The 72,089-nt window shown below is 40.5% G+C and overlaps 3 protein-coding genes across 7 annotated transcripts; 2 read left to right on the top strand and 1 right to left on the bottom strand.

Annotated features, from left to right (window-relative positions):
* Positions 1-6,167: 6,167 nt before the first annotated feature.
* On the bottom strand, positions 6,168-7,100 carry LOC308350361 (olfactory receptor 10N1-like; the record flags this gene model as incomplete). The annotated part of the gene is made up of 1 exon (XM_080815543.1): positions 6,168-7,100. One exon carries the CDS (start codon positions 7,098-7,100, stop codon positions 6,168-6,170), a length of 933 nt encoding a protein of 310 aa, XP_080671669.1.
* A 7,685-nt stretch (positions 7,101-14,785) lies between these two features.
* Positions 14,786-40,851, top strand: VWA5A (von Willebrand factor A domain containing 5A). 5 transcript variants are annotated; one of them, XM_080815517.1, is made up of 20 exons: positions 14,786-14,839; positions 15,805-15,846; positions 17,551-17,605; positions 17,726-17,928; positions 18,168-18,390; positions 18,508-18,683; positions 18,955-19,069; positions 22,294-22,463; positions 22,723-22,811; positions 23,017-23,161; positions 23,619-23,698; positions 27,448-27,562; positions 28,242-28,406; positions 28,686-28,786; positions 29,096-29,352; positions 30,824-30,955; positions 31,071-31,139; positions 33,044-33,174; positions 39,142-39,268; positions 39,819-40,851. In XM_080815517.1, exons 3-20 carry the CDS (start codon positions 17,563-17,565, stop codon positions 39,896-39,898), a joined length of 2,421 nt encoding a protein of 806 aa, XP_080671643.1. In that variant the 5' UTR covers positions 14,786-14,839; positions 15,805-15,846; positions 17,551-17,562; the 3' UTR covers positions 39,899-40,851. The 5 variants fall into 5 exon arrangements, with proteins under 5 accessions (XP_080671643.1, XP_080671642.1, XP_080671646.1 ...); XM_080815516.1 differs by having other exon boundaries at positions 14,811-14,839; positions 17,548-17,605; XM_080815520.1 differs by lacking the exon at positions 30,824-30,955 and having other exon boundaries at positions 14,811-14,839; positions 17,548-17,605; positions 31,011-31,139.
* An 11,290-nt stretch (positions 40,852-52,141) lies between these two features.
* Positions 52,142-53,077, top strand: LOC308350351 (olfactory receptor 10D1B-like; the record flags this gene model as incomplete). The annotated part of the gene is made up of 1 exon (XM_080815533.1): positions 52,142-53,077. One exon carries the CDS (start codon positions 52,142-52,144, stop codon positions 53,075-53,077), a length of 936 nt encoding a protein of 311 aa, XP_080671659.1.
* Positions 53,078-72,089: the final 19,012 nt, after the last annotated feature.

Genomic DNA, 72,089 nt, shown 5'->3' with positions numbered 1-72,089 from the left:
AACAATCTGGGAAGTGGTGGTCAGACATATAGTCCTTCTGCTCAAAAATAAGTTTTTTGAGTCTGTGAGGCAAAGAGTTTTTTATAGTCTTAATTTAACCTCATAGAACTCTGATGAAGTCTTCTACAGATGAGGAAAGGTAGGATAAAAGAACAAATCATGGAGGTCACTCTTAAAGGAACTGGGACTTGGTCTATCCTTAGGACTTTTGGCCATATTGTTTCTGATCTTCAGGGTTCAGAGTTTAAGGAGTGTTTAGGGGCCCTTGGGTGGCTCAGTTGGTTGAGCATCTGACTCTTGATTTTGGCTAATTGTCTTGGGATAGAGCCCCAAGGCTCCATGTTCAGCGTGGAATCTGCTTGGGATTCCCTCTCTCCCTCTCCCTCTACCCCTCTTCTCACCCCTCCCCACTGCTCACGTGCACACTGTCAAAATAAATAAATACATAAATACATAAATAAATAAATAAAATCTTTGGGGCTCCTCCGTGGCTCTGCAATTAAGCATCTGCCTTAGGCTCATGTCATGTGATCAGGGTCCTGGGATCGAGTACCATGTTGGGCTCTCTGCTCATCAGGGTGTCTGCTGTCCCACTGCCCCTCCTCCCACTTGTGCACCCTCTTGCCCACCCTCCCTCCCTCTCTCTCTCTCTCATAAATAAAAAATAACACTGCTATGTTCTGGTGAACAGGGATTGTCCTTGGTCTCTGCCTGCAAAGAGCTGACAGTCTAGTAAAAGAAGAAAAACATTAATAAAATTATCATATATATAACTTATAATCATTTAATGTGGCAAATGCTAGGAAGAAAAGTTCAATGGATTGAAAAGTTGTAATGGGAGAGTATTTGTGTTTGCTCATGTTCCTCCTGCCTGTCAGTAAACATAGGTGCACATAATAATTTGTAGCTACCTGGTGTTCCCTGAAGGTCAGGGAGGACTTCCCTGGGAAAATGCCGTCTGATCTGAGACCTGACGAGTGAGTAAGGGTGCAGGAGGGGGAAAGCGCGGCATGTTCTAGATGGGGGCAAAGCATGTGCAAATGCTTTGACGGGGAGCATAGCCCACTTAAAGAACTCAAAGAAAGAGAGGAAAAGAATTGTGAGATCAGGCTTGAGAGGCTGAATGGGAAATGATTATTCAGGGTCCGGCTGGTTACTGTAAAGGTGATGGATGGTCTCTCTACGAGGAGCTTGAAGAAATGCGAAGAAGGTTTTCAGCAGCATTGCATTTGAGTGTATTATGAGAGTGAGGGAATACGAAGAGATAATCCTAGCTAATGGAATGAGGTAGAATACACCGAGGGTGACAAATAAGGAAGATCTTTGGGCTACAGAATTTGAGATACTTGGTCAGGAAAAAAGGAGAAAAGACAGTCACTGGGTCAGAGAGATGCTACTGAGAATGTATGTGGATTATTGCCCTGCTTTAGACTGATCTGATGACACCAGAACTGAACTCAATATTTTACTCTTTGAATTTCCATACCGGAACATATCCTGAGAACCAGACTTTGATTCTGTGACTCAGGGAAAGCCCCCCACACAGGTATCTTCTGGGAACACTCAGAAGATTAGAGTCAACTGAGGATAGAAACTAATGAGGATGAGAAACACAGAACCACACTCCATGGGATTAAGACATTTTATTACAAATCAGTTAGACACAATTTATAAACAACATAATACACATTACACCATTGGTTTTAGAAATGATTGTCCAGTTTTTCCTCCAAAGTAATTGTTTTTTTTTTTTTAACTTTCCAGTTTGCAGAATTAGCCTCTCTTGATCCCATAATGAGATGTCTGTTTTCTTTTTTCACTTGAAAATAGCTCTTTTAACACTATGACCCAGCAATTGCACTACTGGGTATTTACCTTGAAGATACAGATGTGATGAAAAGAGGGGGCACATGCACCCCAATGTTCATAGCAGCAACGTCCACAATACTCAAACTGTGGAAAGAGCCAAGATGTCCTTCAACAGATGAATGGATAAAGAAGATGTGGTTCATAATATACAATGGAATATTATTCAGACATCAGCAAGCATGAATACCTAGTATTTACATTGATGTGGATAGAACTCGAGGGTCTTATGCTAAGTGAAAGAAGGCGATCAGAGAAAGACAATTATCATATGGTTTCACTTGTATGTGGAATATAAGAAATAGCACAGAGGATCATGGAGGAAGGGAGGGAAAACTGAATGTGAAGAGAGGGAGACAAACCATGAGAGACTCTTGACTCTGGGAAACAAGCTTTCCTCTGGGAAGGAGAAGTAGGTAAGGAGATGGGGTAACTGGGTGATGGGCATTAAGGAGGGCACATCATGTGATGAGCACTGGGTGTTACGTGCAACTGATGAATCAATGAACACTACATCAAAAACTAATGATGTACTATATGTTGGCTAATTGAATGTAAAAAAAGAAAGAAAATAGTTCTTTTAAAAATTAAATGTTACAATCTCATTGTAAAATTGTTAAGAGTAGAGCAGAACCATAAGTAAAAATCACTCCAGATTGGATGACCCATTTTTAATATTTGGGTGAACATTCTATTCAACCATCCATTTATACACAGATGCATTTATATGAAGATAAAAAATAAGGCATCAATATTCACAATCTTTTTGTGCTTCGCCTGTTACAGGAATTTTGTCTTTGACTGTCCTGTTCCCTGGACCTTTGTTTTATGAAGTCAGTGTATTGGGTAAGGCGAAGGAAAGATTCATGAATAATAGAAAAGGCCAGAGTAACTTGTGCAAAATAAAAAGAAGAGTTACAGTTGGTTATGAGAATGGATTTTTGAAGGGCTTGAAGACAGAAATTAGAAATAATGTGGGATAGCTCTCGTATATCAGAGGTAGTAAAAGGAAAAAAGCTGGAATAATATTTTTTGGGCAGTGTGTGTAGAAGGTCAAACATTTGTTTTCAAAGTTACAGCAAAATTGCTAGATTATGTATAGCTGCATGAGGATGGGAGCTAGAATCCTAGTTCAATCTACAAGCAAGCCGTACGACTTAGGGAAATTTAGCTGACATCCCCAAACCTTGTTTCACATTCTACAAAATGATCTCAGTATTCTTACATAGATAGATTAGATAATATACATAAATCAGTTTCACAGTGCTGGGTAAGGGGTGAGCACTCAGTGAATGGTAACTCTAGGCAGATCCCTTGAAGGCTACCTCAGGCTACATCTCTTGTCTGCCCACATCAGACTAAGGTATTTAACAATTAAATTGCAATTTGAGAGGGTTCGGTGGTATATGTAGTTACAAGACAAGGGAGAGAACTAGCAAACTAAAAAACCACAGGATATGTGAGAAGTGGATAATCAGGTTTATTTTTAAGTTGTGGTAAATTACATATAGCATAAAATTTACTGTCTTTACCATTTTTTTTAAAGATTTTATTTATTTATTTGACAGACAGAGATGACAAGTAGGCAGAGAGGCAGGCAGAGAGAGGGGAAGGGAAGCAGGCTCCCTGCTGAGTAGAGAGCCCGATGCGGGGCTCGATCCCAGGACCCTAGGATCATGACCTGAGCTGAAGGCAGAGGCTTTAACCCACTGAGCCACCCAGGCGCCCCGTCTTTACCATTTTTAAAAGATTTATTTATTTGACAGAGAAATAGCATGTGTGAGCAGGGGGAGGAGCAGAAGGGGAGGGAGAGAGAACCTTAAGCAGATTCTGTGTTGAGCGTGGAGCTTGACCGGGGACTCGATCTAATGACCTTGAGCTCATGACCTGAGCTGAAACCGAGAGTCAGTGCTTAACCAAGGGGCTCATGTAGGTGGTCCTATCTTTACCATTTTTAAGTGTTACAGTTCAGTAGTGTTAAGTATCTTTGTACTGTTGCACAACCAATTTCCAGAACTTTCTGCAAAACTTGCTGCAAAACTGAAACTCTATATTCATTAAACAACTACCCATTTTCCCTTTTGCCAGCCCTTGGCAACCACCATTCTATCACTTGCCTTTTTGTGACTGGTGCGTTTCACTTAACAGCATATCCTCAAAGTTTATCCATGTCGTAGTATGTGTCAGAATTCCTGTCCTTTTTAAGGCTGAGTAATATTCCATGTGTGTATAGACCACATTTTGTTTATCCATTCGCTATCAGTGGATACCTGGATTGCTTCCACCTCCTGGCTAATCTGAATAATGCTGCTATGAACATGTTATGAATATGAATATCTTTTCCAAAACTAGTTTTCAGTTCTTTTTGACATATGCTCAGAAATGGAATTGCTAAATCCTATGGTAATTTTAAATTATTTGAGGAAGCACCACACTATTTTCCAGAGTAGATGCATCGTTTGACATTCCCACCTAGAGTGCACAAATTTTCCAATTTCTGCACATCCTTGCCAACAATTATTATTTTCTTTTTTAAGTAATAGCCATCTAAGGGGTTAGAGGTGATGACTCATTGTGAGTTTGACTTACATTTCCCTAATGATTAGCAATATTGAGCATCTTTTCATATGCTTGTTGGCCATTTGTGTGTTTTCTTTGGAGAAGTATCTATTTTAAAATGGAGCTGCCCATTTCCAGATCAAGTTATTTGTTTTTTTTGTTGTTGATGGAGTAAGATTTTAAGAAGTGGTTTGCACACGTGTGTGTGTGTATATGTTTTAAATAAAATGTTATGTTGATTGCTTGCTAAAGTTTTACATATAAGAAAGATTTAAACTGTTTTAAAGGTTTTCTTTCCCTCCAATGCCAAACAGTCATTGCAACACTGATTTAGAAATGGTCAAAAAAGTGGTCAGAGTCGATTCACATTTCGGCTTTTATCCACCTTTAATTTTACTTAAATGTGGACCTATATTTAAATAAGTGCCTATTGTTGCCATGCATTCTAATTATTTCACTCATGTTCTTTTTGTGTGAATAAATATGCAATATATCATAATTTCAATGGTTAAGTGATATTCATTCATTCATTCATTCAATGAACTTACACTGGATTCTTACTATGTTACTGGGTGATGTTCTGAGTACACGACAGTGAATAAGACAGACAAGAAATCTGCTGAACAAGTATCAATATTAGTGTGATGAATATCTGCCCGAAAACACCATCTAAGCTTTACCAGATACCATAGCATTATCCTCAAATTGTTTTTTTGTTTGCCTATTTCATTGTTTTACAAAACAAAAACTCTACTATATGAAGGTGACATGAAGATTAGAGAATATCTGTGAAATGTTCATCATAGTGCCCAGAGAACAGTTCATGCTCTATAAATATTAATTAATTGGGGTGCCTGGGTGGCTCAGTGGGTTAAAGCCTCTGCCTTCGGCTCAGGTCATGGTCTCAGGGTCCTGGGATCGAGCCCCGCATAGGGCTCTCTGCCCAGCAGGGAGCCTGCTTCCCCTCCTTCTCTCTCTCTGCCTGCCTCTCTGCCTACTTGTGATCTCTGTCTGTCAAATAAATAAATGGAAGTCTTTGAAAAAAAATAAATAAACATTAATTAATACTGTTCTTGGCAACATGGAGGAACTGAAATGTTTATAGGCAGAAAAGAATATTCCAAGTTCAGCGAGATAAATGAAAGGAGATTGATCAGGCACAGAGATGGACTAGTGAGGGGTGCTTCTGGGACCACCACAGGTCCTCACTATGTTCAACGAGACAAAATTGACTGTCCGTTAGAGGAAGAAGAAATCTGTCTCCAGATGCTTGCTATGCCCCATGGGTTCCTTATGCAAGACTAAGGCACGAGGATAACATTAGTTGTAGAGTTATTTCTAGGGCCCCAGGGGTTACAGAGATAACAAACATAGAAAAATCTTATTAGGAAAACAAAATAGAACGCTTTCAAGGAAGAATTTTCTATTATTTATTTTATTTTTTTTATTTTTTATTTTTTTTAAGATTTATTTATTTGTTTATTTGTCAGAGAGAGAGAGAAGCGAGAGTGAGCACAAGCAGGCAGAGTGGCAGGCAGAGGGAGAAGCAGGCTCCCTGCCGAGCAAGGAGCCCGATGCGGGACTCGATCCCAGCACGCTGGGATCATGACCTGAGCCTAAGGCAGCTGCTTAACCAACTGAGCCACCCAGGCGTCCCAGCATTTTCTATTATTTAAAAGGAGGAAATAAATAGATGATGTTGAGAAATAAATTTCCAAAATCCATTTTAAAAAACCCATAATTTATTCCAGAGAAATAAATACTACATTGTGGAACACTCTTTTCAGGGAACTTTTCACTTCTCTGTTTCTTAAGGAATATATTAATGAGTTCAGCATGGGTGAGACAATATTATTTAATATCTGCACCATGGCATCAAGCAAGGGGTTGGGTGTGGGGTGTAGATAGATGATGATTACAGGACCGTAGGCACAGAGGATTGCCGTGAGGTGGGCACTGCAGGTGGAGAAAGCTTTCCGCCTGCCCTCTGCCGATCGGATTCTCAGAATGGCAATCCCAATGCGTGTGTAGGAGACACAGACACTGAACCAAAGCACTGAAGCCAGAAAGCCGACATTAGTGGAGCCCACTCTCTGGGCCAGGGAACTGTCAGCACAGGCCAGGGGTAAGACAGCAGGAATGTCACAGAAGAAGTAGTCCACCCGATTGAAGCCACAGTATGTTAACTGAAAGGTGAAGGAGGTCAGGATGGTGGCGTGGAGACAACCCACCAACCAGGCTGCCACAACCAAACCCACACAGACCCCAGGTCTCATGATGAGCATGTACCTCAGTGGGTGACAGATGGCCACGAAGCGGTCATACGCCATCACAGAATAGAGGCATCCTTCAGCAGACCCAAGGAAATGGTAGAAGAAGAGCTGAGCAGCACAGCCCTCATAAGAAATGGCGTGGCTTTGGCCGGAGAGATAGAATAGCATCTTGGGACAGGTTACAGATGGGAACAGCATGTCAAAAATAGATAGAAGTCCCAGGAAGAAATACATGGGGGTGTGAAGGGCAGAGGAAGAAACAACTGCTGTAAGGATGAGGGAATTTCCAAGCAGAGTGAAGAAGTAAATAAATGAGAAGATGACAAACAGCACAGTCTCCAGTCCCTTTGTCTGAGGTATTCCCAGGAGAATAAACTCATGGAGCTCTGTGTGATTCCTCATGTTCCTGGAGCACACAAGATGGTGAGAGCATGGATGCAGAGGCTGACTCGTGGCAGACACAATACCAACACATTCATCACGACCAATATTTTTTTACATTTTTAAAGAAGATTTTATTTTTAAGTGATCTCTACACCCAACATGGTGCTTACAGTTACAACCCCTGAGATCAAGAGTCACATACTTGCCAACTGAGCCAGCTAGGTGCCCCAGTCTTTGTTTAAATATAAAGGTGATGCTGAAATTAAGAATTAGGGATTCTACCAAAGACATTTAGGGGGTGGTAAAGCACATGTATGCTTTTATGTCTCAAGATATCATCTTCCTTCATGAGTACGGATACAAGGCAATATGAAACACCACCATGGCTAAGGGAATGAAGACCTCAATACTGAACAGATTAACATCCACAACCAATTATGCAGCAACAAATGCCCTAAACTAGAGGAGCCTGGAAACCTTATCCTCCTGATTCCTTTTCAGAATGCACCTAGAGTTATTCAAAGCCATTGTCAAATACCCTAAATTTTAGAATGCTCTGAAATTATTCCTTTTGTCCTCAGACTACTTTAAGCCTTCTTTATTAACCTTGGGAGTCAATGGCTGTAATGAGCCTCCTTTTGGCTTGAGAGTACACGCCTAATGAAAGGAATTTAGGTACACAGTGAAATGTAGAGTATCTAATTCCCAAACTAGAAAAGATAAGATGAACCTTGAACATCTTCACAATTGATGGCAACTCATTGTTGTCTCTTGCTGGTGGAAGAAAAATCATGTAAGTGATAGGTGGAAGTAGAGAGTTAAGGAAGAAGAACCAACCTTCCTGAGTAGAAGGAAAAGGAATAAGTCATGATTGTTGCAAAGTTTGTTGTGTAATAGTACAAAGTTCCCAAAGAGGGTGGGACCCAAGAGGGTTGCCATTTTGGCATTCAAATCTAGGGGTTTTCGTAAGCTGTTTTGGGGAACTATCTTGAGTATCCTGAATGTGGGCCCCCCATGGATTGGCTGCTAAGGTATGCCAATCAGGATTTTGATCATGCACCTGTCAGGTTCTGTTCATGTGTTGATGGTCTTTTGGGCTGACATCTGGAGATTAACTGCCTCGACTTGTGATAGTGACCAAAGTTTTATGGTTAATTGCTTTGTTTCAGGATGTTTTGCAAAAGTCTCTTCTGCAGAGGCTACTAGACAGGATACTACTGTAGTCTTGCCTAAGTTGTAAAACAGGAAGCTAGTGTGGTTTCATCTTAGCTGTCCCGGCTCCCTGTTTTCCTGTTGGGGACCCTGGCCCTGACTACCTAAGTGTCCAACAATCTCCTAAATATATGAAATATTAAAAGAACTTGGATTAGAGATCTAAAGACCCAAGTTCAAGTTCTGATTTTTGGTAGTGTGACTATGGATCAGCAAGTTAACATTTCTAAACCTCATGTTCTCATCTATACAGAAGCAGAAAGCATTCCCTGTACCAGTAGCCTCAGCCTAAATTTATCATTCTGACTAGGACATTTTTTGAGAGTGAAAGAGGGCATTATTAATAATTAAGGCAGTATAGTAGGGGTAACATAGGAAACTTTCTGCCACATAACTGAATAATCTCCTTAACATTATGCCCCTCATTTGTGTCCCACAAATCTGTATTTTGATATGCACCACTGTAACTGTGCTCCTTGAAATGTGGGCTATTTTTCTTTTTTAAGTAGGTTCCATACCCAGCGTGGAGCCCAACATGGGGCTTGAACTCACAACCTTGAGATCAAGACCTGAGCTGAGATCAAGAGTCATATGCTTAACCAACTGAGCAACCCAGGGGCCCAAAACGTGGCATAATTTTATAACTGTGCTTGGATTATAGTGGGTACCCACTAAATGTTTTTGATTAACTGAGATAATATTTATTTCTCAGAATTACTGTAAAGACTAAATATGATGATGTTTATGAAAGATCTTGATACATAATAAAGTGCTATGTAATGGTTCATTATTATAATATTTATTATAGAGGGTCTCATGCTAAAGAATTTGGGAAGTTGTTGCCTGCATGAAGATGATAGTCAGTGTCTTAAGTCATAATGAGGCCCCTATAGGAAATAATGTAAAGGAGGCCAAAATAGGTATGGTGACCAATCCTTGAGAAATACATTTTTGGAAAAGGAGAAGGAAAGGGAATGTGTATAAAGAAATATATAAAATCTTTGAAGAATTTGAAAGAGAGCCAGGAGAATGTCTTTTATATATCTTTGTATCATAAAGATTATTTTCTCTACGCCATAGAAATATATTTTCTTGGGGTGCCTGGGTGGCTCAGTGGGTTAAACATAAGACTTTTGATTTTGGTTCAGGTCATGATCTCAGGGTTATGAGACAAGCCCCATGTCCAGGTCTGTGCTCAGTGGGGAGTTTCCTTCTCTCCCCCTCCCTCTGACCTTCCCCCCACTCAAATAAATAAATAAATCCTAAAAAAAGAAATACACCTTCTCCATGTCAGGGAATATATCTAATTTTTTAATTCTAAGCAACTGTGTGGTGCTTGGAACATGAAAGATATGACTTAAGGCATGCTGAACATAAAAGAATAAATGAATGCATTCCTGCATGCTATTTGATAGCGTGATGGAGGAAAGGATTCTAGTCATTGTGTAAAATGAGAAGGAAGCCCTCAACTGTGATTTCTTCCAACAATCCTTGCTATCCAGGACTCCAGAGTTGAGAGTCAAAGTGAAAAATTGAGAAAGATGGGGAGATGCTCTGAGACTTACATGGTCGAATGGTCATGACTGGCTCAAGTAAGGAAAACAAATTTTCCCTTCCTTTTATCTTCAGTTTCTTCTATAGAGGTGTGGGGCTCTCCATTTCAAATGTCTGTCTTCCCTAGGTGCCATGGAATTGGACTCGGGTGCTCTAGCTGTAGACCCCTACTGGTCTTTTGCATTCAGACTCACTCAGAGGGAGGATGCTATATATTCAACCACTGTCCTATCACCTCGTATGATTTCCTCAGAGTTAGCAGAAGCCAAATAATCTCCTATCTGTGTAGGACTTTCAATTACCTCATAGTCCCTCTGGAGCCCCATCTGTGATGTAGTCCAAGACCCAAGGAACAAGAGTCCTCTGAGCACAGGGAGCAATTAAATGCTGGGTGTTGAGAGAGTTTAAGAGTGAAAAAATAGTACATGGTAATCAAGATAATCTTGAAAGGAATTAGGAGTCAAAGAACTTGTGGAGCCCCCAACCACTCCATTTTTCTTTACTGAGTAGACTTCCCATGGAATCCTTTCGTTCTTTGGCCACTTGTCATTTTTTTCCCCCTTCCAATTTCTACCTATTCCCTTACCTCTTTTGGTTGTAGAAGAAATTCTAGCATGGTGAAAAAGTATCCGCCTTGGAGCCAGAAGGTTCTGGTATGAAGAAGAAGCCTGTTTCTCATTAGCTATAAGTCCTTGAGAAAGTCAATAGTCCTTTCTGAACCTTAATATAGCCATTTATAAAATGGAGTTATAATCGTATTTCACACGGTGATTGTAAATGAAATAATGCTTACACAGTTCCTGAAATAAACTATTTGCTCCTCTGATTTTTATTGAAAATAGATGGAATGTGGACTTCTCTTCATTATAAGAAACTTTGCTTTTTTCCCCCCTATTACTCCTGCCCTACCCAATCTTAGGATGAAGTTTTGTTTTCTTTGTCCGTTGGCTTAATTTTTTGTTTGTTTGTTTTGCCCTTTTTTTTTTAGTTTTGCTTATTTTAACTACTAGTAATTACAGTGAGAGACATGGTGAGTAACAAAAACAAAACAAACTAATATTTCTAGAGTTAATAAAAATGTAAGAAATCTAGGAATCCTTCTCATAATAATAGCCTGTTCTCTAAAGAACCTAAATGATAGAAGACTTCCAGACTCTCAGCATTTAACCAGGCCAATCCAAGAAAGGGGAAAAAGCCCCAAGAAGGAGAAAGTGGGACTAACACTTGAAGAGTGCCTACTTGGGACAAACGACTTTAAAAATCCCATTTTATTTAATTCTCCCAACATACATATAGGGTAAGTATCATTAGCCTACTTCACAAATGATGTCATGGATCCCGCCAGAGAAGTTAAGTCACTTCCTCAAGATTTCACAACTGTTCAGTAATAGAGGTAGGAATTGAGCCTAGACTCACAGACTGAATTCAATGGCAAAACCAAGTTGGTATTAAAACATCAGAACCTGATTCCTAGTTCTTCTCACAGTTTTTGAGCCTCTGGATGAGGAAGGTATGCCTTCTTTTCAGCCTCAGGGATTTAGACCCAAGAGCTTCAATCTGCCTATCTCCTTTTGTACTTATTTGTGCTTGTTTGTCCAAAGTGTATTTGCTTGTCGTCGATGACAATTACTACTGTTAAACAATAGTCAGCCTCTTCTAAGGAGCTTCTGACGAGCAACTAAGTGGCTTTGTGGTGGCAGCCATTAACCCTGTGTGAAATTAAAGCTGTTCATCTTACTATGTAAATTACTTAACACATTTCTAATAAGAATTTAATATAGAGTAGCTAGAGCTGTATTTTTTTTTCCAACCCACCTTATTGCTTATCTACCCATTTATGATGAGTTCCTTTAGGGCTCGGTTTTCATGTGATCTCTTCAAGCATAAAATTTGCAAGTTAGATCAAAATGACGCTATTAATTGCAATTGTTATCACTGATTGGCCAGGTAATAAATGCTTATAAGACTTGTGTACATTTCTGAGCAATTATCCATTTGGTCTGTTTGAAATCTATCTTACAATATCTACAATGGATAGCAATCACAAGACCTAAGAGTATACAACCATCAGCATTTATATGTATTTATTCATTAATCAAACAATTTTATGCACTTTAGGCACTTCTCTACTTAAAGGATTAAAAGTTTCAAGAACACATAAAGGGCTCAAGTATGATAAGAGCAAGAGGAAGTCTTAGATGAATCACCAAGGAAACATTAGAGGAGAGAAAAGAACAACAGAGGACTTATATGAAACTCCACGATGATAAGAGAGATACATAGGAAGTAGGAAATAAGGGGATGGCCAGAACAACTTGTTCGGACCTTACTAAGTATCTCTTACTCTTTTTTTTTAAGATTTTACTTATTTATTTATTTGAAGGAGAGAGACCACATGAGCAGAGGGAGGGTTGGAGGGAGAGGGACAAGCAGACTCCCCACTCAGCAGGGAGCCCCACATGAGGTTCCATCCCGGGGCCCTGAGATCATGACCTGAGCCTAAGCCAGAGAGTTAACCAACTAAGACACCCAAATGCCCTGTGTTAAGTATTTCTATGCAGTAACACAAACAGCTCTTCTTTCCGGAAGGGAAACGACGGTGGAAAGAACTGGATGAAAATAAGCAGCATTCTATGATCAACACACACAGGCATAAACAGAGCCTATGTGTTGTCTTGGTAGGTGCTGAATGGATCAGGCACTGTTCTCGTAATTACAGACCTCTCTCTCATTTTCTGTTAATATGCTTTTCATGTTCAAAAGAAGTTGTTGGCTTTAAAAGTTTACTCTTCTTACTGATCATAATCAGATATAGGGAGGATAAGGAGCATGTGGCACAGAGCCCAGATAAGTGTTATGAATCATAACACTTATTGTTATAAGTGTTTACTTTTTCCTGTAAAATCTGCGTTAATACAGTGGTTCTACTCCATGAAAGCCTCGGGGACTTGGGACTCTTCTGTCTTGTGGACTCTCATTCTTAGGGGTTCTCACCCTAGTCTCCATAGTCCAAAGTGGCTCAGAATGTATCTGCATTCCCATCAGTGAATAGGAAGAGGGGAAAGTGAGGAGGTCATAATCTTTTCTTCGAAAGGGTGTGGTGTGATGTTGCACAAGTCATTTTTTATTTCCCATTGGCCAGAACTTAGTCCTAAGGTCACACACTTAGTTTTAAGGGAGGCTGGGAAATGTCCTTATTCTGAATGCCCATAGACTTGGCTCAACTTGGGGTAAACTTGAGAGTTGATATTGGAGGTTGCTTAGCAACATGCGGTCACAAGGACACATTTTTGGGTGAAGACACCTAATCGAAAGTAGGTTGTGTTTATTCTCTATTATATTACAAATTTTGTTTTCCTTAAGCATTTATACTATCAGATATTTTCTTTTTTATTTACTTGCTTATTTGTTTATTGAATATTTCCTCCCCCTGTAATGTAAACTCCACCTAGGGAAGGGTCTTTGTGTGTTGTTATTGCTACAATGACAGTGTTTAGAACAACGCCTTGCCTACAGCAGAAGTCCAATAATTCTATGTTGACTAAAAGAATGAGTAACATTTTCTCTTTCAGTATCTGATCATTGGATTCATTTAATAGTCTATATACAAAGAATGAAATTATTCATTGTGTTTATGGAAAGTATGAATAAGCAGATGAATAAAATGTATTCGTATTTTTAATGGCTATAAAGGTCTGTTTAATTATGTCTATTGTGCCAAGTACAGAGGTTTTTCATATAAGTGTCCTTCTGATAACCAGCATCATAGTATGTTTCCTGATTCAGTTCCTTCCAACCCAGATGCCATGTAGAGTCTGTGGCAGACGTCTAGTTTTAATTTCTCTAGTTCAGCTGAGTCAGATGATAAACTGTCTGTTTTTCCAGCATCTCCCTGTTGTTGACCAGACACTGCAGCCAACAGAAGTTACAGTCAGGAGAAACAATACCAGATGTGATTTCTACCGAAAGCAAAGGGTCATTCCCTTTCAAAATTAGTTTGGTACATGTAAGGAACATAGTCCCAAAGCTTAATAATGATAAAATAGAATCTATGCTTATATTGTGCTTTACTATATGTGTGTGTACACACACACACAGAAATATCACATCCATTAAGATCCATTCGGTCTTTAGTAACAACCCAGGGAAGTAGGTATGCCATTATTTTCGTTTTGCAAATAAGATAAACTCAGAGAAAGTAGATGTGAATGACATTGCAGAGACCAAAATTAACCTGAGTTTTCATACATATATTCTCTTTAACCTATCCATAGTCTCAATGGCAATATGATTCCTTAAGTGTCAGATTTAACATCATTTTGAAATAGAGAAGACATAAGAAACTTGATCGCTTCTAGTGTCCTTTAGCCGGAAATGAGCATAGATGTTCTCACTTAAATTGTTACCCCCACCATCAAAAAACCCAAAAAACAAAAACAAACGAACAAAAAAACCCCAAACCCAAACCAAACACCTTAATTTTATGATCCCAATGAAAACCCATAAACCACCCATGATTGGCAGACTTGGTCCCTGTAAACATTGCCCTGTCTCCTCCTCCTCCCCTCTGGCCACCCCTTCTCCCCATGATGTTAGGAAGGATGTTAGGAAGTCAATGATATAATGCCCATAAAGTTCAGGGCCTATCACACAGTATTATTAGTAAGGCCTAGTGCACAGTAAGCCCTTGATAATTAAGTCTGTTACAGAAAGATGATGTGATCTGATGTGATTGTTGATGTTCAGCATTTCACTGGTTAAAAAAAAGAAAAAAAACTCTTCCCTTTGCCTATCCTCTGATGGTTCCCTCACTGAGACTAGGCAAAGGAAAACAAGCAAACATCATAGGGTTGAAGAATTTTGCCTTGATCCCTTAATCAAGCAGTCGCTACTTTATAACCGGTCCCTTGAAGGGGCAGGTCTTCCCAGAAATTTTGACCGCAGTTGTTTTCTGCTACCTGTGACTCAGAGCCCTCGGACGTCCGGAAAAGGTAGGTGTCTTGCCGGAGCTCTCGCTGGGGTTGAATCCCAGCCGTCCACTCTCGTGGTTGAGACCCGCTCTTTTCCCATCGCCAAATCTGCGGGGGCTTGTTTTAACTGCAAGCCCAAGGGGTGGGAAATTGAGTTCTGGTGTTAGGTCTCTGGGGGTTTTCTGCAGGTTTGGCAGTTTAGGGGAGTTTTACGGGGGCTGGATAGGGGATTTAGGCATCCCTGATCCTCTCAAGGTCTTTTTTTATTTTACTTTTTAAAAAACCTTTCTTCTCTTTTTTTTTACTTTTGTCTCTTTCTGTTTTGTAGAAAATTAATGTTTTCTCATTTTCATCTGATTTTATGTTGTGGAAATGAAGTTTAAAACCCAGCTGGATTGCAGCCCCTAACCCCTTTCATATAGAGGTACTGGAGGGGCCGACTGTGATCCCTTCCCTTAATGCTTGGACGCTGCAAATCTAGAACCGAAAGTTTAAAGATTAAATCGCTTTCTCTTTTCTATCTAAGCTCCACTGCGCATTCAAATCGCCTCTTGGGCTGGATCACGAGTTTTCAGCTGGTTCCGGGCAGCGAGCTGCAGGGGTGTGGCTGCTGCGCCACTAGCTCTCGGGCTCCTGTTTCTCCCTGGCGGGGGGCGGAACTGCAAGGAGCCCAGACTCCTGGATTCCCGAGGGTCCACCTTGACACGCAGCCCCTGGCTCAGGGAGACCCCGTCGCTTCTTCCAGTTGCCTCGGATTCAGCGCTTTGACCTTGGTCAGCTGCTGTGGTCAGTCTTTGCCACCTGTTACTAGGTGCATTTCTGAAACGCCATCCTGAGGGGCCCAGGACTAAAATTGTGACCACTTCAGTTTGTACTGGGAACGGTGGGAGAGAAGCTGCAGAAAAGCAAATTTTCCTCAGTGAGGGATTTGTTCTGGGGACATAAGCCTGGTTTATGTTTTGTTTTTGATTGGTTTTGTTTTGTAGGAGATCGCTCTCTGCTCTGCCTCCACCTGGGAGCCACCCTTGGTGAGTATCGCCAAGCCTTGGAACTTTGCTTGCCTGACGTTTCTTCAGCTGTTGCACCCCTGTGTCCTGCGTTCTTCTCCTGTCTTAAGTTTCCTCCTGGTGTTATTAGAAGTTCTTCCCTCCCCCAGCGACAGCCTGTTCCCCCAGAGATCTCACCCCAGTCAAGTGTCTGACTGAGAACCCTTTTCCGGAGCATTCTCTCCTCCCTACAGCTGCCACTGCCCTCTCTGTTTCTATCAAACACGGACCATTTAGCTAACGCTCAGTTTTAATCCAGTTCTTTAAAATAACAAACACCGAACCGAAAGCCTGATTTATTTGGTGCCGATTTGTGGAGATGGAACACAGTCTTCAAGAAGCACCATCGCTATGAGACAGATGAGTCACAGGGAGTTGCTCTGGATGGGGGTAGGTTGTGAGGTTTTAAACGGTGATTGGAATGAGCATCAAGAGCCTAGAAGTATTTCTGCCAAAAGCTTCAGGATCCGTGAGGGGGGTGTTGTTCTAGGAAGGAAAGTTGCCTTTCTCAAGAACCTACATGTCTTTCTGGACTATGGACTGTGGGTTCCTGAGTGAAGTTTGGGCTTCCCCAGGACTCATCTGCCCTGGGACTCTGGATAAACACATTAATTTCACTTTTCTTCAGCATTCCCTGTGCACCAGGCAATTCTGTTTTAGTTCCTTAAGTTGTATTTTCCCTGAAAAGTCCCCTAACTGGTACTGGAAATTGCAGATTGTGTCACCCTTGACAGAGCAGGGAGAGGCAACGTCACAAGTGATTCTGTTCAGAGTGGTTGGAGGGCAGCTTCTAGGGCTACTTGGGCCAATGATTAGTACAAGACCTACCTGCTGATTCTCTGGGTTAAAGAATCATAATGTAAATCATAATATAGGTATGTAAATTTATCCCCTTATTACCGTATCACGTGAAGTGGTGGTCTAAGATTATAATAAAATTCGGAAGATACGGTTAGGACAGCATGATTTAAAACAGGATGTATTGCATACATGATATTTATATATGTATATCAGAATACCTTGGACAGGGAAACAAACAGTGGTTTCAGTTATGAGCCCCAAAAGAAAAGTCACAAGGTAAGTGATCTAAGTTGCAGGGGACCATTTTGGATCAAGCAGTTCCGTATGAAGCAGGTCTCTGGGTAGCATGATCCAAAGTAACAGCCAAGGTCTGTTGAACAACTGTCATAATTAAAACAAGAGCAACACTAGTCTATTATCATTGATTAAATGCTTCCCATAGACCAGGCACTCTTCTAGGGATTTCCCATATATAAATTTACATATGCATATATGAGAAATAGGTATATGGTTTTCATTTTAGAAGGAGAACACTGAGTTTCACAGGGGTTACATTAATTATACCCATATACCTCAGGAATGGTATATTAAATATACTTGTGAAAAAGTGGAACTGGTATTTGAATCAGCCTCGGGGTGTTTCAGAGACTTCCTGAGTAGTAGGGACTTTGTGAATCTTACAGCTTCCCCATTTGGGTCTGGCATTTAGAAAGAACCATCCCATTGGCTTCTTTGTCCCCTTCTTTACAGCTTCTTTCTCCTTCCAGCTCCATCATTAGTCCTCTGAATGTACTCTTATGCCAGAGGGTAGCACATATAGTCTCGTGTTTGAATAGATATCCCCCAGCATATTACTGTATTCATGATGTATCTTTTTCACAGTAGTCCTGAATCACCATGGTGCTCCAGGGTGGCCTACTAACCCGCAGAGAGGAACCAGGTAAGCCTGATTCATGACCCTTGACTTGCCACTATATCTTAGGCATCTGGCTCCATGCCTGGCAGACAGGAGGCCTGCTACTAAAGTTTGTTCACCTCTTGAACTCTGATCTATCTCCAGTACCCCTGAAGAGCATCTCTGTGACCTTGTCCATTCGTGAGTTTGTGGCTGGTGTGTCTGCTACCTTAAACTATAAGAATGAGGAGGAAGTTCCTTTGGAGACCTTCTTTGTGTTCCCCATGGATGATGACTCAGCTGTCTACAGCTTTGAGGCCGAGATGGATGGGGAGAAAATTAAAGCAGAATTAAAGGAGAAGGCGAAGGTACTAGGGATAAGTAGATTATCTCCTCCCTTCTTATTTCCTTAATGCATACTCTTAGAATCTCTACGAATGCACCTTCACAAAAAGTGCTGATATGGAATGCTTTCTTCTACTTCCCTTTAGCTGCTGTTTTCCTAAAATCACCTGGGGGGCGGGGGGAAGGAATCAGTCAGAGGCATTTAAAGTACCGCTGTGAGCTTCACAGGCATTCTCCATCGTCTCTATTTCTCTGTTCTTAGGCCCACAGCATCTATGAGAGTGCCATCAGCAACCGCCGCCAAGCTTTCCTCCTGGAGGAGGACAAGTACTCCAAGGACGTCTTCTGTTGCAGTGTGGGGAACCTGAACCCGGGGTCGAATGTAGCGCTCACCCTGAAGTATGTGCAGGAGCTCCCCTTGGAAGCAGATGGAGCCCTGCGCTACGTGCTCCCAGCTGTCTTGAATCCTCGATACCGTGGCTCTGGTGAGTCTCCTTTTCAAATCCTGGCAGTGGGTGGTATAATTTGGGAAGTCCCCTCAAGGTTGTAGGGGTGCTAAGAAGTGTGGGAAGGGGAAGCAGAACTAAGGTCACTTTTTGTAGGATCATTTGAGGACAGTTTCCTTGATATGAAGACTCCTGTAGTTCCTTTGGAGGACCTGCCCTATACACTCAGCATGGTTGCCACCATCAGTTCCCAGCATGGCATTGAGAGGGTCCAGTCCAACTGCCCCTTCAGTCCTACCAAGTACCTTGGAGAAGATAAGACTTCTGCCCAGGTAATTCATAAGAAAGCACTGTTCTTGCCAGCACCCCTGTTCTTTGGGTTCTGATCTTGTTCCAGAATGGTCCTTACTTTCCTTATTAACTAGAGGGAATCCCACTTTCTTCCTTTTTAATCCCCGTTTCTTCTCCAGTGCCTTCTCCCATTCTTGTCCCTGCTCCTGACCACACTCCCTCGTGGAGGAATTAGCTCTCAGCCCTGACCTCAGCCGCACGCAGCAGGCAGTGGTAGTTCTAACATGGATCTTTTCCTTGTTCTCAACTCAGGTTTCCTTGGCTGATGGACACAAATTCGATCGCGATGTGGAACTCCTGATTTACTACAGTGAGGTGCATACCCCCGCTGTAGCTGTGGAGATGGGGCAACCTAGAGACAACCCAGGTATTCTCTTCCTTCCTTTGTATGACCACCTAAAGGGGAACTCCCGTCTTAGAATTAGCCTCAGATTACCCTCACTTTTCTTTCCTCCTATCCAGTAGTGGGTAAAACATTCAAATAGCGTACATTATAGTGTGCAAAAATGGTCAGATACAATGAGTATCCATCTACGTGGTTGTGTCTCCTAGGCAGATTAAGACGATCAGTAGATAACTAGATCAAGGACATGGACACATAATTCACAAGAGGAAACACAACTAGTTTACAAACATAAATGACAATGATCTGTCTCTACAAGTGCAAATTAAAATAAAATAAAAACAGCTGGAAGTTTGTATCTCTTAATCCCTTTTACCGATTTCTATTCTATCCTATCCCATTATCTATTATCTATTTTACTAAGAGGTATACACTTCCAGTTGCAAAATAAGTAAGTCACAGAGATGAAGAGGAGAGCACGGGGAATAGAATCAGTAAGATTGTAATAATGTTGTTTGGTGGTGGATGGGGACTATACTTATTGAAGTAAGTGCTGAGTAATGTATAGAGTTGTTAAAATCATTATGTTGTATACCAGAAATTAACATGACACTATGTTAATTATACTTCAATAAAAAAGTAAATACTCATCTGTAGGAAAAAAATGAAATAAAAATAATGATGTGACATTTTCACTTTTCAAACTATCGAAGATTTCCAAATACCCCATCATCCAGCTCCAGAGAGTTTTCATCTCGCCCTGGTATCTTACTGCCTAAGACTAAGTTTTAGTTTGTTAACAAATTTAGCTTCTTAATTTCTTTAATTTCTTGTGTTTTCTAAATTTTCCTGTCTCTATGTGCACTTCTTCTTATGATTATAACTGGTATCACCCATATCAGTCTGTTGCTCTCTTGGGGCCTTCCTGGGAAGCCAGGCCCCTGGATTGCAGGGACCATGAAGCCTGACTAGAAAGATAGTGCCACTTCTGAAGCATTTTCCACCTTGGTTGAATGGAAGGATGTTTGGGAACAGTCATAGTCAAAGTGCTGTAGCTTGAGTTAGGTTCTTACTTCTGTAACTACAACCACTGTGAAGCCAGTTTCCTGTAGTTGGTCCTCCATTTGGCCAAGGCTGCTGAGAGCTCCTTAGTTTGTCCTCACTTGTTCAACCACTTTTCCTCCAGGCAAACTGTCCATGCTAAAGCCCTTAGAGGGGCTCCCAGCTTCCACCAGGTCTGCTCTAGCTCCTCTTCCATGAGGCTCCACGCTCTGTCTGTACGTTAGTTGATTCCTTTTGTACTGGTTCTGTCCTTTCCCTTCGGTGGATTCCCCCTTGGGTGTCCAGGAAGTATTCCCACAGTAGTGGGAGTCTGGTCTTCGGTCAAGATTATTTTAATGTACCACAGAAAGTTTAATATTGCTGAATCTTAAAAGATACAAATTGAGATCTCAGTTCTTTCCTTCCAAGCATCCCTTGGCCCCTGTGTGGAATTCCCCATCTTTTCCTATGGTGGGCTCTGCAGGCCAGAGGGGGACATTAGGCGCAGCCTTTATGATCTTGTGAATCCCTCCTAGCAGGGCCACTCAAGTCTGGCCTTCTAGATCATCTATCTGGTCAAGATAACTTGCTGTTTCCATCCATGTAGAGAAGCAAACGACAACTGGCAGCTTGGCTCACTAAAACCATTGAGAGTTCTGTCAAATGAAGCATACCACTACATGATGAAAATACAAAATTTGTATTTTTTAACTTAAAATGTACTTAACCATATTAAGAACATGATTTTTAAAAAACTATATGTATAATTTAATAAAAATATATAAAAACTTTCTAAAATTATTATGAAGAGTTTAACCAGAGTTAAACCCTAGGTTGAGTTCCTTAAATGTATGATATCACTTAACCCTTAAAATAATCTTGAGTCAGGTGTTACTGCTTGGATTCTTCAAATGGAGAAACTGAGGCTAGCAAGCTGAGGAGGTAGGGCTGGAAATATCTTAATTAAAAATGAGGAAGCAAAAAAAAAAAAAATGAGGACGCAGAAACTCATGTAGGTGGAAATAACTTGAGCCATGCCAAAGGAATTATAATAGAAATACCTAGATGGTCCATGCTGTGTATCTGGTATTGTTCTAAACACATTAGGTATATATTTCATTGTCATGGCAACCTTTCTGATTTACCAGTCTAGTGCCAATCCCACTACAATCAGCAGTCTCTTAAAATGGAAAAAGAATTACCTTGCCTATTAAAAAGGCTTCCACCATGCATCTAGAGATCTGGATTTTTTAGAAGTTATCCTTGAACCAGCGTTTAAACACATGTTTGCTGAGCTGCACCCATTTTATTTGGAAGCCACTTTGGTCATTGGGGTATCCCAGGGTTAAGAGATTAAACTGAGCCACGTCCTGTAGGTGTACTGAATCCCAAGGCTACTGAGAATTTAAATGGCATCATCCCGGAATCACTTTATAATGATAGGGTATTGGAATTCCATTCTTTCTCAACTTATATTTTCTGAAGTGTAAAACAAGTGGATATAACTCAGCCCTTCTCATTTTCATTTCTATCTCAATACTAACATTTCAGTTCCTGCATCAGTTCTCACTTGTTCCTCAAAATAAAATGAGAGCTTTGACAACTTGGTGACAAAGGCCAGACTCCCATGGGTTTCCTCCATAGGATTGTTTGGGTGATGCTATTAGTTCTGGAGATGTTTCATACCCAAAGCAGACAGACCTTCCTTGGTGTGTATGATACTATACTCTCAGCTCTTGCAAACTGTCAATATAAGAACTGCCTATGAGCATCATGTTTTCAAAAGTGTAATTAAAAACTTAAACAAGGACCCACGTGATAAATTTCCCATTGATTTGATTTGAAAGGAAGGTGTCTCTACAAATAAATCAGCTTGATTCTTCTGGCAAATGCTGGAACATTTTAACTTCCCGATTCCACTTATCTACCTAGCTGCTAGGAATCATCCAAACCAGCATCCAATTCTGTATTTTAGTTATTGCTTATGCTTGGTAACCTCTACCTTCTTTTTTCTCTTTCATGTCTTTTCTGTTTCTGTATCTTTTGTGTTTGTAACTCACCTCAGACCCTTTGCCAGCAGACACAGAATGAAGATCAAACAGTGTTTTAGGTTTGGGTTTTCTCAGTTCCCTATATAACACACTACAATCGATTCTTGAGGTCTTTACTAGTCTTGAATTCCTTTTCATGTTACAATGTCCTTGTAGATGGTTTCATGAAAGATCCGTCTGCGATGGTGTGTTTCTACCCAAATATCCCAGAAGCTCAGTCACCAGTTATCTCTGGAGAATTCATCTTCCTCATGGACCGCTCAGGAAGTATGCAGAACCCCATAAGTAAACAGAATAACTCTCAGCTGCGCATAGAGGCAGCCAAGGTAAAACTCATTCCTTTCTCTTTCTGGTAATATGCACAAATGGGGATGAATCTCGGGTTAAATTAGGGTCCATCTGGAACTTTGGGTGTGTTCCCTGTCTGAGCTCCGTCTAACATGACCACTCTGAGGCTAGCCTTGGGATAGAGGGGCCTGGACTCACGAAATGGGTGAAGGTCCACCCCGTCAAGAGTTCGACTGGCAGCGTCCTTGTGTCTGAGAAGAATCTCTCTCACTGTCTCCCTGTACTCTGTTCTTTCAGGAAACACTGATTTTGCTGCTGAAGAGTTTGCCTATGGGCTGTTACTTCAATATCTATGGATTCGGAAGTTCCTATGAGGCATTCTTTCCGTAAGTTTCTAGAAAGCCCATTGAGGGTCCAAAAATATACTTTAAAGGAAGGACTAGATTGTTGAAGGGGGTTACTGCACAGATGACTTTGGCTTTGGGTATTTCAGGTGAGGGTGTTTACGGTGGGGACATCTCAGTTCAGGGATTTGGTGCTGCATGATACTGAAAAGCATGATGTCACTGGGCATGTTTGTTTTTTTCTCAGGAATAGTGTGAAATACACTCAGCAGACCATGGAGGAGGCACTGAGGAGAGTTAAGCTTATGCAGGCTAACCTGGGGGGCACGGAAATCTTGACACCACTCCAAATCATTTACGGGAAACCTCCCGTTGAGGGCCACCCCCTTCAGGTAGGAACTGGAAGAGACAAAGGGAATGAAAAGAGACAAAGGGAATGAAAAATCTCTGTTCAAGAATCCATACCCCTGAACTTTGTTGTAGGATTGGTAAAATATGATATATGATTCGGAGTCTTCTGTCATACAGTAAAGAGAATAAGACAAGAGGCATGTAATAGAATTCCTCTTCCTTGGCTCCGTGCTGTGGGCTGTGGGTGATGGAGTCCTTTTGTAGAGTGCCACAGAAGCCTTAGATGAGACAAGAAGGGGGAGGTGAGGAAAATCCCAGGTGCCCAACAAACCTTGTGAGGATGTGATGCAAGGGACTGTGGAAAATTAGGGACGTTGTGCCAGTCTGAGGAGGCATCAGTCTCTGCAACGACATGGTTGATTTTTTCCAAGGGCGAATTCTGGTATCTTAAAAATGATCTTCACAGAGATTTCATGAATGTCTTCTTTCCTTCGACAGCTTTTTGTCTTCACAGATGGAGAAGTTGCTGACACGTTTAATGTAATTAATGAAGTCAAGAGGAACAGGCTGAGGCACAGGTAGGAAGAGAATGTGATTTCTGGGTGACTGACCCACCTTAGTCTAACCTACGTGATACCAGTGTTGACATTCCTTTTAGAAGATAGACTAATTCAGGAATTTTAGTTTTACCAGCTGACAAGTTTTTTCTATATCATTTCCCCCCTCTACTAAAAGATAAAAGTAATTTTGTAAATAACATCAGTAACACCACAAAGTCAATGTTCTTTAGTCTTTCTAAACCACAGTGGAAATAAAAATTGAATAGTAAGACAGTTTATTTAAACTATAAATATTTTTATCAAAGTAAAACATACACAGAGGTACATAAATCATAAGTATACAGCTGATCATTTCATTCTCTCCAAAGGAAATCGCTTTTCTAACGTATAACACCACGGATTATTTTTGCTTGTTTTTTTTTAAATTAACTTGCTTGTTTTTAAATACAAATAAATGGGTTATACAATATGTTTTTGTTTCTGTGTATCTTATTTCCCTCAGCAGTATGTTGATATTCATACATATTTTGCATGAAGCTTTGGTTAATATTTATTGGTGTATAGTATTCCATAAGGTGATTATGCCACAATTTATTTATTGATTCTACTGCTGATAGACTTTGGTTTAGCTGCTAAAAATAATTCTTCTATGACTATCCTAGCATTCTTATATATGTATTTTTTTGCATATACACCCATTGCATGTATACATACTGATTTCATATATACGTGTATGTATATACATATACACACAAAATTTCTTTGAGTTGACATAGTTGTAGAATTTATTGGAAATGCCAAATAGTTTTCCAAGTTATTGTACTAATTTAATTCATACCAGCATTGTATGAAGGTTCTAGTTGCCCAGCTTCCTATCCAAAATTTGGCATTGTTTGTCTTTGCAAATCTTAACTAATTTTATAGGTGTAAAGTGGTATCTCATTATGGCTTTAATTTGCATTTTCCTGGTAACTAATGAAGTTGAGTGTCTTTTCATATTTATTAACCCATTGGATGTCCTGTTTCGTGATGTGCCTTCATGTCTGTCCTATTTTTTTTTCTGTTAGAGTTTCTTTTTTAACTGATCTCTAGCTCAGTCTGTGGTCAAGACATAAGAACTTCATTAGTATGTTCTGGAACTATATTTTTTCCTATTCTATAGCTATCCTTTTCACTCTCAGAATGATATTTATTGATTAATAGTTGTTCTTCACTTTAATATAATTTAATTTTTTAGTCTTTACCTTTACAGTTAATGTTTTTTGTGTCCTGTTAAAAAGTCTTTCCCTACCCAAAGTCATGAAGCTACTTTTGTTTGTTATTTTCTAGAAGTTTTATTATTTTTTCTCTTATAGTTAGATCTATAATTTGCTTGGATTTTATTTTTATGCATTGTGGAACGTAGGAGCCAATTTTCATTATCTCTTTATATGGATAGCAAATTGACCTTGTACCATTTATTGATAAGTTTGTCCTTTTCTCCCCGATGTACAGTGTCATTTCATCACAAATAAGCATCTACACATGTATTGATTATTTCTGGATCCTTTGTTCCATTCCATTAGTCTGTTTATCTAGACATGTGCTAGAACAATACCAGATGAATTTTTGTAGCTTTTTGATAAATTTTGATTCCCAGTAGAGTAAGTACTCAACTTTGTTTTTTCTTCAAGATTGTCTCAGCTATTCATGACTCCTGATATTTGTATTTTAGAATTAGCATGCCAATTTTTACCTAAAAAGAGGACTGTTGAGATATTAATTAGAATTGTATTGACCTTAGGGGTGCCTGGCTCAGTCAGTAGAGCATGTGGCTCTTGATCTTGGGGTTGTGAATTTGAGCCTCAAGTTGGGCATAGATATCATTTCAAAAAAGAGAATTGTATTGATTTTATAGGTCACAGTTTTGGGAGAATTTAGTATTTACCAAATTGAGTATTTTAATCTGTTTACATGGTATGTCTGTCTATTTATTTAGGTCTTTCTTGATTCTTCTAGATACGTGCTTCCAATAGTTCATTTAAAAATTTTAAACTATAGAGAAGTTGCAAGAATAGAACAATATACTCTTCCACCAGATGTCAATATTTTCCACTATTTGCTTCATCTGTTTTCTTTTTTGTCTGAAATATTTGAGAGCAAGCCACCGATACTGTAATTCTTCATATGCAAATAATAATGCACTCACCTTCAAAGAATAAGGACATCCTGATAAATAACCACAATAAAACTACTAAATTGAGGGTATTTAATGTTGAGATGATACTGTTATCTAAATACAGGCCATATTTGCCAAGTTTTCTTTTTTGTAAGAAATTTTTGAAAAAGATTTACTTCTTTAGAGAGAGAGAGAGAGAGAGGGTGTGAGAGAGTGTGTGAGTGGGGGGAGGGGCAGAAGGAGAGGGAGAAGGAGAAAACCAGACTCCCCGTTGAGCATGGAGTCTGACCTGGGCTCAATCTCAAGACCCTGAGGTCATGACCTGTGCCAAAAGCAAGAGCTAGATGTTTAATGGACTGAGCCACCTTGGACTTTGGAAAGTCCAAGTCTGAAACCGCTTGGCTTTTCAGACCTTGAGCCATCCATTTTGTACTTGGCGCTAGCTTTAAGGGATAACGGGATACCAGACGCCAGGCTCATCTGTCTTGCCTCCCTCCTATTCCATGTCGTGGCCCATAGATTCCTGTTGTCTTGGTAACCATTTGATGTTTTCAAAAAGATTATTAAGAGTATTGTATACAGCTTTCCCAGTTCTCTACTGGCTGAAACGACTTTGGCATTGCTGTGAGCAGAATGTCTTATGGCATTCTACTTCAAGTCAAAAATCATATATTTAAGTTCCACTTGTGCTGCTTGCTGGCTGTTTGGATAAATCAGCTAAATTCCCTAAGTCTTAATTTCCTCATTTGAAAATGGGCATAATAGCAGTACTTACCTTGTGAGTTTACTCTGAGGGTTCAAAGGGTATGCCTAAGTAAAGCATTGGGAACTGTGCTTGACACAAAATATGTGATATATGAATTTTTGTCATTATTATATTTCTTCTTATTATCACCCACAAGAAGCACGTAAGTTCTAAGCATATTGTTAGCCATCAATAAATATCGCTTGGCTTTAGTTTTATACATAAGACACTTAACATACACATAAATGCCCTTTGTAAGCCATAAGGAATATACGCTTCAGTTGCAAGATTGGGTGGGAAATTTGAAGGTGATAATATCAAGATGCTGGCAGGCTGTGGTTTCTAGGGAGCGTGTTCAAAGGTAGGTTACCATAAGAACAGTTCGTAGCCCTACACGTTTAGAATATTAATCCTGATGCTGATGTCACTAGAGTTGGGGATGATGCCTCATACTAACCTAATTCAGAAGAGACTGACACATAAGCCAAAAATTCCAGTGCATTAATTTACAATGAGAAATCTTGTTATGCCTTCTAAAAATGCTTCTATTGGTATTACCAACACATTCTGTTTATAGACAGTTGTATTTAGTTGGGAAGCCAAATCATGATTAAAAAGCTTGGTGCACACGGATTATGGGCAGGGAGAGAACTCTCCAGTTAGAACTCTTTGGTCTCCTGAAATATAGAATATGCTCAACCTTTTGTAGCCCTTATGCTTTTGGTCAAGGAAGTAGACTATCTCTTTAGGTATTCCTGACTACTATGTATTAATTTTATAAATCATAAATTTTATAAATTTTATAATTTTATAATTTCACTCCTTAGTGCCTGTCTCTAAGCTCTTACCCTTGTATAATTGCAGGTGTTTCTCCTTTGGAATTGGAGAAGGAGCCTCTACCAGCCTAATAAAAGGCATTGCCCGAGTGGCAGGTGGCAATTCAGAATTTATCACAGGCAAGGACAGGATTCAGTCCAAGGTGAGGGACAGGTCTTGTGTCATAGCGGGTGATTGAGAGGGAGTGTGGAACAGGGGCCGGGGGACATTGTCATAAGGGCAGAGGCAACAGTTTGACACCAGGAATCATATTTTTATATCCAGAGTGCCTTGGGCTATAATACGTAGTGGGGCTACTTTGGGCTTTGTGTAAAAAGGGCCCACTGTAGTTTCTGGAGGAAGGGCATCTGGTCCGACTAGTTGGAAGCTCAGAGACAAGATGCTGGAAGAGGTTAGAGCTTTGTGTTTAAGACCGGAAATAGAGAAACAGAATTTTGACCGTTGTGATTGAGATTCTAGATGTGCGCTTGAGGAACTCTTTTGGTTGGCCATATCCTATCCTCCATGCACAAGAGGCAAAACGAGAAGGAACAATTGTAGTATGTATGGTAGATGGGTAGAGGTGGTACATTGATACTCCATTTGATTTGTATATACAAGGGGAGGCATCTTCTAGCTCTGCTTATACTTGTAAGTTCCTCTTTCTCGGGCGGTGGTACCCTTTGCCTTATCCTTCATTACCACGTCCTAGTAGAGTATTAAGGAATAGACTTAGCATATACTGTGTTGCTTAGAATCTGGTGCGTAGTAAATATTCAGCTAACAGTGGTTATTATTGCTAATATTTTTTGGTGCTTATTCTGTTCCCTTTCCTCCACCAGGCTCTTAGGGCCCTGAAATATGCTCTACAGCCTGCAGTAGAGGATGTTTCTGTGACCTGGGAATTGCCTGCTAAATTGTCTGCTAAAATGCTTTCGCCGGAACAGACTGTCCTCTATAAGGGCCAGAGGTTAATCGTCTATGCCCTTTTGAGCGGGACCATGCCTGTGAGTTCCTATTCTTGTGTGTTCCTCTCAGAGTAGCTACTTCCCTAGACTCTGCTCTGGACAATTTTCTTAAACCTGGTGAGTCTCATCAAGAGAGCACACTACTTGCCAGGTGGAGCCAGCCTACCCCCTGCTTCATAATTGCAGGTTTCTGATTCTCTGAGCTGCCTGGCTCCTAGTCAGACATTTTAATGCATTGTGTTGGGGAGTGGCCTCAGTTGTGACCTTTCTCTTGGTGACCTCTCCCTTCCATCATGTCTACTTGTCTCTACTTTGTAGCCAGCAGACGCAACAGGAGAAGTCTACCTCAAGTATACATTCCAGGGCAAGAGTTTCGACAATAGGGTGACATTTTCTCTACAGCCCAAGCCCGATGACAAGTGAGAATTCAGTTTTGCTTTACTACTTTCTTTCTCTCTCCCTCCCTTCTTTCCTCCCCCCTCCCTCCTTTCTTTTTTCTTTCTTTCTTTCATCTCTGCCGTCGTTGAGATGGTTGGTTTCTTTCTTTTAGTTTGGGGGGCTCAATTGTGTCCCTACAGTCAAAATCACTTCACCTTTCTAACCCATTCAAGTCTTATCTCTCCCTTTATCTGCCTTTTTCCTCTTTCTGCCAATGCTAACTTCCGAGGGCCCTGAGTAACTGGCACATGAGTGCGCTTCCCTAAATCACGGGAATGTTTCTCTTTCAGCTTCACCATTCATCGCCTTGCTGCCAAGTCCTTTCTCCACGCCAAGGACATGGGCTTCAGGGATACTCCAGCTAATGATAAAAAAGATGTGCTGAAAATCAGCATTGATTGTGGAGTTATTAGCTCCCAGACAGCCTTTGTTGCCGTCAGTGAGAATTCCAACAAGCCAGTTCAGGGGCCTCTGGCTTGTAGGGACATTCCAAGGCCAGTTCTTTTGGGTGCAGCTTTAGCGATGCCACAATACTGTTCACGTGGTGGTGAGTTTTACCTCCTTGGAACTCGTGTCAATTAAGGGGCCCTGGGTATCTAAGCACATCATTTGAAGTAAAAGCCTGGGATGTTGAATTTTTTCCCTGTCCCTCCAATCTAGGATTTCTGGCTGGTGCAGTGCCTTTCTAGGAAACTAGAAAATATGCCATAGGCAAGGATATTTTAAATAATCCCGGGGGGGGGGACCAAGGACAGTTGAAACAGAAAGTGCACATAAACATCGAGTACTCAAACTGTCTAAATCTGAAGCTGATCTTATTGATAATTCGATGGTTAGTGATTATACAGATGGCTGATGGTAGTGATCTAGGAGTGTTAGGGAATGGGTGTCCCAGGTCAAAGCCAAGCACGCTTGAGTATAGATAGGAGGGGCTTGAAGGTTAGCATCAGGTGGAGAAATGCGCTGGGCAGGATTCTGTGGCTGGAGGGAAAAGTGTGATGTGAGTTGTAGAGGCAGGCTTCAAGGTGAGCCCAGAGTTTCGTTGAGAAAACTGTGTGTATAATTGTATCATTTATTTAAACTAGAGTAACAAAAGTGCAGGAGCAAGTTTAGAAGGTAGCAAGTTGAATTATTTTTGAGCATTTTGAACTTGAGATCCCTATGGAATATGCACATGAAGATGTCCAGTAGAAAAACCAATAGATGGGTTTGGTGTTCAGAGGAGAGCTCAGGGATAAAGATACACATCTGGCAATATTTAACATCTGGGTCATAACTAAAGTCAGGAGAATAGATGAGATTATTCATGGGGCAGGTATAGAGTGAGATGGAAGGGGGATGAGACTGAAACACTGAAGAAAACCCAGCATCTAGGGATGGGTACCAGAGCATTCCCCAAAGCATAATAAAAAGGAATGAAGTAAGAAGAAAAGAAATGAGTGCATATTCAAAATAAAGGAAACTGTGATATAACAAAGGAAGTTATCAAAGTATCAGATACTGCAGAGAAGTCAAAGTAAAAACTTGAAAGGGGATGATGGGTTTGCTATCCAAGAAGTTCTTGCTAATGTGAACAAGAGTGATTTCATTGGCTTAGATTGGGGAAGAATCCATATTACAGGATGTTGAAGAGAAAGAGAGGTGGGAAATGAATGTATAGACACTTTTGATAAACATTTAGCTGAGAATGGGAAAAGAAAGTGGTAAGTATAGAAGCTGTAGAGTTGGAGTGGATTTTTGGTATTTAATGTATCTCTTTAAAATTTCAGAATCGGAGAGATTTGAAGATGTTGTAACACCAGTAGGAGAGTGTCAGCAGAGAGGGCTGACATTTTGGGGGAGGAGAAAGGGGTAGTTAATTGAGATAAGTGTTTGAGGAAGAGAAAAAAATGCCCAGAAAAGATGGCGGCTGAGGCAGACATGGATAGGAGGGCAGGTATCCTACATTTTCAGGGCCCTTTGCCCATAGCAGAGAGCAGTAGGGTCTCAGTCTTTATGTCTGTACTGGTGTTTTTCAGCTCGTCCAAGTTTCCAGTGCTTGTTTAGTGTATCTCCGGCCACACTGACTAATCATTGCAAGGGCATGTCAAGTCAGCAGGATGGCTGCAAACCTTGTGGGCCCGTGATTAACAAGGACCTGTGTGCTCTAGGTAAGCATCTTTCCAGGGACTTTTTCTCACCCATGTTTGTCTGTTACCTGTGTAGGACTAGACAAAACCCACGCTTTTCGTCATAGACTAAAGAAGATGTGTATGTCTCTCAAAGGGACCCCTCCTCAGATGCAAGGGGCTTGTTGTCCCACCCCGAGTACCAACTTGGAAACTCACTGTACAGGTGAGATGGCCTCACTCAGTTCTCTTCTCGGATCTGCGGTACTGAAGAGTTTATCTTCCATGTTCTACTTCCTTTGGCTTTCTCTAGCTAGGAGGTAATCTGTTTGAAAAGCGTCAGGCAGAGGGTGAGATTTGTCCTATCTCTGTGTTGGTCAGGGTCAGCCTTGGATTAGTCTACAGTGTAGGACCCCACATCCTAGCCAGTGGAGTCTGGGGTAAGCCCTGGTTAAACGCACCCGCGTTGTCATCTCAGCTCATCTAGTTGGCCTGCAGGCCGGGGCTCTCCCCCTGCAGACCTCTGCTGCTGCCCTGTCTGGGTCAGCCTTTGACAAGTTGGGTTTGAAAAGAGATCTTCCTGATGCTGGCTAATGACTTTCGTTCTGTCACCAGAGGGTGTTCCTTGGTTATTACCTTGTGTTCCGAACAGCTGGGCTTCTCGTGTACAGGAGGGATTAAGTCAAAGGACATTTTATCACCAAGAAGTACCCTTTCTACGAAAATTGGCTTAAAGGCAACTTCTTTCTAGTCTTCAGTTTTTGTAGCCAGAGTTTGTGGTATACAGTTGTTTAATCACTTAAGCATCGTACTTGCCACTTACCCTCTACTTATTTATTCTCTTTAGGTTGCTAGTCAAAGAGAGGGCTTCGGGGGTGCCTGGGTGGCTTGGTTGGTTGACTGTCTGCCTTTGGTTCAGGTCATGATCCCAGTCTCCTGGGATCGGGTCCCACATCGGGCTCTCTGCTGAGCGGAGAGCCTGCTTCTCCCTCTGCCCCTCCCTCTTGCTTATGCAGTCTCTCACTCTCTCTCTTGCTGTCAAATAAATAAAATCTTAAAAAAAAAAAAAAAAGAGAGGGCTTCAAGGTCTCACATGGATGGAGTCAGATCTCTGTCTTCTCAATTACTGTGGTGTTTTAGGTAAACTAAGTCACTCTCCAGAGTCTTAGCTCCCTCAGCTGCACAACTACTCACCTCACAGGGTTGTCATGAGAAAATTCTTAATGTTAGTCACAGAGTAGCTTCTCACTTTGTAATTGTTCCCTAGACCTTCCGCACTTAGAATATCCCAGCTTTGACCTTCCTCTCTTAGGAATCCTGTTACCAAAGTGAGATAAAAATTATCCAGGAGTGTTAAGCTTCTGGTTTTTGTGAACTTATTAGCAACTACTTCTTGTAGGGAGCCGACAAAGGGCCTTCAAGGTACTTCGAGTTCTTCCTCATGCATGGAGCATTATTGGCTCCAATTTTCAGAGAAGGTTGACATTCCCATTGGTTACATACTGTTGGATTTTGAGCATTAGCCAAAATGAGATTCAGATGAAGACTGTTGAAGTTCAGACCCTTAGATTTTTTTCCCCCCATTAGAATAGAATTGTTTCTCTAGTTATGTTTTTTCTTGCCTGCTAATTTCTCAGTTGCTCTAAGTACATCATCATATGTAATAGAGAGACAGATGTGTAACGCCTTCTATGTGGTCTCTAAGTAATTGTCAAACCGACAGGATTAGACACTAGACTACTCTTCGAGGTACATTGCTGATTGCCTTTATATCTGCTTTCTTTTGAAATTTTTTAAAATTAACATTGCAGCTGTATTGGTCTGGAATTTTTTAAAATATGTGTCAAGTTTTCAGGCCCATTAAATGGGACTGGATAAAACTAAGAAGCATTATCATTTCCTTGTTGCTAAGTTTTTAAGTGCCACTCCCCTAGAGTTAGTCTGTCACTCAGGTGGCCTACGATGTCACAGAGAAAACACAGGGGAAGGACTATAACAAGTATCTTGGTAGGATCTGCTTCACGCTGCACTCTTGCTATAGCCTGTCTCTGAAGTCAGATCCGTCTTTCTCAGGTATGCTAAGGGGTCAGTAGCTCCGTAATTTCTCATCCTCTTTTTTCTTTCCCAAAGTCTTTGGAGAAAATCATCTTGTGCAGCTGATCTCCCTCCAGAATGCAGATGGTTCCTGGTGTCTGGATGAAAATCTGGCTGGGATCCTAGGTAAAAGTTTGGAAGACTTACAGGCTGCAGTCCCTGTCAAGGTAAGATTCAGAGAAGAAAAAGGAGGGTGCATGTTTTTGATGGGTTGGGGTCAATAAGATTTGGGGTGAATCATGACTTATCTGAGAAAGGAAGATAGAGGAGGCCATAAACTAAGTTCATTTCTAATAAACCGAGGTTGGAGGTTTTTCGTGGTATGTTAGACCAGAAAGAACAAGGAACTAATAACCTGGTTGGTGGGAGTTGATGGATGACAAAGGGAAGGCAAGCATCCTCTTTCATTTTATATTCCCTGCCAATCATCTAGTATTTTTTGAGCCATTACTCTGTGCCAGAACTGTGGTAAGCACTTAACATCCACTTACTTATTCATTACCATAATTAAATAAGGTAAATCCTATTCACGTTGCTGTTTATAGAGAACTATAACAATGGTTCTGAGTTGAGCCAGCCAGTGAGTGGCAGAGCTGGATTCAATACTAGAACTTTCTTCAGGAACCATGTCGCTTCTCTTCAAAATAAAGGACTTGGTCCACAAATTAGCAAAATTTCACTGAAGTCAGGATAGGTGAGGTATTAATAGGGATGACCTAGTTATTTCAAATGTGTTTGAGTATGCTGACGATTACAGATTACATTCCACAATCTCAAGGTAACTGACCAAATCTTCCAATTGAGAAATTGTTAAATATGGACAGAATGCCAAAAGCCTGAAATACGGTGTCATTCTGAATTTTTTAAATGTGAAAGGTGGTTAAATAAACCTCAGAAATCCTTTAACTGCCTCACCCACTATAGTATCCACTAGTCCTGTGGCTCTTGAGCACTTGAAATATGGCTAAAGCAAATGAAGAGCCAAATTCTTTTTTTTTTTTAATTTTTAAAATTTTTAATAAACATATATTATTAGCCCCAGGGGTACAGGTCTGTGAATTGCCAGGTTTACACACTTCACAGCACTCACCATAGCACATACCCTCCCCAATGTCCATAACCCCACCACCCTCTCCCGACCCCCCTCCCCCTGGCTCCCTCAGTTTGTTTTGTGAGATTAAGAGTCTCTTATGGTTTGTCTCCCTCCCAATCCCATCTTGTTTCATTTATTCTTTCCTACCCCCAAAGCCCCCCACGTTGCATCTCCACTTCCTCATAACAGGGAGATCATATGATAGTTATCTTTCTCCGATTGACTTATTTAGCTAAGCATAATACCCTCTAGTTCATCCACATCGTTGCAAATGGCAAGATTTCATTTCTTTTTTTTTTTTTTTAAGATTTTATTTATTTATTTGACACGGAGAGAGATCACAAGCAGGCAGAGAGGCAGGCAGAGATAGAGGGGGAAGCAGGCTCCCTGCTGAGCAGAGAGCCCAATGCGGGGCTCGATCCCAGGACCCTGGGATCATGACCCAAGCTGAAGGCAGAGGCTTTAACCCACTGAGCCACCCAGGCACCCCAAGATTTCATTTCTTTTGATGGCTGCATAGTATTCCATTGTATATATATATACCACATCTTCTTTATCCATTCATCTGTTGATGGACATCTAGGTTCTTTCCATAGTTCGACTGTTATGGACATTGCTGCTATAAACATTCAGGTTCACGTGCCCCTTCGGATCACTACGTTTGTTATCTTTAGGGTAAATACCCAGTAGTGCAGTTGATGGGTCATAGGGTAGCTCTATTTTCAACTTTTTGAAGAACCTCTGTGCTGTTTTCTAGAGTGTTGCAACAGCTTGCATTCCCACCAACAATGTAGGAAAGTTCCCCTTTTCAAGGAGCCAAATTCTTAATTGAATTAAAATGTGCTATGAATTGTGAAACACATGCTGATTTCACTTATGTGAAAACTTAATCTAAAAAAAAAGAATGTAAATATTCTCAATCATTATTTTTATATCGATTACATGTTAAAATGATATTTTGAATATATTAGGTTAGGAACAACATGTTAGTAAAATAATGGTACCTGTTTATTTTTACTTTTCTACATGTGACTTCTAGGATATTTTAGATTGTATGTGTGTCTAGCATTATGTATCTGTTGAAAAATACTGTTCTAGAACAAATAATTAGAAGGATAATTTATCAACAAGTTGAAAAAGATCCAAGAATCATGACATTCTAATTGGTTTCATTGGGAAACCAATGACAGGTCAAACTAATATTTCTTTCTCTGTTTTTTCAATTAATTTATTTTTTTAACAGTTCCTTCTTTGATAATGGCAACTGGGCCAGTAAATCCAGAGAGTCAGGAACACCACTGTACGAATTTCACTAAGGAATTTGAATTTTTTAAAATGATGAGTGTGTGGACTGAGAACAAACTCGAAAATTCATTGTGCTGAGTAATGAATTTATTCAAACTTCAAACAGATTTTTAGAGCCACTGGACTCTGAATTCTCTGGAGGTTTATATTTTCAGTGAAGATTCAGATCCCATTCTTTCCCGTTTGTAGATTTGCCAAAACTGGGAAATGGGAGTATTGAGAAAATCGAGATCCCAAAAGGCCTTGAACAATGAAAGACTTGCAATATTTTGTGGGGGAAAAAAATAAAACCCAAACAACACAACTTACTAGGAATCAAAATATTGCTTTTGGTTCTAAATCCTCTCTATATAAGTAGAGATTAGAAGCAAAATGACTTTAGAACCGTTGCACATGGAGATTTGAGGTGACTGTAAACTTTGGAGGACCAGGCCGTGTGATTACAGGATCAGTGGAAGACAGCAGGCTTGTCAGAAGAGCTGTTCTTGTTACATATTTTGGGCTGTAGTCATAGAAATTCATGAGTACACTCACCTCCAGATATGACTGTTTAAGGAGATATATTTTAAAAACCACTGTCATGTTTGTTTCTAGACTAGAGCAAGCATGAGGATTCTTACTGCTTTGACATGAGCAGTCCCCTTAAAGAAAAGTTAAAGGAATTGAGAATTTTTAAAAAAGATTTATTTATTTATTTACTTATTTATTAAAGACAGAGGGAATGTGCGTGCTTGTGCACCCTAGCTCGAGCTGGGGGGGTTGGGGCAGAGGGAGAGGGAAACGCAGACTCCCCGCTGAGCCGGGAGCCTGATGAGAGACTCGATCCCAGAACCCTGGGATCATCACCTGAGTCAGAGGCAGATGCTTAATTGACTGAGCCACCCAGGTGCCCCAGGAATTGAGAATTTTTTAGAGAATTTAGATTAGATTGGAACTCATTGAGAGCGTTGTGAACCTCATCCCTGGTGGCCTTCAGCTCTGCCCTAACATTATGAACATCCTCCCTGGTTGCTTTCAATTCTGCCCTAATCAATTCCATTTGGTCATCCATGGCTTTCTCCAACCTAGCTATTGCCTGGATAATTGTTAGCCTGAATTCTCTTTCTGACATATTGTCTATGTTGATAGCCGTTAGCTCTGTTGCAGAAGGCCCATCCTCTGTATTTTTCTTCTGTTGGGGATTCCTCCTCCTAGTCATTTTGGTGAGAGATGACTGGACAGATGTAGCTGGATGTATCGACCGTGGTGCAGTCAAGGTGCACCCTGGAACGCTTCTGAGCACTCAGGATTCCCCACCCAAACGAGAGAAAAAAGAAAAGAAAAAGAAAAAAGAGAGACAGGAAAAAAAGGGAAGATAAAAGAGAAGGTTCAGACCAAATGGGCCCCAGGGTAAGATTTATGACATATACAAACAAAAACAGACAAACAAAAAGACTGATAAAAGTATATGACGAGAGGAAATATATATATATATATATAAGCAAAAAAAGGAGGAGCCTTGTCAAGAAGAACCCCAAGTATAAGATTTATATACTATCAGGACAAACATAAATACACAGAGACACTGGCAGAAGAAAAAGATGGGAGCATGGTTATAGATTCTCGGTGTGGGCGAGGAAGGTTATTTTGATTCTTCCTGGATGTATCTTGATATCTTTGTTAAAGGACTCAACTTTCCTAAGAAAAAGGGGGATTAAAAATTGGTTCACCTATAGGGGTAGCATTGCTTGGAGAAAGGGGGTTACCTTGAAGTTTAACTCTATATGAATATTAGAAAATAAAAATAAAAAAGGAATAAACTGGACTAAACTAAACTAAAAATTTTTTAAAAAATTAAAAAAATAGAAAAGCAAAAGAAAAACACATGTGTATGTATCAAAAAATTCAGGTTAGAAGTTTATTATGGAATTTGATGTACTGGACATCTCACTGTGATGGTAAATAGGTTAAAAATTTATCTATATAAAAAAAGAAAAAAAAATGAACCAGAATAGTGGGAAAGAATTAAAAATAAAAGTTGTATCTATGAAGTAGTGGTGGTGGTTCTCTTGTAGTCTTTTTTTTTTTTTTTCTTTCCTGATTTGTTTTCTGGGGGAGGGGGCTGCCACGTGGGTTTTCAGTCAATGATGTTCCCTGAGTTAAGTCCTCCTGCCCCCCTCAAGGGGGTGGGCTCTAAGAAAAACAGTTTTTTCAGGTTTTTGTTCTCTGGAGGTTTTTATGTTTGTTCACTTCTTTTCTCTCGCCTTGACTGCTTTTGATGGTTTTTGGAGGTTTAGAGGAAAGAAAACTGCACCCCAACCTCCCTCTCAGAGAGAAGCCTCAGTCTGCTCCCCTGCAGGTGCTGCAGCCGCTGGGCTGCTGGCAGAGCAGGTTCTGAGTCTTGGTCCCTGGGGACGCAGGATCTCCTGCTTGTACGCAAAACCAAGGCAGCTGTGGCTGTCTGGGCAGCTGCAGAGCGCCAGAGAGGTTCCAAGCAGCGATCGCACACTGAGATTTTCCCGCTGGCCGGGGCTAAGAGCGCGGGGCTTGTGCGCACCTCTCCCAGGGGAGGGTTTGGGGCGCGGCGTCTCCAACTCTATCGGCTGTATCGGCTCTATCGCCGCGTGGGTCCGAGAACACCAGGCTGGGCGTTCGTGCACCTCTCTCAGGGGAGGGTGAGGCACGCGCACATCTCCAGTAAGGTGCGCGTTCTGCCGTCTGGTGTGGCTCCCAGCCCCTCACGGGAGCCGGACTCCACTCGTTCTCGGGCGCGCTGGCGGCTCAGGGACAAAGACCAGGTTTCTCCGCCGCACTCTCTGGCTCAGCGCCAGGGGAGGCTGTCCTGGGTCTGGGGACTTAAGCCCCTGTCCGTAGCCGCCCCGATTCCCACAATTTCCCCCCGCGATTCTTTGCTCTTTTGAGTGCTTTCAACCAGACTCCAAGTTAATGCTGGTCCCCAGATGCAGGGCACTCTCGTATTGGGGTATTATTTTCCAATCGGTCGCCTCTGGTGGCTCCCTCCCCCTTTTGTTTATCTTCCGATATCAGTCCGATGTTCCCACTCCACTTTACCTGCCCACTGGCGTCTTCTGCCCCCCGTAGAGATCCAGACGTGTATAATTCTGATCTCAGGCTGATTTCATGGGTGATCGGAGTTCTTTGGTAGGTAATCAGCTCACTTTAGGGTACAGGTTGAAAAGGCGCCTCCTCCTACTTCCCCGCCATCTTGTCTCCTCTAAGTGTGTTTTTTTAAATTTTTCAGGAATTGAGAATTTTGATTGAAACAGGACTTGATAGCTGTTTCCAAGGTTTAAAGGTCATGATATAAACAATTTCTCTTGATCTGTTGACTCTAAAATCTGAAACTGGGACCATGGGTGAAAACTCACAGGAGACTGTTTTCCGTTCTGTGGTCAAGACTCTCTTTTGAGTGACATGAGCAGAATGACTTGAATCAGCATATTGGGCCTTCAGTCCCAACTGTGTCATCTGCTAGGAGGCTAACTTTCGGCAAATCATTTCACTTTTGTGTGAGTCAGTTTTCTCTCTTAAGAATGTCATTATTGATAATTCCTCTTTTTTTTTGTTTGGCAAAGATTCGAATGAAAATACATCATAAAATATAAAGCAGTTGGGTACGTGGTTCTCTCCTTATAACTCGGTAGTTCTTGTTGTGGATGTTGTAGGAGTTTTAAGCACTGTCCTGATGGTTACGCTGGATTTAAAATTTAAGACTTTGTCTTTGTCTGTTGTACAGGATGCCAGTTCCTTAAGCTGGGCCACAGTCCTGGCAGTGGTCTGGCTGCATTCCAATGCTATGCAAATGAAGGATGAGTGGGAACTTCTGGAAAAGAAGGCCAGAGACTGGATTCACATCCATGCAGGTAGGAGTTCAATCCTAAGACCCCAGCTCTTTCTTTCCTTAGGGAGCTAGTCCCCTTCCCTGGCACAGAGCCTCTGGGCCTGCTAGAAGGTCACTGGGGAGGAGTTCTCATAGTCCCCTCCCCTGACCTTTTCTTGTCTCCTGGATAGTCCTCTCCTTGGCAGGATGAGGGTGCCATCTTACATTGGGGGGGGCAGGGAGGTGAGTGAAGAGGGAAAGGGACTTGGATGGGGAGTACGGATTGGGAGAAGGACATGCACGAAGTGGCATTTGTTCTCCTCACTGTCTCAGTACTATACTGAGTAGAGGACTGGATGGGAGCTCTCTCTCCTTGGGGGTTTATTTAATCTCACTGCTGTTGAGTAGTTCTGGGGCCTAAGAAGATGAAAGGGAATCTGGGCGGTAGGAAGAACAAAGTCAGGGGTGTTGAAGAAAGACAGGAGCAGGAGTCAGGGGAGATGAGCAGGCAGGCATGGAGGAGACTGGGGGAAGAGTGTTCACTCTTGCTGTGGTTCCTCAGCTCTACTTCTTGTTTTCTCCCCATATAACAGCCTCCATCATGCAAGAGCTTGTGAAAGCGGCTATCGCTTTGACCAAGTCATCCGTGGATCCCGCCATCTTTGCCATCTGAGGAGACTGTCCAGAAATACAAGTGCCTCTCTCACGCTACTGCCCTTTCCTTTAGGCTCTCCTGTGGCGGTGTATTTTTGTATTTTACCCCTATCCTATCAGTTTCTGGCCATAAAAGTGAAGGATGCCCACCCCACCTTTCCTCTCCAGGTTCCCTTTGGGTAGGGTGAACTTTCCCTGGCATGTACCGTCAGCTCAGCGTCAGTGGTCCTAGAACCTGTTCCCTTTCTTGGAGGGATTTAAAGCAGCCGTTGGCAGTAACGTTCCTCCCGGGTTTTCCAGAGTGACCACATGAAAAACAGGCGGGGTGGATGCCACACTGAAGGAAGGGTACAGCCCTGATATTCGGGCTGCCGAATAAGAGAATGCTATGCATTATAGTCATCTATGCCTTTTGATCTTATATACTTATCAGGACCAGACAGGAGAGCTGTCCAATTTTCTGTTCTAAGATAGGACCAAGAATTGGAGGGGAGGTTGAAAGCCAACATCGGGATCAATACAGCCTCAAGATCACAAAATGAGAGAGATTCTGGGGGTCCACTGTGAGAGATGGCACTGCTGGTGGCCTTCTTGGTTGATTCTGCTTGGATTTTGCTAGCCAGTACAGTGCCTTCCCTCTCACTGTCTAAGGGACTGGATTGAATCACACCTGTTGGAGACGGATGTTTCTCCTGAATTGTAAGGAGATGACAATGAGATCTTTAGTCCTGGCCTGAACCCATGAGGCCTCTGTGTTAGGCTTTGATCTGTAATAAAGGAAAAAGTGGATTTAAAGGCAGTTTTGCCTGAGACCTGAGCCTGGTTCACTGAGCTCATGAGGATGAAAGGAACTTCCCATGATTGTTTCTGATCTTTGTCCTACACACTCTATCCTAGTGGAAATGACCCGTTTGATGTGCTGTCGTCCAAAATGCTATTGTATCAATATTAAAATGATTATATCTACACTTCATTTTCTTATATCTGATCTTTTAAACATTTAGAACCTGCATTGGTTTTATTAGCCCCTATTTTCTCTCCCAATTTTGCTGGCCCCTACACCATTCACACCATGTCCTATTCCTGTAGCTTCTGTTGTAGGCTGATTTTCTGTCCTACGTGAGGCAAGTAAAGGACACTGGCCAGTAAACCACTGTTAGAATCCTGACAACACACTTAAATAGTTACGTAATAATGGAAACGTGATTTAACCCCCTGGGAGCTTCGTGTCCTTATCTGTCAAAGTGGGACTTCACTAGAACTCCATCATCACTTTCACCTCGAAGACTCAAGAATTCTGAGTAGGACCCGAATATCTGTTCATTCAGGTGGAGAATGGCCTAGACTTGGGTTCTGTTGAGCTGCTCGGTGAACATCAGGGAGGTTGGCCTGACTTGCATAGTGGGGAATGATTTCCCAGGACTTTCTCCCGAGTCTAGTCGTGGCTGAGAGTGACCGGTGGAATAGGGCTGTGGCATCTCCTGGAAGCTTCCTAGAAATGCAGAGTCTCCGGCAACCCCAAGAACTCCTGTAGCAAAGGCTGCCTTTTAACAAGGTCTCTGGGTAATTCGTGCACACATTAAAGTTTGAGGGCTCAGTCTTTATTTAGGCTTGTATCCACGCCTGCCCTCTGGATAGGTCCTATGTGTGCTATGACAAGAAACAGCTTCCTAAAGACCATGCAACTTGTAGAGCTATCTTGGACTCACAAAGTCCCTTTACATCGATCATACAGATTTTTTTTTTTTTTTAAGATTTTATCTATTTATTTGACAGAGGAATAGAGCCAGAGAGCACAAGGGGAGGGGATGGCAGAGGGAGGGGTAGAAGCAGGCTCCCCACTGATCAGGGAACCTGACCCAGGTCCTGATCCTAGGGGCCTGGGATCATGACCTGAGTGGAAGGCAGATGCCCAACCATCTGAGTCACCCAGGCGCCCCATACGGATCATTTCTTATTACATTTATTGTTCCTTCCCTTTTTCATACCCTTCAGCTTGCAGACTAGCCTAGGTCTTGGGGCTTCTAGAGCAAAACACCATAACAACAGAAGCAGCCTTCCCTTTGTCTTCTTTAAAATGCAGAACCAACGATGGTTTTAAAGTAGCATGATTATATATTTCCATTCGGGCTCGCACGATAAAATGTTGTGCCAACTGTAAACTCCTCACATTTAAACAAGCGTCGGTCTTCATCATCAACAAGTATGTTTTGGCACATTTATTGAAGCCCACTGTCAAGACTGGTGCCTCATGTTTTTGGAAAATAAGAAGCACCATCTGTACTTTCAGGAACTGATGTTCCGGGCAAGGAGCCCAGGAGAGAAGCTGAGCTCAGCTCCCATTGGTCATCCAGCAGCTCTTTCCTGGCTGCAGAGACTTGGCCACAAAGAGGATGGCAGATAGCACTGCTTCAAGGTTCTCCCACTCAAACTGAGCCCAGTACCTCTACCCTGCTGCACATACACTTTTTTTTTTTTTAAACATTTTACTTATTTATTCGTCAGAGAGACACAGTGAGAAAGGGAACATAAGCCGAGGGAGTGAGAAAGGGACAAGCAGGCTTCCCCGATGAGCAAGGAGCCCTATGTGGGACTCGATCCCAGGATCTCGGGATCATGGCTTGAGCCGAAGGCAGATGCTTAATGATTGAACCACCCAGGCGCCCCTGAACATACACTTATTAATGAAGCCTGGTGCCGCTCTTCCCCAGTTCCAGCGCGGTCACACTGGGGATCATTAGCATGTGCTGTTCCACTCCCAGATCAGCCATTGCTTCCTTAAAAACTGTCCATGTGTTTCTAGTATCTGATTGACACAGAAAAAAAAACAAAACAAAACAAGAAAAACCTCATGCAATGAGCTAACTCCATGCATTGATTCTCCTTTCGGCTTCATTGGTTTTCGGCTCACGTACTGTGGTGTTCTCTTGTTAGGTGTACATTTAGGATTACTAGATCTTCTTGGAGAATTCACCCTTTCATCATTGTGTAGTCCCTGTATCTTTGATGGTTTTCCTTGTTCTGAAATCTGCTTTGTCTGAAAGGAGTATAGCCATGTCAGCTTTCTTTTGGTTAACATCAGCACGGTGTGTGTTTCTCTAACTCTGCGTTTAACCTATGTTCCTCTTTGTATTCAGAGTAGGTTTCCTGTAGGCAGGGTATACTTGGGTCTCTCTTTTCTTTTTATCTGCTCTGACAATCTCTATCTTTTAACTGATGTATTCATATTTAAAGCAATTATTAATGTAATTGGATTTATATCTACCATGTTTAACTGTTTTCTATTTGTCACCTTTGTTCTTTATCCCCCCCCCCAACCATCTTATTTTGCCTTTTCTGGTTTGAATTAAGCATTTTGTGTGATTTCCTTTTATGTCCACTCTTGACCTATCAATTATATTTCTTAATTTATTTAATTGCCACCTTAGAATTTGCAACGGCCGTTTGAAACCAGCTTGAAGTCCATCTTCAATAACTCTATTACCACTTTACGTGTAGTGCACACACTATACCTAATCCCCCTTCCCACCCATTGGGGCATTGCTGACATTCATTTCTCCTACCCATGTATTATGATTACCCAAAGCTTTGTTGTTATTATTGCTTTAAAAATTATCTTTTAAATCGATTAAGAATGAGAAAAGATTATTACACTTTATTTACTCCCCAACAGTATTTCTTTTTTTTTACGTTGATATGAATTTCTGACCTATATCACTTTCCTTCTTCCTGAAGGATCCCTTTGAACATTTCTTGCAGGACGGGTATGCTGGAAATGGGTTCCTCCAATTTTTGTTTGGGAAAGTTCACCGTTCTTTACTTTTGAGGGAAGATTTTGTTGGAAGAATTTTATATCTTGTATTTTAAGCATTTCAACACTTGAAATAATTTCACTCCACTCTTTTCTTGCTTGTATCGTTTTTGACAAGAAATCTGCTGTACTTATCTTTTTTTCTTCCTCTTCCTCCTCCTCCTCCTCTTCTTTTCTTCTTTTTCTTCTTCCTCCTCCTCTTCCTTTTCCTCTTCTTTTTTAATGGATAAGGTGTTTTCCCCCACTCTGGCTTCTTTCAAGATTTTCTCTTTATCTTTGGGTTTTCTTTCTATACAGGATTTCTTTTTTCCTTTTGTAGGGATGCTGTACTGCATCTTCTAGGATGTCTGTTGCTTGCTAAAATTTTACTCTTTTTGAATCTTGACCTACTTGTCTGCTTAAGCCATGGAAACTGGATACTATAGTTTGCTTGGCAGATGGGGCTATATCTCAGACCCTGCTAGATTAGTGATTTCTCTGTAGTATCTGTCTGCTCTCTCTGATCCAGGAGCTGTTCTGGTATCCTAGCCTGCTGGGGCTCCCTGAACCATATCCCAGCAGTTTACAGGCTTTGCTAATGGGAGTGGGACCAGATAGGAGTGTGAGCAATGACTCAGGAATGGCTGATGACCGAGGACACCAAATCATTCAAGAAAATTCCAGGGGTTCAATTTCCTGGTATTTCTATCATTCTCATCTCTCTGCCACCAAAAATGCAGAAAATATGAGTTAGTTCTGGTATTAATTACTTTAACTCCTAATTTAGGTGGATCACATTTCTTTCATAGAAACTGTTAAATTGTCAAGAATCAAGCCAAGAAACTGAGCACTTTCCCACTGGGAGAAAGAAAGAAAAAAGGCAAGAAAGAAAGAAAGAGAGAAAAAGAAAGAGCAGCCCAAGAAATTTATCAGCCCGTAACTAGCCATCATCCTGCTCTTTTCCATTTTGACTCATAGTCTAATTCTTCCCCAGAGTTTTTACAGTAAGAGAGGAAATTTCGCTTGGCCATTCCCCCCAGACCCCAGTCCTGCCAACAAACAATAAACCCCCTACACTGGACCAAGAATGCTTAGACTTGGCCCTGCTAGTTATAATAAAAAAGTTCTGGACTTACATTCGTGGAGTAGAGGGGAAAGGAATTAAACAAGGCAGGTGGTTTTCTCTGATTAAAACAAGGATGATTTCAATATAAGGAGAATTTCCGTACAAATACACCATAGCGAGACAGTTCTCTTGTGAAATCTCTACCGAACCTTCTGGGACTCATTCCTTATGAAACAGAACATGAGCTGAACGAGCTTCTCTCTCTTGCTCTCTCCCCCCCTCTCATAGTGTAAGGCCATAATCTTATACAAGATTAAAACAGTAATGACTATGAGGTTATACAAAAGCCTCCTCTAAATCTCTAGAATGAGGAGTGCCTGGTTGGCTCAGTGGGTTAAGCCTCTGCCTTTGGCTCGGGTCATGATTTCAGGGTCCTGGGGTTGAGCCCCGCATCAGGCTTTCTGTTCAGCGGGGAGCCTGCTTCCCCCTCTCTCTCTGCCTGCTGCTCTGCCTACTTGTGATTCTCTCTGTCAAATAAATAAATAAAAAGTTTTAAAAAGATTTAAAAAATAAATCTCTAGAATGAATCTACTAATAATTCTGCTCTGATGCAAGTTCCGCTGCTGTCTGTATGGAGTCATTTTTGGAAGCAGGAATGATATAGTGGAAAGAGGGCTAAGCCTGGGAATGACTGGGCTCTCCTACTATGTAACTTTAGGACAGTCACAGTTGCTCTGAGTTCCAACGTCCTGATTTGTAAAATGGGTCTCATCAGGGCGACCTTACAATGTTCTTGAGAGAATTAAAACGACATAAAAATGCCCTGGAAAACAATCACAAAAGTGAGGTGATGTTAGTTATGAATGAGTATTTGAAAGTCAGAATTAGTTATGAACATATTTTTATAACCCAAAAGGAAGGGTTATATTACCTTGGGTTTGTGATAGAGCTCTACCATTAACCAACTTTATTACTTTGATTAAATTGCTTATGCCCTTTGAAGTCGATTTCCTACTAGAAGTGGGGGAAATAATACTACCTACCTAATGGATTTCTAGTGAGAACTAAAAGAGATAATACTTGTAGGGCATGCAACACAATTCTGGCATAGAGCAAATGCACAAGAAATGGTAGCTATTATTAAAACTGCAGTCTAAAAATAAAATAAAATAAAATAAAATAAAATAAAATAAAATAGTTCTATTCACTAAGACATTTCAACAGGCCACTCTCATCTGGTGAGACCCTGTCTGTGCAGCATCTGGACTCCCTCCATGACCTATGTTTCTGATTTCTTAAAAATGTTTTTCCAACAGTCTTGGTATTACAATAGTTAATTCTGTAACCACCATGGTCATACTTTAATTTCTTTCTTTTTTTTTAAAATTTAATTTTATTTTTTCAGTGTTCCAAGATTCATTGTTTATGTACCACATCCAGTGCTCCATGCAATATGTGCCCTCCTTAATACCCACTACCAGGCTCACCCGTCCCCCTACTCCTTCCCCTCCAAAACCCTCTGTTTGTTTCTCAGAGCCCACAGTTTCTCATGGTTCATCTCCCCCTCTGATTTCCCCCTATTCACTTTTCCTTTCCTTCTCCTAATGTCCTCTATGTTATTCCTTATGTTCCACAAGTAAGTGAAACCATATGATAATTGACTCTTTCTGCTTGACTTATTTCACTCAGAATAATCTCCTCCAGTCCTGTCCATGTTGATATAAAAATTGGGTATTCATCCTTTCTGATGGAGGCATAATATTCTATTGTATTTATGGACATATCTTCTTTATCCATTCATATGTTGAAAGGCATCTTGGCTCTTTCCACAGTTTGGCAACTATGGCCATTGCTGCTATGAACATTGGGGTCCACCATGATCAAGTGGGATTTATCCCTGGGATGCAACGGTGGTTCAACATTCACAAATCAATCAATATGATAGGACAAATCAATAAGAGAAGAGAGAAGAACCACATGGTCCTCTCAATTGAGGACCATTTGCAGAAAAATCATTTGACAAGATAGGGCATCTGTTCCTGATTAAAATCTTCAAAGTAAAGGGATAGAGGAAACATGACTAAACTTCATAAGATCTATGAAAAACCCATAGCAAATATCATTCTCAATGGGGAAAAGGTGACAGCCTTCCCTTTGAGATCAGGAACACGACAAGGATGCCCACTCTTGCCACTCTTGTTCAACATAGTATTAGAAGTCCTAGCAACAACAATCAGACAACAAAAAGAAATAAAAGGTATCCAAATTGGCAAAGAAGAAGTCAACTCTCTCTCTTCGCAGATGACGTGATACTTTATATGGAAAACCCAAAAGACTCCACCCCCAAACTACTAGAACTCATACAGCAATTCAATAATGTGGCAAGATACAAAACCAGTGCACAGAAATCAGTTGCTTTCTTATACACTAACAATGAAAATACAGAAAGGGAAATTAGAGAATCGATTCCATTTACTATAGCATCAAGAACCATAAGATACCTGGGAATAAACCTAACCAAAGAGGTAAAGGATCTGTACTTGAGGAACTACAGAACACTCATAAAAGAAACTTAAGAAGACACAAAAAGTTGGAAAAGCATTCCATGCTCATGGATCGGAAGAATAAACATTGTTAAAATGTCTATACTGCCCAGAGCAATCTATACTTTCAATACCATCCCGATCAAAATTCCACTGGCATTTTTCAAAGTGCTGGAACAAACAATCCTAAAATTTATATGGAATCAGAAAAGACCTCGAATTACTAAGGAAGTGCTGAAAAAGAAAAACAAACTGGGGGCATCACATTGCCTGATTTTAAGCTTGACTACAAAGCTGTGATCACCAAGACAGCATGACACTGGCACAAAAACAGACACAAAGACCAGTGGAACAGAGTAGAGAGCCCAGATATGGACCTGCAATTCTATGGTCAAATAATCTTCAACAAAGCAGGAAAAAATATACAGTGGAAAAAAGACAGTCTCTTCAATAAATGGTGCTGGGGAAATTGGATAGCTATGTATAGAAGAATGAAACTCGACCATTCTCTTGCACTATACACAAAGATAAACTTGAAATGGAGAAAAGACAGGAATTCATCAGAATCCTGGAGGAGAACATAGGAGTAACCTCTTCGACATTGGCCATACATGCATAGGGACTAGTAGAATTATCATCATTAAATAAAAGTTCTACTTTTACTGTGTCAGGTCAGTATCATTGAAAAGTTTTGCAGTATAAATAAAACCAAATAATTTTAAAGTTAGTAAGAGCATTAATTCAAGTTATTCACTCAAATTGGTAATATTCTTTTTTAAAAAGATTTTATTTATTTGACAGAGAGGAGAGAGAAAAAAACAAGCAGGTGGAATGGCAGAGGGAGAGGGAGAAGCGAGGTTTGATCTCAGCACCCTGAGATCATGACCTGAGTCCAAGGCAGATGCCTAACTGACTGAGACACCCAGGAGCCCCCAAATTGAGAATATTCTTAATGGCATACCCACAAGATGATTCTCTCCACACCCTGGGTTTTTCCAGTGACAAGGAGCTAATCATCTCATAACCCTGTGTATTTCATCTACTTGCATTTGCTAATAACTAAACACTTTCTTTCTACTCTGAAAATAAATCTGTCTTTATACCACATCTTCCCATGATTCCTGAGCCATCACATAGAGTGATGCATATCAACACTACCAGCCTTGCAAGCACCTGAGGACCACATTATATTATATCTCTGTTTCTATTTGGGTACAAAACTCAAATCTCTGGAATTCATCATAGCATAATGCTTAAAGGCATTGGCTTGGCAATTAGAGTCTCGGTTCAGTCTCTTTCAAGCTATGTAATCCTAGAACTATTTCATCTACTTCTCAGATTCTTTTTTAAAAATTTACTTATTTATTTATTTATTTATTTGAGGGAGCAAGAGATGAGCATGAGCCGGGGGAGGGGCAGAGGGAAAGAATCCCAAGCAGACTCCTCACTGAGAGGTGAGCCCAACTCGGGGCTCTATCTCATGACCCCAATATCATGACCTGAGTTCAAATCAAGAGTCGGATGCTTAACAGACTGAACCATGCAGGCTCCCCTACTTTCCCGTTTCTTCATCAAATAATACCACCTACTTTATAAGGTTTCTATCAGAGATTAAATGTAATAATGAATTTAAAATTTAGCACAGCAATTAACTCATGGTAAAATGCTTACTATGGATTAACTGAATGTTAGCTAGGCAATCATTTTTTTTGGTAATTTTGAGAAAGTTTATTGCCAGCCCCTTTATCTCTCCTGGTCATCTCCTATGGATGTGTATAGTATAAAAATATTTCTCTTCAGGAGTACACACCTGAAAGACACATAATGATAGGAGAGGCATAATAAATAGTTACTAACTTCTTAGGTTTCTGTCTTGAATAGTGATGTTTATTAGATAACTATATAGTCACATGAATGTACATATAACTTCAAAAGTAACTGACACAGACAATATAGGCAAAGACTTGAGGGTGTATACAGCCACCAAAAAAAGGGGGGGGGGATAGAATTAAAGCTCCTGCTACCACGTAAGTGATCTTGAAGGAGCAGATATGTCCTGTTTTACAAAGTCCCTTTCTGATGATCTTTTTGCTATTATTTCATATTTGGATAATAAATAAAGTTGGAAAACTAATTGTTCCCTTAGAGTGATCTCTGGATCCTAAGTAGGGCTTAAGGGAATCTGAGAAAACTTCCAAGGAAGCAATCCAGGGAGAGTGAGTGTGTACAAGTCTTGATTGTATAAACCCTATGAGACTCGGTTCTTTATAAGTAGGAGGATTGCAGGTTCTTTGGCTGGAGCACTCTGTGCTCCGCACAGAAACGGTGAAGGTGAGGTCTTGTTACAACACTTTGGAAAATGTGACTGTGTTCTCAGGTGGACTGTGTGAGTGTGTCCAGGCTGCTGTCTGTGTTTCACTGTTAACCTCTGCCTCTCACACAGTAGCAGGTCCACACACAGGGGCTTTTCTGGTTCCTGGGAACTGCTTTTTCCCAGAAATAGACTTTTACATCAAACAGGGTTACAGCATGATATAATATCTGATTGTAGGCAAGGACCACAGACCTCTGAGAACCTTTTTTGACCAAGGAGAGGCGATTGGAACTCACAAACATCTGCATTGCTTGGAGACACAATGCAGGTGTGACTAGAATTAGTAACAAGAAGCAGGTTGTCCTCAGCATCTCTCCCCCAGAACGCCCCTGCTTCTCTTTGCTGTCTTCCACTTTGCCCAATTGTAGGGAGGTTTACAAGGGGCTCTTTTCGACTTAATCATTCTCTTTGACATGTTTTGCTGTGTTACTTGCCACTGTTTATGATTGCAATCCCCATGTTGAATGTGACTCTGTCACCTGAGAGCTCCTATGTCGGGGTTTGATAGTAAGGTCTCGTGTCAAAGGGAGAGATCTCTAAAACTACATTAGATATTAACTAGGTGTGCTGTAAAGTCAAGAGTGGAAATAACCAGGAAGAAGTAAGACAAGAAGCCTTTTCCCACCTTAATTTAAAATAATGATGTGAACCCATCTAGAAACATGTCATTGCTCAGCGGCAGAACAGGCTGGGTTAGAAAGCAGAGGCCGAGGACAGTTTTCCTAATGATTAGGAGTACAGAGCAGTCTGAATGCAGTGAAACAGGGTCTCAGCTCTGTCACCTATTAGCTCTGTAACTTTGGGCAAATTGCTTAATTTTTCCAAGCTTCAGTTTCCTGATTTGTAGATGGAAATAATAGTACCAGCTTCTTCTTATAGGTTTACTTAAAAAAAAAAAAAAAAAAAAAAAAGGAATCACATTTGGAAAGTGCTAAGCCCAGTCCTTGGAACACAGATATACTGGTTAAATGTATGTATGCCTATGTGTGCATGTGTCTATGTAGTATTATTATTAAAGGAGAAATGGGGGGCGCCTGGGTGGCTCAATGGGTTAAAGCCTCTGCCTTCGGCTCAGGTCATGATTGCAGGGTCCTGGGATTGAGCCCCACATCGGGCTCTCTGCTGAGCGGGGAGCCTGCTTCCCCTTCTCTCTCTCCGCCTGCCTCTCTGCCTGCTTGTGATCTCTGTCAAGTAAATAAATAAAATCTTAAAAAAAAAAAAAAAAGGAGAAATGAGAGGAAGAAGGGTCTGTGTCCTCCAGGCGCCGTACCGTGCTATCACATTGTTTGAACTGTTGTTCGACTTCTTGCTGTCAGGGTCACTCTATTTCTTCCTCATAATAACATGAAACTAATGCTTTTCTGTTGCTACTACTTCTTTTGCTTAATATTTCAGGGTTGCTGTCGTCTACTTAGAAAAGGTTAAAAGCACCAGAAAAGCCAGGGCAACATCTCCTGATAGATAGAGAAGGGGATATTAGACCAGATAAGTCTGGAGGGATGTAATCTGAAGACGATATGATTGAAGTCTAGTCAATAATTTGTGTTTTTTTTTAAGATTTTATTTATTTATTTGATAGACAGAGATCACAAGTAGGCAGAGAGGCAGGCAGAGAGAGAGGAGGAAGCAAGCTCCCCGCTGAGCAGAGAGCCCGATGCAGGGCTCCATCCCAGGACCCTGAAATCATGACCTGAGTCGAAGGCAGAGGCTTTAACCCATTGAGCCATCCAGGAGCCCCTATTCAATAATTTGTTTAACAGACATTTATTGACAAATAACTGCCGAATGCCAATGTTAAAGGAAAGCACTTACAGGAGTAAGTTTAAGTTACATAAAATAAAGGAACACTTTTAATTGGGATTTATGTTTTTGCCAGACACTCTCACAGACATATCATAAACTTTCCTAAGATACCAGGATATTTTTATTGTTGATATTGTTGTTATAATAATTATGATTTTCGTTTTGTAGACAATGAAGCCACATCTATCAAAGATGTATAAGTGGTTTTAAATAGTTTAGCCAATAAGCGGCAAAGCCAGGATTCAAATGAAGTGCTCTGATTTCCAACACAATTTCTCCCCTGATTTTTCTAGAGGAACATGAATCGTGGAAGTTTGTTACTCAAAGACACCATGAGAGTTCAAAATACAAATATGCCTAGAGACAGTAAATACTAAAGAGAGAACTGAACAGCAGTAAAAAGATTTCTCAACATGAGAATATTTTGAATCTCTCTCTAAACTTCTGATCTAGTCACAGAGGACAACCATCAGCCTCTAAAAAACATTCCTCCCAGGAGTGGGATGGAAATTGGCATTTCTTATTACCTGATGTTTTTATATACATCTTGCCATTCACAAGAAGGTTGGTCTTGATTGTTAAAAACAGAGCCAAAGCACTCATCAGCGAAACACTTGAGAATTTGATGTTGGTATTCGGACGTTGGTGTCTTGGCTTCCTTTTCGAGGTCTGACTTTCTCACAGCTATGAGGAATCTCTCAGTAGTGACTGAATTTATCCTGCTGGGCATCCCCTACACTGAGGACCTGGAGAGCATGCTCTTTGTCCTGTTTTTGGGTTTCTACATCTTCACTCTTCTGGGGAACCTGCTCATCCTCCTGGCGATTGTCTCCTCCACTCGCCTCCACACCCCCATGTACTTCTTCCTGTGTCAACTGTCTGTGTGTGACATATTTTTCCCTTCTGTGAGCTCCCCCAAGATGCTCTTCTACCTCTCAGGGAACAGCCGGGTCATCTCCTACGCAGGCTGCGCGTCACAGCTCTTCTTCTACCACTTCCTGGGCTGTACCGAGTGCTTCCTGTACACGGTGATGGCCTATGACCGCTTTGTCGCCATCTGCTACCCTCTGCGCTACACGGTGATCATGAGCCACAGAGCGTGCGCCAGCCTGGCCGTGGGGACCTCCTTTTTTGGCTGCATTCAGGCCACCTTTCTAACCGCTCTCACCTTCCAGTTGCCCTACTGTGGCGCCAACGAGGTGGACTATTTCTTCTGTGATATCCCGGTGATGCTGAAGCTGGCTTGCGCTGATACCTCAGCCCTGGAGATGGTGGGGTTCATCAGTGTGGGCCTCATGCCCCTCACTTGCTTCCTTCTCATCCTCACCTCCTACAGTCGCATTGTCTGCTCCATCTTGCAGATCCGCTCTGCAGAGGGCCGGCGCCGCGCCTTCTCCACCTGCAGTGCCCACCTCACTGCCATCTTGCTTTTCTACACGCCAGTGGTCCTCATCTACCTAAGACCAACCCCAAGCCCCTGGCTGGATGCAACTGTCCAGATCCTGAATAACCTGATCACCCCCATGCTGAACCCCTTGATCTACAGCCTCAGGAACAAGGAAGTCAAATCATCTCTGAGGAAGGTGCTACATCACTTGGGCTTCCTTCCTGAGCAGTTGTAGGGATAGAACACTGGGGAAGGTTCAACCGCACTTTGTAGCTTCTGTAACAATTTTATGGGGTTCTCACAAATACTTTTGAATCGGAGAGCACAGGTATTATTATGATTATCTCCATTTTAGAATGTGGGGACTGTGATTCCAAGAGTTTAATGTGACTTGTTGGAGGACACATGAGGAGGGAATGGTAGAATGAAGGCTCCAGGGCGGGTGTTCTGGCTCTGGGACTTCTTCTCTCTTGAGGATCTCATGCTTCTGATGAAAGAAGGAAGGAGCTCTCCCTAGGAAGCAGAACAAGCTGGACCTTCTGCTTCCCAGTATTTATTTTCTGCCTCCTCCTACAGCCCCTCTACCTCTTCTTTCCCCCTCACCCTTGGCATTTCTTTGACCTGGCTGTAGTGATTGTCTCCTCAAATGCTTGCATTGGTGAAGCCCTCCTTTTACTGCTCTAGGAGTTGTTGAAAGAAAATGGGAGGGGTGCATACCCGAGGTTTCAAGTGACACCCTACAAAAACGTAAAGAAGTTGTGTGAAGAGAAGTCCTCCAGCTGAGGGCTGAGGTGGGTCTGAGTGAAGCGGAGCTTCTGACTGATGTACGTCAGCTACAGACCTCATCTGCTGGGCTCAGACCTAGGAGCAGGCGTGGATGAGAATGTGGAAGGGACAGATGGGGGATCCACGGAGGGGTGACTGTGCTGTGATACTCTTTGGACGTGGCTTTGTACTGCTCACTGCCAACAGGGAGTGATGTTGGGTCCACGCTATCATTGTTTTGTATCTTTGGTGTCTCTGTTTAATGAAGGGGATGAAGTTTGGTCCCCGTCACTAAATTTCTTCACTTACTGGCTGAAATATGGGACGAATGAAAACATGCACAATTTCAGTACAGCGAACCATTGTTTTTACGACTGAATGCAATGGGGAGAATGTTCCACTTGGGGAATACAGATGCTATGATGTTTCTTCTCACAGTGATACAGAAAGACAAGGCCACAGGGAGGATGGTAATGGAAGAAGAAAGGCAAAAACAGAGAGACCAGCTCTCTTCTCCTGTCTGTACTTCTTAGAATGAGGGAGCAGCCAAGGAACCTGCCAGACCAGACTAGTGCCTCTGGGTCTGTGCCTTCTGCCACTGGGGTAAGGGACCTCAGTGTCTTGGATGTTCTCCGTAGACCCCAGCCTGATTCCATACTCTCCTTCCCTCTGGAAGTCATTACTCTCTTGAATTTTGTGCTTATTATTCTCATTTTTCTTTAAGTTTTACCCCATATGTTTGTGTCTCTCAATGCCATATTGCAAGTTTTTGAACTTTATATTAATTTAATTCTATTGAAATTTGCTATCTTTACTTAAATGTTACTCTTTTGACATTTATGTCTTTGCATGTGTCTGAAATTAGTTCATTACTGCCAAAGTGCAAATTCCATTGTACGGATTTATCAACGTTAACTTTCTGTTGTTTTTACTTATAAATAAATGTGAATTTCCACAATATAAGAATCCTTTCATTTTAAACAGCCAAAATGTTTGGTGGGTTCTTTCTACTTTTTGGTATATATAGATATGACACAAGGATACAATCATCAGTTTCTTTTTAAGACTTCCTTCTAAAAAAAGAGAAAATGAAAATATTATTTAGTTTGGGTTTTCCCAAAAGCAGCCTCTGAGGGAAAGGTTTGAGGATAAACAATTTTAGGGGGAAGATTATCCCAGAAAACATGATAAAAGAGAAGGAAAGTGACACAGGGAAAGAACAGTCAATTAAGCAAGTGTCAATGAATGGGTTACCACTGTGAGGAACTGGGGCTCAACTGTACCAAGGATCTTCTGAAAAATGGTGTATAACAACCTCAAAGTTGTCCTACTGAGTTGCAAAAGAATCTGGGTGTATTTTTATGCCAAGTCCTGCCCCCTATTGGTTGGTGGATGTTCTTGGGAGCATTAATTATCACAAGTATCTGGTCTGCTCCATACATGTAGACTCAAAAAAATTCCTTGGCCAAAGACTACTCCCAGGTAAACGACATGGAGAGTCCATGGGACCTAAGGACACCGTCTGAAGGTGACCTCTGGAGTGGGGTAAGGGGATACGGTCTGAGGTCCTAAGAAATGTTACGGTCATAATTCTTTTAATTCTAAACTAGTATCTTTCAAAATGCAAACCACACAATACTACTCTGCTTCTTTAGGCTTTTCAACAATTGTTTGATGCTTATAGATTGAATTATAATAACTTAGTAACTAGTAAAGGATCTGTAAAATTTACAATCAGATCCAACATACCTCTTTAGTCTCGTCAAAGCCAAATGTTCACCCAGCGACACATACATCTCTCTCACACACACTCTCCTTCCTAGCTAAACTCCCTTTGCTATTCCTTAAAGATACCTCTTTACATTATTTATTTGTTGTCTTGTTCTTTTAACAAACACACATGTATTGAGTAATTACTATGCTAAACACTGAAGTCATAAAAATCTCTAAGTAATATTCTGTTTTTTTTAAAAAGAAGCTTATAGCTAAATATGGGAGGTGGATATACATATGATTAAAGTAAAATATAATAAAAAGAGAGAGGGAAGAAAAACTATAAGAGCCTCTTAATGATAGAGAACAAATTGAGGGTTGAAAGTCAAGGAGAACACTCATTATGATGAGCACAGGTTATTGGATGTAAGTAATGAACACTGAATTCTACTCCTGAAACCAATATTGCATTGCATGTAAACTAACTAGAATTTAAATAAAAATAAAATATAATAAATATTGAATGAAAAATATAAAATAGACTAGTAAAATGAAAACAGAAATGATTAATCCTATAAAGACGTTGAAGTTTCCAAAAAACATTTCAAGTGTACTCATTCATAATTTCGTGCCTTTATAAATATATTTTCTCCTCTTGGGATTCCCTTCCTTGATTCCTCTGTTAGAAAAACTTCTACTCATCCTTCAAAACCCAAGCTGAACAGTTATTTTTTGTGTGAAATTTCTTTATCTCAGACACAAGTTCTTATTTCTCTGTTTCAGTTTTATATTATGACAAAGTAACAATTCATCACGTGAGAGAAAGTTTGACAAAGTGACTCTAAAGGGTAACAGCTAACTAGGAGCAGAGAGGCGAAGCAAGGGAGACAGATGGGTACTTACAGTTCAGAACTACCCAAGCCCTCATTTGTTGCATTAATAAATCAAAGCATGACTTCTAGATGACATTTTTAAAGATCTTTATTTTTGGGGGGTTCCTGGGTGGCTCAGTGGGTTAAGCCTCTGCCTTCTCCTCAGGTCATGATCCTGGGTCCTGGGATTGAGCCCTGCATCGGGCTTCCTGCTCAGCAGGGAGCCTGCTTCTCCCTCTCCTCCCTGATCATGTGCTCTCTCACTATCTCTGTGTCTCTCCCTCGAGTAAATAAATAAGATCTTTTCTAAAAAAAAATATTTATTTATTTTATTGGGGAGAGAGAAAGTGAACAGTAAATGGGGGGAAGGGCAGAGGGAGAGAGAGAATCTCAAGCAGACTCCACACTGACAGGCTCCTCCCTCTCCTCCCCAATCATCTACTCTCCCACTATCTCTGTCTCTCTCTGTTGAGTAAATAAACAAAATCTTTTAAAAGATTGTTTATTTATTTTACTGGAGAGAGAGCAAGCACGTGCGCACTCACGTGAGTGGGAGGAGGGGCAGAGGGAGCCGGGGAGAAAGAATCTCAAGCAGACTCTGTGCTGACTGTGTAGCCTGATGTGGAGCTCCATCTGACAACCCTGAGATCATGACCTGAGCTGAAATCCAGAGCTGGCCGCCTAACCAGACTAAGCCACCCAGGCGCCCCTCTAGATGATATTTTGTTTTTGGCTAGGACCTCAGTCTATATATATTGTTAGATGTTATTAAGCATCTACTAGGAACAGACTCATGCTCTACTTTGAGAAAAATAGTACTAGTTTATGCTGACGGAAGTAACAAAATCAGACAAATGTGGTTTAAATTTTACCTTAACATGTATGCACTTTCTGACTTTTAACAAGTTACTTAAATAACTTAAAGTGCTATACTTTAATTGGTAAATGTCAAAATTTAAGCCGACCTCATTGAATTGTAAACACTGACTTGGATGTTTCCTTAAATCACCTAACTCTGTATCTTGAACATGATAAATATGTTACCTTCCTCTCTTTGTTTCTTTAAAAAGTGCATTTCTTTAAGTAAAAAATAGACAAAGAAAAGCAGTGTTCAGTTCACAGGACTTTTCTTTGGAAGCGATTCTTCAAGACTCTTAGTGGCAGGGAGTAGTGTTTAAGAACAGTGTTTGGGAGTGTCCTGGGCTTTGTAGCCAGAAAGATTGGAGTTTAAGTCCCCTCCTGGCCACTTGTCATTTGTGTGGTATTAGGCAAGTTCTCTTCACATGTATTTGGAGAAGGATGTGGTAAGTACCCAATTCATAGGGTCACTGTGAAGGTCAAATGGTGTTATCCATGCAAAGGGGCTTAGTGAGGGTTTAGCATAGAATAAGTACATGGTAATAGCCAACACTGTGTATAATATGACATTTTAATTTAATACATTCATTTTATACATTAATTTATAGTTATGTAATATTATGGATGAGGCGAAATTGATGAGGCTCTGTTTCCTATTACAGTTCTCACAATTACTTTTTGTTCACTTGAAGTCACTGAAATAATGGTATTAATATTGAAATTACACAGTTTATCTCAACCTATCACATCTTTGGGCTTTAGTGATAGCTAACAAATTGTAGGCAGATACAAACAAAAGTCTTGGAAGGAAACCAGACCAAAACAAAACAAAACAAAAGATCTTGTTTCCAGTTTTCCCCAAGAAGTAAACAGGATACAAAGTTGTCAGGAAAACCAGAACTGCTGCTGCTGCTTCTAAATACTATCAGAAATAGAGAATCTGTTGAAACAATTTAAAAGAAGCTAAAACACAAGATTAAAGGTTATATTTGATTGAACGGGACTTAGATTAAAGAAGAGAGCAGACAGACTTATTGCATTATAACCATACATGGGAAGGACAAACTGAAACTTCCATCAGGAAGTGTTTGAGATACCAAGAAAACATGAAAGTTTGTTGTGATTAGCTGAGATTTATAGAGCATTTGTGATATGCTAAGCATGAGACTGGGCCCTCTGCATGCCCATCTAAGTTCTTCCTCATAGTAACCTAAAAGGGAGTGCTTCTTATTATCCTGATTTCATAGTTCAAAAATATGAGACTGAAAGCTTGAGCAACCTGGTCAAAATCGCACGTGTAGTGTGTGTGTTCTCCAGCTAGCGTTCAGATCTAAGTGTGTCTCCTCTCTGTTATGGGCTGCATTGTCTTCTCCCCAATATCATATGTTGGGAGATAGGGCCTTTGTAGAGATGATTCAGTTTAATGAGGCTGTTGGAGGTGGGCCCTAATCCAAGGTGACCAGTGTCCTTATGAGATGAGAAAAGCTGGAGACACCGAGACTCCAAAGACACACGTGCAGAGGAATGACTACAGGAACAGAGAGCAGGAGGATGACAATCTAGAGGCCAAGGACATAGGCTGAAGCAGACCCCTCTCGGTCCCCTCAGTGGAAGCCAACCTTTCCAACACCTTGATCTTAGGTTTCTAGCCTCCGAAAATGTGAGAAAATAAATGTCTGTTGTTTAAGCCACCCAGTCAGTGGTATTTTGTGACCAATAGCCCTGGGCCAACTAATACACTTCCAAGCCCAACTCTGCTCTCATGCCCCTCCTGCACAGTGTATGATCTGTGTGACTGATTTTACCACACGGTTTTTGTGTTCATGCCTATTAACATCATTACTTGAAACTCAGAAAAATGGTCCTCGTTTCTCAAAGTAGGTAATGGAAAGTTCCAGGAAAGAAACACATTTACAAAACTTTTTCTGACACTCAAGCTACAAGATTTCTCTAAGGGAGTCACTGAAAAGAGAACTTTTTACCTAATTAATCTCAAAGGGACTCATTCCTATGAGATGCTTCTCATGCTCATTATGACTTTGGCTTTTTTTTTTTCCCCCTCTATTTTTGTTCCCCACTTGTGAGCAGTGTAATAGGGCAAAGTGAGTTAATGAGACTGGAAATTGGCTCAGGAAGTGCAAAAGCCTTGTTAAAGTGTTTACAGTCTGGAGTTCTCTCTGCAGTTATTATTCCAAGGAAAAACCAAGCCTGAGAGCCACACATGTAACATGCATGTAACATACATATAACTTATAGCCTCCTTGCTAGGTCCAGGCTCATGCACAATTTCATTCACATCGGTTTTTCTAGCATTTCCAACATGAGGCTGACTCTACCTAAATCACCGCGTGGAGAGAGTATGACATTCTCTTCCTTGTGAGAGTTAGTGATAAAAATGCCACTTGCTACTTGGGATGCAGTTAGATAGTCTTCACAGAATAGTGAAAACAGGGAATTTTTAACGTCAAGGTTTTAAATGGCTGCATATTCTAAGTGTAGAATCTTTTTCCTCCAGGAAGCCTCAGGGGAAACTGTCAATCACATTTCAGGGCTCAGAGCTGACTTTGCCCAGCACATGGCAAAAAGCATGAATTAAAAAAATGTGGTTAGACTGAACAGCAGGGCCAGAGTAAGCAATTTGAAACTCAGGGTGAATTTCAAGCGGAAATGTAAGAGGCTCAATTTAGCAAGCATGACAGTTCTCATGGCTTAAATGATCTGAGTACTTGATGATGATTGTTTCCATCAGGCATGCTGTGAAAGTTTTTCATGCCTTATGTCACCACCCTGCCAATTCTGAAATCCAAGATTTATGGGTGCTTTACATTTTTAGTTATTTTTAGGGCACTAAGGAATTTTTTTTTAAAAGATTTTGTTTATTTGAGACAGAGAGAGAGAGAGAGAACACACAAGCAGGTGGAGGGGCAGAGAGAGAGGAAGAAGCAGGCTCCCCACTGAGCAGGGAGCCCGACATGGGATCAATCCCAGGACCCTGAGATCATGACCTGAGCCAAAGGCAGACACCTAACTATCTGAGCCACTAAGGAATATTTAATTACCTGAACACACACAAAGAAACACACAGCTGCACACACTTATAACATAATCAATGGGAATAATAATAATTTTGATAAAATACTGATTGAATGAAATCTGTTATTTTTAACTAAATACCATCAAAACCTTTCCAGGGCCTCTAGTAAATAAACTGTCAGCAAAATAAAGATATGAATTCTTATGTCCCTTTAAGAGGATAGAGATGGATGGGACCTTAAATATCACCTGAAGGAATTATCACGTTTTATATATGATGAAAAAACAGGACCCAGGGAGACCAAACAATATACATGAAATAACCCAGAACAAGTGAAAACAAAATGAGATGCTCTGCTATTCAGAGTTATTTTACTTACAGGATTGGAATAAAATCTAGGATTTGAATCTTTGGTTGATCTTCTCTCTCTTAGAATAAGTTTTTACAATGTTCTTTGTATTTGTCTCATCCACCTCATAGATTGCTGATTCCCTGAGAATATGTCCTGTATGCCCCATAGATCTTGTACCTCCTATCATCTTCTTCCCCCTGCTGTGGTTCAGTACCGGCCTAAGTGCAGTTGAAAGACTTTCAGGATTTCTGATATGCAATTGGATATTGTCCTGTAAATGATATCCTTGTGTAGTGTGAACCTCAGTCCTCTGCCAGTTTCATTATATTTTCTTTTTTTATGTCATGATTATTAAATAGAACCTTTGTGCTGGAAGGGACCCCAAAGATCCCTTATAGAAATACCTCTCCCCAAAATGAGGAAAGAGGCCTATATAGCTAAATGATGGAATGGAAATGAATGTACTACATTAGGAGTTTGGTCCTCCATCCAGGCATCTGAAGCCTAAATAGGGTTTCTCCTATTTTAATTAAATGAAATATTAATTTAGCAAACATTGTTTGAGGATCTATTAAGTCACTTGGCTTTATGCTATGGAGAATAAAAAAGTGAATGAGACAGAGATCTTTATGTAATTAACCTATAAAACAAGTTAAATATTACCTGCCAAGAAAACTATAGTTAAAATACTAAGTAGGTTCAAATGAGAGATGTTAATTTGATCTGGGAATATCAGGGGAAGCCTAAGGGAAGAGACAACATATAAACTGAGTCTTATTGGCTGACAGTATTTAAGAATTTGGGCATGGGGTAACCATTGGAGGAAAATTTAGGAGAGGCTAAGGTATACAAATGTCAAGAAAATAAGAAAAATGTCACTTTTTTTCTTTAGCTAAGAAAAGCATTAACATATAATACTCAATATACGTTTATAATACAGTATCTTATTATTATAAAATAATGTGAATTATTATTATATGTGAGATTTATGTAGATACAATATATGCGTATACATATAATATGATACATTATTTTTATTTCATACGAAGTGTAGTATTTTTATAGTATTTAAAATGTTTATGGCATAGTGTTATATAATATATTTATATTCATTTTGCATAAGCCATGACAAAAACATTGGCTCTATTGTCAGAACCTAAGGAAAAAGAAACAGCAGGCTTAAAACTAATTAGACTATCTCTCTTTGTGTTCCTTTCTGTCTTTGGTTTCCATGGAGACCTTATAGCAAGGACCCTGTGAGTCAGCAACCAACCAAAGCCGGTTTGCTAAATCCCCTGGAATGAGGTGTAAGCTTTAAGGTCAGTGAAAATATTGCAAGTAAAATAACAGGCTGGTCAGACAATTTCCAAAGTCCATTAAACGTAATTAGTCCTATTATCTTCCTTGTACTTCTCCTCTTAGCCATTGTACTCTTAGGCCTTTGACTGACTCTCTCTATATATATATCTGATGTTACTGTGTGTCCCCTGGGGAACCACAATTTCAAACATACTGATGATTTCAAACATACTGAGAGGGTGATTTCAAACATACTGAAGGGATATATGGAGGGTAAACTGCAGTTCATATGCTACAAACTTCCTTTTTGCATATGAATGTGCAAAATGTGACTTTCTTTATTTTTCCATAACTGAGCTTATTTTTTTTTAAATTTACTTATTTATTTGACAGAGAGAGATAGATCACAAGTAGGCAGAGAGGCAGGCAGAGAGAGAGAGGGAAGCAGGCTCCCCGCTGAGCGGAGAGCCCGATGCGGGGCTCGATCCCAGGACCCCGAGATCATGACCCGAGCCGAAGGCAGAGGCTCAATCCACTGAGCCACCCAGGTGCCCCTAAGCTTATTTTTATCTTGAACCACCATTTCTCCCAAATGCTGGGAAAAAATATTCTAGTTATACTCAAGTCAATGACATTCAAGGTACATTTGTTATATTAATTACAAAGTTATTACATTCAAGTTACAAACCCAGTCTTTTCCTTCCTTCCTTTCTTCTTCTCTCTCTCTCTCTTTCTTTCTTTCTTTCTTTCTTCCTTTCTTTCTTTAAATTTTTATTTGATATCAGTGTAGCTAACATACAGTGTATTATTAATTTCAGGGTAGAGTTTAGTGATTCATCAGTTGCATAGAACACCCAGTTCTCATTCCGTCAGGTGTCCTCCCTAACACCCATCACTCAGTTACCCTATCCCCCAGGTACCTCCCCTCCAGGAATCCTCACTTTGTTCCCTATAGTTAAGAGTCTCTTACGGTTTGCCTCCCTCTCTGTTTTCATCTTATTTTATTTTTCCTTCCCTTCCCCTATGTTCATCTGTTTCATTTCCCATTTGCGATGACGTGGATAGAGCTAGAGGGCATTACGCTAAGCGAAATAGTCAGAGAAAGACAAATACCACATGATTCCATGCATGTGTGGAATTTAAGAAACCCAGTCTATTTTTAACTTTCTGCCCCTCACCCTTATTTCCCTGGAACAGATTCTAAACTCTGAGACTTACTTAACACTATAGCACTGGTGGGTAGGAAGGTCCACTCTTCCACTTTGATACACCCTCTCTTGGTCTCTTCTGATATGCGCAATTCTCTGTGGTGGAATTTGTCATCTATATCTGTCTCCAAATCTGCTGGGATTGATCCATTCCTGTTATGGATTTTTAATAGGCTTTAATTCACTTCATTTACTTATTTAATGTATGTATGTTCGTATAAAGCTATGTGGTGAGTGTTGCTGGAGCCTGGTCCTCTGCACCAGACTCTGGTGTAGGTCTTTACAAGATGGTCAGTGAATTCCTGATAGGGAAACTGGGTGGACACAGTCTTCAGAAGTCGGGGGTAAGATAACTGTAGGTCTGGAAAATGACATCAGAAGTGGCCTAGGGCGAGCTGCCCAGGGGAGAATGCAGTAGTCATTAATATAGGCCATCATTTGGCTTCCTGGGTGCAGAAGCTGAGACAATGCCAGTGCCTCTGGGGGCAGGGGTGAGGCGCCCGAGCGCAGAGCCACAGCCGCCCGTCACTTTGGTGGGACAGTTTGGAGCTTGACCATCTTGTTCCCCACCAACCTCCACATTGACATCCAATACAGAGACTGCTTTGGATTGATGATTTTTCTTTGAAATTTAATTGCCAAAGTTACTTTAAAATTTAATTAACTAACCAGTAAACATAACACACTGATAATTTTTAAAAGGTCATTTTAAAAAGAAGTAAAATTACAACAAAGGGTAAGAAGGATAATTCAAATGATGTTTGAATATACCTTGAGTAGTAGAATCAAGCTGACAAATAAAGCATTTAAGATTCACAAATCTAATGTTTTTCTTTAATTAAATTCGGTATCAATTATCAAGTTTCAAGAAGGAAAAAACCCCATAACCCATTGGAACAAATGAGTGCCATTAGAATTGTATTGGTTCTATGGGCTTTTTTTTTTTTTTTAAGATTTTATTTATTTATTTCACAGAATGAGAGAGAGAGAGAGAGAGAGAGAGATCACAAGTAGGCAGAAGCAGGCAGATAGAGGGGGAAACAGGCTTCCCGCTGAGCAGAGAGCCTGATGCGGGGTTTGATCCCAGGACCCTGAGACCATGACCTGAGCTGAAGGCAGAGGCTTAACCCACTGAACCACCCCCCCTTTTTTTTTTTAACATTTAGTTCATATTGGTTTTATCGCTGCAGAAAGGTCCTAAGCAAGAGTTCATATCGTTTTATAGTTGGGATAATGTAACACAGAAGAAATGTATAAGTCAACATGAACATTTTTCCCTTATGTATGTAATTCAAGTTGAAATACCAGTTATCTAGATCTAGCACTGGGTATAGCCTCAAGAGATCTGAAAACATATGTCCACCCAGAAACTTGTGTATAAATTTTCATAGCAGGATTACTATAATAATTGAAAGTGGAAACAACCCACATACCCATGAATGGATCAACAAAATGTGGTATATCCATACAGTGGACTATTATTTGGTCATAAAGAGGAACAAAGTACATTAGGTGGGTGAACCTTGAAAACATTACACTAGATGAAAGAAGCCAGATGCAAAGGACGACATAATGTATGATTTTGTTTACATCAACTGTCCAGAAAAGACAAGTCCATAAAGATTAAAAGACTACATCAGTAGATTCATGAAGCTAGGGATGAGAACATGAGCACTGGCTACAAATGGACATGAGGGAACTTTCTGAAGTCCTGGAATTGTTCTAAAATTGGATTGCAATATTGGTTGCAAAATTCTATAAATTTATTAAAATCATCAAATTGTATACTTTAAAAGGATGAATGGTATATTATGGTATATTAATTATACCTTAATAAACCTGTTTTTAAAAATGCCAGTAGTCTAGATCTCTTCAAGACATTAGACTAGCCATTTCTAATAGTACTTATTAAATGAAAAATAATGAAAGTAGTGTTAGTTCTTCATATTTACAGAGATTTACATTTGAAAAACTGCTTTGCACACACAGTATCTCATTTGAAATTGATAAAAATATAACGTGAAGGCTGGGTGCCAAGGTAGCTCAGTCGGTTGGGTGTCCTACTCTTGGTTTCGGCTCAGGTCATGATCTCGTGGGTCATGAGATCAAGCTCCCTATCCGGCTCTGTGCTCAGCAGGGAGTCTGTTTGAAGATTCTCTCCCTCTGCCTCTCCCCACCCAACCCCCATGTGCTCGCTCGCTCTCTCTCTCCAATACATAAATAAATAAGTCTTTTAAAAATTGTAAATATATACATATATGTAATGTGAGAGGTATTATCATCTCATTTTTACAGATAAAGAAATTTGGTGATCATCAGATGGTTTAAGTAACTTGTTCATTCTCATATATCAGTCATTGCATGGCTGGGACTTGAACTCAGACCTTATAAATCAAAATATTATGGTGTGGCTTTCACAGAGCAATCATGAACCCATAGTTGGTTTGGGGAAGAAACAATCATTGAGAATTCTATTAAAGTGTTAGGAATAAACACTTTTTAAGTAGCACTATCTCTTTGCTTTTCAGAGATAATAAGTGCAATGTTCTCCAGCTATCTGATAGCTCTTCTAGGGTAGTCTTGGGAAGAAGTTTCATCATCTGTGCACAAAGATTAATTGGTTATGTTCCATTCTAAAATAATAATGATATAAAAAAGAGTAAATAATTATTAGTTTCTCCAAACCTAATTAGTGAGGAAATGATGTTACCTCTAAGCCTTAGGGACTCAACACAGACTCCAGGGAATATGTTTAAACCTCTGACTGGGAGTTTATTTTCACAGACACTGACTAGTTCAAGGGTAGAAACATAGAAACATAAAATAAGTCTAAAGACTCCAGGACCAAGCCAGTCTCTCTCTCTTTCTTTCTTTCTTTCTTTCTTTCTTTCTTTCTTTCTTTCTTTCTTTCTTTTTCTTTCTTTCTTTCTCTCTTTTTTTTCTCTCTTTCCTTCTTTCAAGATTTTATTTATTTATTTGACCAAGAGACCAAGCCAGTCTCTTTCTTTCTTTCTTTCTCTCTTTTCTCTCTTTTTTTCTCTCTTTCTTTCTTTCAAGATTTTATTTATTTATTTGACAGAGTGAAAGAGATCACAAGTAGGCAGAGAGGCAGGCAGAGAGAGAGGGGGAAGCAGGCTCCCTGCTGAGCAGAGAGCCCAATGAGGGGATCGATCCCAGGACCCTGAGATCATGACCTGAGCTGAGGGCAGAGGCTTAACCTACTGAGCCACCCAGGCACCCCTCTAGGATACTTTCTTAATAAGGCAACCCAGAAAAGCATTTACAAGTGATTCCAGAAAAACAGAAGAGAATAAGCCTGCATTTAAGTTGGACCAGAACACTGTTTACATGTGGGGTGTAGGCCTATGTTTCTTTTTTTTTTTTTAATTTTTATTTTAGAGAGAGAGTGCATGAACAGGAGGAGGAACAGAGTGGGAGGGAGAGGCAAGAGGAAAGAAACCCAAGCAGACTCCTGGCTGAGCATGGATCCCGACACTTACGTTCAATCTCATGAACGTAAGCTGAAACCAAAAGTCAGATGCTTGACCAACTGAGCCACCCACGTTCCCCAAGCCTATATTTCTATTATGTATTTTGCTATCTCTCTCATTTTATCTTCCCCCATTGCTCTCTCTCCTCTCTGACCTTTCTGTTACATCTCTTCTTTACTGTTTTGTTCATCATTGGCTCTTAGTGAACCAGTTACAATGTTTTCAGTATTTCTTTATGGAAAATAAGTAAACAAAAATGTATCCATTTCACCTTCACATTAACCTGTTCAATCATGGTGTCACGTTATCATCTTTCTAGGTTGAATAGCGATTCTTTACCATTTTGATGGTTTTGAACTCTTTTAAGAACACGAGAATACTATTGGACCTTTCCCCAGATAAATGTGTGTGTGTTTATCTCCCTCTTCATGATAATGCTGGAAATGATGTCAAGCGATTAGATATGACTGATTTAGAATCACACCTTTGGATATAAATTCTGATCCTGAATCTATGGACACTGGGCAAATTCCATTGTTCTTGACTTTCACCTCTTCATGTAATTAATACTTGAGCCACAAACTGAGATCATCTTTTTGCTTCCTTCCAAAGTAAAGAAAGGCATTGTTCTAAGCCCTTTGTATACATTAAGGTACTTAATCCTCTTAATAACCATCTGTAGTAGGTACTATTACTATTCTGATTTACAGAAGAGTAAGTGGAGTCATAGAAGGTTCAGTAATTTGCCAAATTACTTTAAGATTACCAGGCAGTAATTTCTAAATAGAGATCTTATGGGGTGTTGGGCTAAGTGTGAGTCACATGATTATGTTTGTTCTATTTTAGGATATGATTATTTCTGAGTTTTTTAGAGCTCAGTCCAGATTCTATGTTGGAGGGGAGGGGAAAACCTTATATAGTTGTGTGGCTTAAGCTTCACAGGGTGAGTCAAACACTTCACTGGACACAGAAAAGGCTATAGGATGAGTGCTAACTTCATGTATGATAGCATTGAAGTGAATTCCACAAAATGACACATGAAGCAAAGCTAGTCCTGTGAAGGACTCTCCAGAAACAAGTACACTGTAAGTATGTTAAGAGAGTGACTTCAAATTGAGCTCTTCAGCAAGTACCCAAATCCATGAGAACAATTATGCCAAGAGATATTTAACAATCTAGGAGGCCAAATTTTAAGGTTCCAATGGCTAATCCTAAACTATAGTATAATTCCTTAAATATAGACATGTCATTATCATCACGAGACAAAAGAGGGCCTTTCTAGCTGAGTGAGTGCTAAATGAGTGTTATTTTCATTTGTTTATTTAAATACACTGATTTTAACACTGTAACTGAGCCACAGAATAATCTGGGGAGTGTGAGGGGAGTGAAAAATGGCCTCAGAACTCCCCACACTTCTCAGATGCTCCCAACCCTTTTCTTGTGTTCTATCTTCAGTGCTCTTCTACTTCATACATTCAAGGAATAATGTTCCATTTTTCAGTTATATGTCTGGCCCTGAGCTTCTTTTTAGTATCAGAGTCATGCATCCAACTGCCTTGTAGACATTATCTGATTTTCATTCTATAATTCACTTAATTCCATATCTGGTCTAATAGCGCTACCATCCACCTAGTCTTTCAATTTTGCTTTAAAGATTGTATTTATTTGTTTTTGAGAGAGAGAGAGACAGCACACATGAAGCGGGGTTGGGGGGCAAGGGGTACTAGGAGGGAGAAGCAGACTCCCCACTGGGCAGGGAGCCAGACGCAGGGATCTATCCCAGGACCTTGGGATCATGACTTGAGCCAAAGGCAGATGTAATCCACTGAGCCACCCAGGCATCCCTAGTCTTTCTCTTATTTACTAAGACAATAATTCACTTTGTAAGTGTATGTGAATTTATCATTTCTTCCTCCCTTGCCTGGGTGGTTATTCAGATTCTTGTCTCTCTAGCTCTGAACTATTCCCTCTATAAAACCCTATACGTTGCTATCATTTATAGTCATTTATAAACATTTTATTAACATCTATAGTCATTTATAAACATTTTATTATAAAAGTCATTTATCTCAAACATGAAGCTCATAATTTTGCATGAATGATTAAAATCCAATATTTTATTCCTTCATATAATGCCTCTTACAGTACACACCTTGGATACTCTTTGTGAAGACTTCCCTCAAAACCCCAACAGGAAGTATTAATCATATTATAACTATAATAGACATATCTTTAATGTTGTAATTATTATACATATCATATTTATTTAATTATTTGCATTAATTTTCCCTTTGTGTGATCTTTTTTAAAAAAGATTTTTTATTTATTTATTTGAGAGGGTGAGAGAGAGAGAGCACGAGTAGGTGGTAGGAGGAGAGGGAGAGGGAGAAGCAGACTCCTCGCTGAGCAGGGAGCCCAATGTGGGGCTCAGTCCCAGGGCCTCAAGATCATGACCTGAGCCAAAAGCAGACACTTAACCAACTGAGCCATCCAGGCACCACTGTGCGGTCCTTTTGTTTTCATTTTTAGAAATACTTTCTTTTCCTAAATTTATTGTATTGTGGTAAAAACACTTGATCTATCATGAGATCTATCCCTTTAACAGATTTTCAGGTGTATAATACAAAATATTGACTATAGGTAAAATGCTATACAGCAGATCTCCAGAACTTACTCATCTTGCTTAAACAAACCTTGATGCCTGTTGATTAATAAAGCCCCATTTCCATCTCCCCACTTGGCAACCACCATGCCATGCTTTGGTTCTATAAATTTGACTATTTTAGATACTTGATGCCCAAGGATTCATGCAGTGTTTGTCCTGTGAATGGCTTGTTTCACATAGCCTAATGTCCTCAAGGTCCAACCATGTTACAGAATTTCTTTCTTTATAAAGGCAGAATAATATTCTATTGCACATATATACAACATTTTCTTCATCCTTCACTTGTGGTGGCTATTTGTGTGTATGTGTGTGTATGTGGAGTCTTGAAGGTTAAATAAATAAAACTTTAATTAATTTTTTCCAAATTTGGATGTTTTGGTGCTGTTATTTTTTTTTATTTGTTTTGCTTTTCATCATTTTTGTTTGTTTGTTTTTGCCTAATTGCTCTGGCTAGAAGTGGTATCACTGGGTATCCTTACCTTGCTCTTGCTCTTAGAGGAAAAGTTTTCAGGTCATGGAATTTGTTCTTTCTTAATCTCTTCTAGAGAAAAAAAAAAAAAACCTCTCTAGAAACTTATGAAATATTCTAACTTTGCAGTGACTTTCTTTATCCATAGGATATGAAAACATCTATAGGTACATTTGTGCAATGTTAAATGGAACCCTCCAAATACAGTTAAGTTGAAAGAATCATTACCCATAGTCTAGATATTTTCTCTACTGAGATCAGGAGAAAGAGGTACAATATATCCAACTCTTAGTCAAGGGGAATTTATTACCTTTTTGGACAGATTCTCTTACCAATTTCTTCAAAGTAAATATATGTATTATATCTATATATATAAATCAAATATATATAAATATAAATATAATAAATATAGATATCTATATGTTTATACAGATATAAATTAAATATATATAAATAGATATATTTGTATTATCTATCTATCTATCTAGATGCTCCTAGTGGGCAAGTACTTAAAGACAGATACCAGGAGGTCACTGATTAAAAGAAGGTCATGCTGAAAAGAGCACAGTCTAGGGGCGCCTGGGTGGCTCAGTGGGTTGGGCCTCTGCCTTCGGCTCAGGTCTTGATCTCAGGGTTCTGGGATCGAGTCCCACATCGGGCTCTCTGCTCAGCGGGGTGCCTGCTTCCCCCTCTCTCTCTGCCTGTCTCTCTGCCTACTTGTGATCTCTCTCTCTGTCAATAAATAAATAAAATCTTTAAAAAAAAATGAGCACAGTCTATACTGGATGACAGAGTCAAAATCCACAAAGATGTTTTCATAGGCTCAGGTGATGTGTAAATACTAAAATGGTGAAACTGGATACCTTCAAACTATATATGTAAAAAAAAGAATGGTTCCAGCACTTAGCAGAAACTAGGGTGAAAATCTTCCTTACAGTCTTACATATGAAAAAGTTCATTTTGAGGTCACAGTGTTCTCAAAGTTGCTTTGATTGTTCTTGAGATTGAGCTGGTGGACTGAAAGAAAGAATGCAGTGATAACATTCTTTGTTTTATAGCTATCTGGAGTATTGAGTGATAATAGACAAAAGGATAGAATTAACATAGGAATGATTAGAGAGGAACTGGAGAACCACTTGGCTAGGAGGTTTATGGTGACATCCAAATTAAAAAGTCAGTGATAGAGCTAAATTATTGTTAAGGCCCTTTCAGTTCAGAGAATATATTGATTTTTCTATTATCTGAATTTCCATAGTTCTTTTTTCTCTTTTTCCAATTATGGTATGATGCATTAGAGCCCTTGGATTCCAAACCTGGGTCTGTCATGATTTGTATCTGAGAACCTGAGAAAGTTACTTAACTTCCCTGAATCATCATTTCTTCATCATCTATGAAATGGGAGATATTACACCTGACTTCAGGGATTCTGCTAAAGCTTCAGAAGCAAATGGTTATGAAAATTCTATGTAGGGGCGCCTAGGTGGCTCAGTGGGTTAAAGCCCCTGCCTTCAGCTCAGGTCATGATCCCAGGGTCCTGGGATCAAGCCCCACATCGGGCTCTCTGCTCAGCAGGGAGCCTGCTTCCTCCTCTCTCTCTGCCTGCCTCTCTGCCTACTTGTGATCTCTGTCTGTCAAATAAATAAATAAATAAATAAATAAATAAATAAATAGAAAATTCTATGTAAACTATAAATGTGCCGAACCCATTTCCTCCTCTTTTCTCATATTCTATTCTTCCTTTGTCTTCCCTGTCCTTTCTCAGCTCTCAAAACTGCTACAGTTTTTGCCATTTGTTCTTCTCCATCTGATAATAATAAGATAATACTTTTCTATATACCAGTCAAATTACCTGCTTTGTGTCCTCACCCCAGAGACCGCACGTCCTTCTGGGGCATTTGTTTGTTGCCCCTCAATCCAAGTAATGATCAATAAACATAATCTTTTCACTGATAGAGCCTATGATTATGTTTCCTTTTATGGATCTGTAAGGGCCTATTTAGCCAGAGCAGCTCCATCCAGTTAAACAGTGATTTTATTGTTTATGCAGTAAAACTTAAACTGACCCTGCCTCCCCCCCCCACCCCACCCCCCGGGGAACTTACTTAAAAGCAAGTCCGGGAAACCAGCAGAATGTGGTCAACCAGTCCCTGATAACAGAACCCAAATACAAGGGCAGGTCAGGTCAGGTGGAGACAACAGAGCCCGAATGCAGGGATGAGTAGGGTCAGGTGGAGACATCCAATCAGTGGGGCGCACATACTGTCTTCCTAGCTACAGGGAGTGTGGGCCCCGCCTTTTGGGTGACTTTTGGGCAACAATTCTGACCAAGGTGATAGGCTAGTTCAAGTAGCTACTATGGGGTGAATTGTAATTCAATTGGCCACCCGTGTGTGACCTAGCATGACTGTGCAGCTTTCTCTGTGTGTTGCAATCTCATTGGCCACCTGTGTGTGGCCAGGCTCAACCACATGGCCTTTGCTCTATAAAAGTTAGTCTGTGAGGCTGGGGATGGTCGCCCTCT

The sequence above is a fragment of the Martes martes genome (assembly GCF_963455335.1).
Source record: "Martes martes genome assembly, chromosome: 10".
NCBI classification, from domain to species: Eukaryota; Metazoa; Chordata; class Mammalia; order Carnivora; family Mustelidae; genus Martes; species Martes martes.
Note: the sequence above shows the minus strand (reverse complement) of the source record. Positions and strands in the feature narration are given on the sequence as shown.

Coding starts and splice junctions, on each gene's coding strand:
- VWA5A (XM_080815517.1), top strand. CDS start 17,563: ATGGTGCTCCAGGGTGGCCTACTAACCCGCAGAGAGGAACCAG. Junction 28,407..28,685: donor TTTTGAGCGGGACCATGCCT/GTGAGTTCCTAT, acceptor TCTACTTTGTAG/CCAGCAGACGCAACAGGAGA. Junction 33,175..39,141: donor AGGCTGCAGTCCCTGTCAAG/GTAAGATTCAGA, acceptor TCTGTTGTACAG/GATGCCAGTTCCTTAAGCTG.